The sequence below is a fragment of the Trachemys scripta genome, chromosome 1 (assembly GCF_013100865.1).
Source record: "Trachemys scripta elegans isolate TJP31775 chromosome 1, CAS_Tse_1.0, whole genome shotgun sequence".
NCBI classification, from domain to species: Eukaryota; Metazoa; Chordata; order Testudines; family Emydidae; genus Trachemys; species Trachemys scripta.
In genome coordinates, this window is record NC_048298.1 from 157,927,931 (window position 1) to 157,995,611 (window position 67,681).

Genomic DNA, 67,681 nt, shown 5'->3' on the forward strand with positions numbered 1-67,681 from the left:
AAATTTATAAAATGTTTAGTTAGAAAGTGTGCTTTTCTTTGAGCAAGGGTTTGACACCTAAGTTCCCAGCAGTCAGACAGAGAAAACCCACCCATCCAGTTTTTATGAAATATTCCTCAGGCTGCAATAATATAAGGAAAAGCTGAGGACAGAGTATTGACTCAATACTCAACCTGGCTGGGTTACTTGAAGTACTGGTATCTGGGAGTAAGCCTAAGTTCTCACCCACAGGCTTTCAAAAAAGTGTGGATCAGGTGAGAGGAATGCCCTAAGAAATCAGCTGAAAATGATATCGAATGCTACATCTACACTTTGAGTTGGGGGCATGATTCCCAACTAGAGGAGACGTACCTGTGCTAGCTCTGATTGAACTAGAGTGATAAAAACAGAGTGTAGCTGTGGCAGCAGGAGGGGCTAACCATTCCGAGTACACGCCTAGTATCTCAGGTGAGTACATATTTAGGCAGTTTGCCTCTTGCACCACTGCAGCTATGGTCTATATTTAACATATTAGCTTGATCAGAGCTAGTGTTATGTCTCCTTGGGATAGTAACCACACCCCCCAGCTCAAAGTGTAGATATGCCCTAAGCTGTCTTTCTTTAGCCACAGGTCCCACAGAGAACTGAGCCAGAGCCTTAAGACTTAGTGTCCACAAAATAGAACCAATAGCAGCCAACTGCTATCATTGTTAATCTTTGCTTTGGGCAAGATGTGACCTGTAAGCCCCAAGGGCTGTGCCTCTGGGTTAAAGATAAGGGCACCTGTAGGCTACACTGGGCTGTGGGCTCAAGCTTGTGTCCCCTCCCCTCTAAATATTAATTATGTAATTAATGTTGCTGCTGCTTAACTCCTTGTTCTGAAGAGGGAGTGCTTTGATCTTGAAAGCTTTCCATTTAATATTTGTTTCTCAAGACTAACAATTCATAAATTTTTGAGAAGTTCATAAATGAAAGAGGCAGAACCTTAAGAGCTAAAACAGTGCTACTGAAAGAAACCAGAGTCTCAAACTAGGAGGTGGTGTAGTGTTGGCCACGTTCAAGTGCTCTTGAGAGACTTGACTTTAATTGTGGAGGGAATGTTAGGTAATGTGATTGTCTCTTGAAAAATGTTTAACCTTATGCTTGTCTTACCTGTTACATTTCACTGAAATACTGATTACAAACAACATTTCGGAAGTGTTGTCTTTATAACACTGACTTTGGTGGATTGTCAACCAGATACATAATGGCATGAGTGTGATTCGTCTATGAGGTGTCTAAAATTCTCATTTAATTTGTCTACTGAAGATCCATCATATGGTGAATTCACTAGGTCTAAAAATTCAGGGCTGAGCTCTGACCTTACAAAGAGGTCATGGAGACATCTTGTATTCATGTGGGGAGAAGTAATGGTAATGAGGGATGTCTACCTTAAAATTTTTTCACTGTTTCCTTCCCTGATAGTTAGCTTGTTGTGTATTCAAGAGATTCCTATCATGGCACTAAATTATCACAGAAGCAGCTGTTCACATGCTGACATAAGTTGTAAGAAGAGGTTTGATGGGGACAGTGGGGGAATTGGTTGTACCCAGGGCATTTGGATTGTGAATTGCATTTTATTTTTACTACCCAGAGTTCAGGGACTTGGGATAAAGGTTTTCAGTTTTGGCCAGTGTAAATTGTCAGCAAATTAGGATGTGTTTTGGTTTTGCAAAACCCTGTTTGTCAGGTATTGCTTGTTTGAGAACAAGGCTGGGGTGGTTTGGATCTTGGTTATACTTTTTTCAAATCACCAAAATGCAGGGTGATTTGGATAAAATGTTGTGGTTTTCTGACCTGTGTAATAGCAATTGTTTCAACTCTTCCTGTTGATCCAACAACTCTTTTTTGGGGGTCTTCTAGAGGCTAATAAATGGAGGAAGTGATCAACAATACAAACATGATGTGGGACTTATGCATAGGCAACATATGCAACTGCATAGGGTTTCATGTTCGAGGGATCACTGAGCAGACAGGAAAGCCAAATTGATGTTGAACATGGATTGGTTCATGATCAGAAGAGGTCTTTGCTATTTAGATCAACTGCTTTCAGCTGTGTTCCTTCTTTTTAAATCTTGAAGCCAATGCAAAGGATTCTAGGGATTATAAGGAAAGATTATACTCAAAATTTTATAGAGAGCAAGTTGGAACTGATAGTTACAAACAGTTGAAATAGAGATCTGTTTTGAACTGCCACAGGTTGGTTTGGGAGACCCGGGTTGCTTAGGTGGCAGGCAAAAAAAGGTAAGACAGTACTTGAATAAAGTTGGAGGGGGGGAATACAAATACGTTTTCACTAGTTGCATACTGAACCAAATTGAGAAAAAGGTGGCTCCCCTTTTACCTCTGCCCCCTCCCCCCAGCAAATTAAGCCAATCATACCAGCATTTACAATTGTGGACCTGCTTTTGGACTGTGGGTATAGATCTGAATACCTGATCCTGCAAGTATCATATTGGGGGTATAAATCAGATAGTGTGTGGGGGAGTAGGAGGTGCAACAGCATTCTGATTGGTGCCTGCAATTCATTTTGAGGATAAAAAATGAGATGCAGATTTTGCAAGTGCCGTTTGTTCCCTTAAAAGGGAACCAAACTTCAGAGTCTCATGATAACTAGGACATGGCAAATTAAAAAATTTTCAATTGTGTGTTTCCACTGGCTAGCACGGATAACTGCAACTAATATTTATCCAGATGGAGGAGTGTAGGCATCAGTTTTAGCCTTAAGCTGTCATCAGTCACGTATGTCATTGTGCAAGTCTCCCTGACATGCCATTCTCTTTTGCTGCTGCATCACGATTACTTTAGCTCATTTTTTGCTCTTCCCCTTGCCCATTGTGTTTATTACAGCCATTCATCAGGCTATGTCAGGGGTATATTTCATCGAAATACAAGAGAGGAATCCAGTCCATCAGTTATCTTTTGTCAAGAGACTATTTTGAAACTTTCTTTGTAAGGTCAGTAATATTTCGTTTCTAATGTGATTGAGTATAGTCAATGTACGACCTTACCAAAAGGGAAAATAAAAGGCTAGTCTGGCACCATTTGACTTGTAGGGTATGATAGTGCAAGGTACTGACTGCCATTATTGCCACTCTTCATTTGGTCATATTTACCTTCTATTTACTGAGGGAAGTAAGTTCTGTCATAAAAGGTTGCCATTCATTGAACAGAATCCATCTAACTCTGTATCGTGGACTATGATAACATTGTAAAACTCATTCCACTCTCTCTGGGTCAGAGTTCAGCTTGTTTGCTCTGAAATCCTGTAGGGGAATTCCATCTATGTTCAGTGTCAATTGCCTCTTCCTTTGTCTTCTATTTTCAAATAGAGAGGGTGATGCATAAGACATACGAAGACACTGCCTCAAAGACATGCAGCACAGGAAATTGGCCTTGTGTTTTGGGCCTCAGATCCAAAAGTGTGATTTGTACATTTCATTCCCAATATTCTGGTCAGCAGATATTTCTGTTGACTAAGCGTAAGTAGATTTCACAGAATGTAGAAATTATTACAGTATTTGAAGAAAACATTAAAAAAGATTAAAGACTGCAAATAATGTAGTGGAAATTTATTTCCAGGGACTTGGTGAAGATGATAATCACCTAGAAGAAATTCTCTATCAGGCTGCTAAGAACACCTTTGATTAATGGAAAAATGTAAGGGCTTATTTTTCAGCGCCTGATTTCCATATGCAAAGTTACATATGTATACACATGCATTTGCAATTTGAAGTGGCAGAAAGCTATGCAGGGATCTAAAAAGATGACAGAATCTACCTATTCATATGTGTTAAAATTTGCACCCACAAGACCCACTTCTCCTGACTGTTGGCCCTGAGGGCTCGGGGGCATGTGACTGTTGGAGTCCGTCATGCTGCCTTGCCTGATAGACCTATGTGACCGTGTGGCTTCAGAGGATGACGCCAGAGATGTGTTGAGCATGTTCATCAGCTCCCTCAACTCTAAAGCGGGGAGTGGGCTCTTCTGACAGGCAAAGGAGCCTTAAAGGAGCCATAGAGCTTGAAAAGAAGCATTCATGACTGACATCTCTGAAATGCAGGTTAGGGAGGATTGACTGGGATATGTGGCAGGAGACTGATATAAGACAGTTTTCTAAACTAACCTATTGGAGGGTGGGGGGAGTTGTCCTTCCTATGGAACAGGTAGGGGGCTGGCCCCCCCCCCAAAGCCGTTGTGCTCATGATGTCCACAAAAACCAGAGCAATTGATATGAAGGTCCAGTGTCTCCTCGTAACTCTCAGCCCCTTTTGTGTGACAGCAGGAAGAAGAACCCCAAGAAGCTTGTTCCCCTGTAGTCCCAGCTGATGGCTGCCCTCAGGCATCCCCCTCAGGTGAGTTTTGCTTTGAGAGGGGCCACCAAAGTAAGATAATACTGGCAGTAGTTGTACGCTGCATAATTCGTGCAAAGGCAACTATGCTGTGGAGAGCAGCCCTGGCCCCCTCATGCACCTGTGGGCTGTAAAATGAGACCCTAACACTGCCACTTGCATTCCTTTTGCCACCCTCACATCCTACCCAGCTTTCCCTCTACACATGGAAATGCGGGGGACAGTCTGACCTTTTCTCTGTCACAGAAGCTATAGGTCCTCAGCCTATCCCTTTGTTTACTGCCTTGTTAATTGACTTAATGAGAATCTAACTGTCTCTAGCAGATCCTGAGTAAGTTAATTGAGGGAATTGTGTTTATAATCTGCCTTGAGAGTCCTGGTCTTCTGTTGCAGCACCACCAAGGAAGGATTGATTGGTTTGGTCTCTTGAAAGGAAATAGCTACATCCTCTCCCACCACAAGACAGAACTTGACTGCTTCCCCAAGGCACAGCAGGTCACATGGGGCTGGCATTTGTATCCAGAGAAAACTCCTTTCTTGTGTTTGAATGTGTGATCCTAAATCCTGCTTGCTAAAATTCTAGCAAATAAATTGCTGGATTTTAGGCCTTGTCCACACTCCATTGGAAATCACTAGTGACCGCCATGTCTTAGTGACAGCCTGGACCAGTCCACACAAGAGATCCACTTCCTGGACACTAACGTGCAAATAAGCGATGGTCACATAAATACCATCCTATACCGGAAACCTACTGACCACTATACTTACCTACATTCCTCCAGACCACATCACATGATCCATTGTCTACAGCCGCATTTATTATGCATATTAAGATACAACCGCATTTGCTCCAATCCCTCAGACAGAAACAAACATGGGATCTCTATCAAGCATTCTTAAAACTACAATACCCACCTGGTGAAGTGAAGAAACAGATTGACAGAGCCAGAAGGGTACCCAGAAGTCACCTACTATAGGACAGGCCCAACAAAGAAAGTAACAGAACGCCACTAGCCATCACCTATAGACCCCAACTAAAACCTCTTCAGTGCATCATCAAGGATCTACAACCTATCCTGAAGGACGATCCCTCACTCTCACAGACCCTGGGAGATAGGCCAGTCCTCACTTCAGACTGCCCCCCAACCTGAAGCAAATACTCACCAGCAGCTACACACCACACAACAGAAACACTAACCCAGGAACTAATCCCTGCAACAAACCCCATTGCCAACTCTGTCTGCATATCTATTCAAGGGATCCCATCACAGGGCTTAACCACATCAGCCACACTATCAGGGGCTCGTTCACCTGCAATTTCACCAATATGATATATGCCATCATGTGCCAGCAATTCCCCTCTGCCATGTACATTGGCCAGATTGGACAGGCTCTATACAAAAGAATAAATGGACACAAATCAGACATCAAGAATTGTAACATTCAAAAATCGGTAGGAGAGCACTTCAATCTCCTTGGATACTCAATAAAAGACTTAAAAGTTGCCATTCTTCAACAAAAATACCTTCAAAACCAGACTTCAATGAGAAACTGCAGAACTAGAATTAATTGTCAAACTTGACACCATCAAATTAGGCCTGAATAAAGACTGGGAATGGCTGGGTCACTACAAAAAATAATTTTCCCTCAGTTGATACTCACACCTTGTCAACTGTTGGGAATGGGCCACATCCACCCTAATTGAATTGGCCTCGTTAGCACTGACCCCCACTTGGTAAGGCAACTCCCATCTTTTCATGTGCTGTATTTTTATACCTGCCTACTGTATTTTCCACTCCATGCATCTGATGAAGTGGGCTGTAGCCCACGAAAGCTTATGCCCAAATAAATGTGTTAGTCTCTAAGGTGCCACAAGGATTCCTAAATGTTTTAATGTGACGAGCATGGCATTAACAAGATTCCCTTCACCCAGGGTAGACAAGAACACTTTTCTGAGAACCATGTTGAGAGATCTCTAAGGTCTTGTCTAGATTAGGATTTAAAGGTATTAAGGTAGCATGTGTTTGTTACCCGAAATTGGGCCAGCTAGTAAGCTTAGGGAGGACTAATAACCCACCAGGTTTGGCAGAAAGAAGCACATTTATTATATTGATAGCTAAGCTCAAAAGAAGTGTGTGTGGGGGGATTACACTCACACTTGCATACTCACGTTCCCAGGACAGACACGGCACTGGAGATGTCAGGATCCTTGAGAGTAAGTGTCCCACAGCACAGCGATGGATAGTGTGATGAAGGTAAGTCTTCCCGAGGCACGATGGAATGCAATGCAGCGAACCACTGGCCAGGTGGTCCGGGCGAAGGGCCTTCACAGGAGGTACAAGCTTGTGAGTGCACTGCTGAGCACATGGCCCCTTCCCCTTCTAAGGACCTGCTCCTCATGGCCTGTGACTAGAGATGACTTGGCTGCGTTTGGTTGGGCACACTCCACCTCAGCCAGTGTCCATGCATTGGGTGTGTGAGCGCTGCCTAATTAGAGTCCCAGACACCTTGTCTATCTGGGAGCTCTTCTGATCTTCCAGCTGTTCAACCAGCCCATTCATCCCACAAGCATTCCAGGAGGGAGGGGTGGGGGAAAGCCACTTCAAAGGTATTCAAAGAGGGAGAGGAGACAAGTGGGGGATGGGGAAGTGTAACAGACCTTTTGAGCATACAGGTTATACATAGCTACAGATCACGGCTGCTCCTACAACAGTGTGAATCTGCACGGACTATTGGCCATTTTAGTGTGTCCAAGACTTGGGCCTTGGCTACACTCGTGGATTCACAGCACTGCCGCAAGCGAGCGTGCAGCAGTGCAGGCGCTGATTACACTGGCGCTTTACAGCGCTGCACTCGCTACGCTCGGGGGGGGGGGGGGGGGGTCACACCCCTGAGTGCAGCAAATGCAGTGCTGTGAATTGCCAGTGTAGCCAAGGCCTTGGAAAGGGAGTTCCTCACTTGAGTAGCCCCACTGCTTCCACTCATATATATAAGTGGAAAACAATATGGTAATGGTAAAGTCTTATGAGAGGTGAATTTCCTCAAACTTTCTGGGATAGCTAACTGCTCACCCAAAAAGGAGAAATGCAGAAAGTTTATCTTTATATTCAGGTTATAGTTTACAAATCATATTAGTCAGCCAACTCTATTACTTATTGTCCACAATCTGCTTTGGGATTTCAGTTTCCTTTTCCTCACAAGGCCCTTATTACTTTCTGCAGCTGGCATATTATGGAGACATGATTCACAGCCATATAGTTAAGGTCAAATTTTGCATTTTAAGCAGGGATTCAACTTTTGCTCCATATGAAGAATGCAACATAATCTCCCTAAATTACAGAAACAAGTGCAATCAATGAAGGTTGGTACTGGTGGTCCCAGATTAGATTTAACTGATTTTTTTTTTCATAAAGACATGTTACTTGTATTGCCTTTTGATGTCACTGCTCAGGAGATAAAGAGTAGGAAGATGTTAGGTAGGTTTTTTGTATACAATGGTGTGTGTGTGTGTGTGTGTGTGTGTGTGTGTGTGTGTGTGTGTGTGTGTGTGTGAAACTGGATACATCCCCTGCCCTCTCTGCATGTTTGCTCTGGCTGGGATATTCACAGGAGCCTAGTGGAGTTGGGGGCACAACTCCTTTAGACTGTCTCTGTTGACTTCTGCTCTACGCTTCTGGATTCCTACTGCTCTCCTATGGTTATTTAAGGGACAGTCCCTTATTTTTGGCATGTCAAATCTTTTTTTGTTAATTACATCATCAGACTCAAAGATGTTATTACCTGAGTCTAAAACACAATTTGCTATTCTATAACACAAACAATTTTTTAAAAATGGAATTGCAAATGTTGCCTTTGTAATGAACAGCCTAAAAATAAAATGGGCAAGTTTGAGTCTCAGTGTCTTATCAGACCAGATGATACAGAACAGCTGTAGAAGATAGTCTCAGGTTTTTGGTTCAAATTTGTTAATTCAACACTGAAGTCAAAGGAGAATTTTGTTGCCACATGTAGAAGGAAAGCAGTTGCTGGTGTGCATTGGGCTTAGTTTTCTTTAACAGCACTCCCTGTCTACAGTGAGCAGAGAGGAAAAGAAATACAACACTTGCTGCACCCAATTTTTTAAATATAGACACTGTAGTGTAGCTAGATGATGCTCTTTTGTTTATCATCACTGATGAAAATACTCGTCTATCATATCTGTTTCTCATGCAGGTTTTGCTTGATATTTCTGTTGTTCAAGCCACTAAACATGAGCATACTTTGGATTCACAGTCTATTTTGGAGTTCAACTAAACTGTACCACTGCTGAGTTGTCTAGTGCCACAATCCCATTGTTACCTTATGCTGCTGATAGCAGTATGAAAGCGATTCAGGAAGCCTGCTAGAAAAGTCCAATATCTGAGTGATATGAGATTATAGCCCAAATCTAATAAGGATAGATGAGTTTTATTTCCTGTTTAGCCACAAGCTTTGCTGGTAGAACAAGATATTAAATCAGACTTCTAATATTCTACCTGTGTTCTGAGCAGCTGGTCAGTTCCACTGATCTTCATCCCAAATACTTTCCTAGCATTGTAAATGACCACAATCAACTCTTTTTTCAAACTAAACATCACAGGCCAAATGCACCTCTAGTGTATTCATTAATGTCAGTGAAGCTAGCTCGAAAAGATTCTGTTCTACTCCTCCTACAGACCAATCTGTTGGGCTTTTAAACTAGTCCCTTGTAAATCCATAGTGTGTTTTTCCCTAATAAGCTCTTTATCATGTTGTAACATCTGTTATAGAAATTCACTGTGTGTAATTGCCCAATTTTAAGAGAAAAATATTACTTGTAATTGTTGCAGCTGTCTCTCCTTGCCTGATGTATTCCACTTCCCTTGTTGTGTGTGTCCCTTTGAAAATCTGATTCACAGCAAATCAACTTATTTCAATTCAACAATAAGATCCCCCCCCCCCCCGCTTGTGATTAAAATGTGGGATTATATTTAAATAAGTCATTTTGTTCTGTGCTCGCTCATAGTGCAGTTTACTGCATTTAAGGAGGGTCTTGCAAGATGCTCCTTTTTAAAATCCAGTTATCATAAGAGATAAGTTAATTTACTGTGTGATTTTTTTTTTCCAAGGGGCAGAAAGTGGCTTCAACATATGGGAATAAGATTTATGCAGAATCTCCTCTGCATAAACGATGATAAATTTTGGAATTGGGAATTTGAAACCATACTGAATCTGCCACTGAGTTGCTATGTTGCATTAGACAATCCTGTAAGCCTACTGTGCTTCAATGTATTCATTTGTAAAAAGGAGAGGATGATGAAATGGAACTTCTCAAATCGAAAATCTCAAAATACGTTACTAATATTGTGATGTTGCAAAGGTTAACCAATTGTAAGAAAAGGGAAATCAAAACAGGGAAGCTGTGGCATGCAATCACTTACCCAAGGTATATCAGTAGGTCGATAACAAGATGTTGGCAGTGATTCGATCATAAAGAAGTCAATGGCAGAGATGGAAATAGAATCTAGGATGAGGGATCGAACCAGGGGTACTGTCCCAAGTTCTGCTCCCAAACAAAGCTCCACACCTTTGAGATGGCTGAACCAGATGCCACTCACTGTAGAGAGATGCATGATGTGATCATCCTTCTTTATGGGCTTTGATGAACAGTGAAATAGTGATTATTTAAAATGTCAACGTTGGTCTTGAGTTCCCTACTGAAATGAACAGAAGGAGTCCACACCCCTCTTAGCACTCTTGTTTCAAGACATTTGCAGACTCGGCCAGAAATAACTGCTTTTAATGACCATCTGAAGATTTTTCTTCAAAATCATAAATGCTAGCAATTTAATCTTTTCACATGGAACGTGGTGGGAAATACAGGGTATTACCCTCTAAAAAAGTCGGTAGTTTAACATGACTATGTTTACTGATATTATAAGTGGTTAATCCTTTTCTAACAAATGGCTTTTTATAGTGCTCTGTATCACAATGATATGTGGGAGACAAGATGGGTGAGGTAATATCTTTTATTGGACCAACCTCTGTTGGTGAAAGACACGCTTTTGAGTTACACAGAGCTCTCTTTCAGCTCTGTGTAGCTCGAAAGCTTGCTCATTCACCAACAGAAGTTGGTTCTGTAAAATATATTACCTCATCCACCTTGTGTCTCTAATATCCTGGGGCCAACATAGCTACAAGAACAACACTGCAAACAATCTTATGTGGCTGAGTTCTTCTAATTTTGATGTTTTTTTTCTAGATGGGGTGGTCAGGGAATAGAATGTGCATGTAAACAAATTTATTTGGTGCAGGGTTAAAAAAGGAGAAAACCGTCGTTCTGCCACAGTTGAAGTAGAAGCAGCAACTAACAGGCAGGGTTAATCTTACAGGCATCTAGTTTGCCTTGGAAAATAATGGCTCTTCGCAGCCTTTAATTTGCTGGAAACCCTCAGTCTGACTCTGTCATAGGAGTTTTTCTTTGTTAGTGCGTGATGGTGGTTGTGGGTGTTTTGTTTTGTTTTAAATAGCATTTGCTTTTCCTGTCAGCTGTACTCTGTGATACAGTGTTTAGAGATTTATGTTGGTTCTGGCAGGGGAGAAGGTGATGCTCCAGAGCTGACTGGGGTGTAAGTGAGAAAGCTAGTTGTTTTCACTTATTATCCTTGGACATTTGTTTCACTGTGAAGGCTGAATATATAGTTCCTTAATAGCTTGAATTTCCTAGAGACATCTCATCTTTTGATTTGTTGACCATCATTGCTGTTTAGCTTTTAGCTATGTCATGAAATTTAAAGCCTCAAACTGACTTATGGATTAATTCATTGCAGGAAGGATCTTTCCCACAATGATCATACTTTCTAGTAATGTCTTGAAAATGGCCCTTGTTTAATCCGGGAAGTCACTAAGATAACTTGCAGTGTTTCTAACAGTTAGAACACAGGACAGGGAGTCAGGGTTCCTGGGTTGTAATCCTAGCATTGCCATTTTGCTTGATTTGGGACCTAAAACGAATCAATTCATTTCTGTGCCAGCTTCCCAATCTCTACAATGGAGAAAACAGTATTTATCAGCTACAAAAGGATGGTTAAGAGACTTCATTAAAAGGACATTGTCAGGTTAATTTGGCCTCAAAGCTTCTACAGAACTAAAGGCCAAATGAAATGTTGGCATAAGGGTTTGCCTTTAATTCTAGTAGACACAGTATTTAAAAAAAAACTTGACCCTACTGTGTCAGCAACCAGTGCACTGAGCTTGTGCAAGCCAGCCTGGAAATTATTATATGCAAAAGTGAGTCTGCTTTCATGATCCAGTCCAAAAGAAATAATAATAATAAAAAAAGCAAAAAGTAAATATATATTTTTAAATATGTTTGTTTCAGAAACAAAAGTTGCTGTTGCAAAAATTATTTTTGAAATGAAGATGACTTTTAACTTTATCTGCATGAAGATGGTTCTGGAAGGTATCCAGATGAAATTGAGGCCCCACTGTGCTAGGCACTTTGCAAACACAATGTGAGAGATAGTCCTTATCCTGAAGAAATAACACTGTAAATAGACAAGATGCACAAAGGTTGGGTGAGGAAACAGAACAGTAAAGTCACTGGCCTGTGATCATGCAGCAGGCCAGTTGCAGAAACAGGAGTAGAACTCAGGTTTCTTCACTCCTGTCCCAGTGTCCTGTCCCATTAGACTAAACTGCCTCCTCCCCCAACCTGAGTGGCCCTTTAACCATAACTCAGTGAGTTGCTTTGTTGGAAGTTGCCTGATAACAGTAGTTATTACTATTTTCAATGAAGTTCAAAACCAAAACAGGGTGGCAATGTAGGAATATTGGTGCTAAACATCAAGCAAACCTAAAAGGTTAGTTTACTTTTTAATGAAATTCCTTCTTCAAAGTATATACTGCTTTTTCATCTGGGAGCAGTGCTTCCTTTAAGCAATGTTTAGAGGGTCCTAGTTTGCAAGGGTAATCATTCCTTGCCTCCAGCAGAACTAGCTCAGGCCCCTGCATTTCTGAAAAGGTTCTCTTTGTGAATAATTGAATTTGTCTCTAGAGTTCAAGATTTCTTTTTCTGTGGGACCGACTGCCGTTCTTCTTTCTTCTTGGTTGCTGCTTACTGTAATTGAGGGAGAAGAATTGTATTGCAATTGTGGTTTTTTGTGAACATGAAGTATAATGGAGGGGACCGGCATGACTTCCATGGAAAAAGTCATTTTTATCATTCAAAATGCCTGCTTCGGTGGTGAATGCCTCTGCAGAAAATAATTAGAGGACCCCTACAGCCATCCCCCCCCCCAAAATTGGATACACTTACTGTCATAAAGTGGATGAGATGAATTTGAGTTATTCGATGTGATGTACCGATATGAATTGTCAGTGCCATCTACTGGCTGCAAATAATAATTGGTCTCCTACATTCAGAAAATGTCAGACAAATACTAAATCCACATAAGAGAATTCTGAGGGTGCTTGAAAGTACAAATAGTTTGCCTTCATAGAACACCTTTTTACATAAAGTGTTTGAGTGCTTTACAGAATGAAATGCACATTATACAATCCAACCACTATCAAAATGATCCCACCTATGTGGTGGAAAGCACTAACTATTCATAAACATAGCAACACTAAGTTTGAGGCAAAGATTGAAGAAAATTAGGAGACCCAAGTGGAACCTGCAGAAGGAATTCAAAGAGGCAGAAAGTAATTTCCGTAGCTGGAATTTAGACAAGGCACTGGGGCTAACCTCCCTATTCTTACAAAAACAGGAGTTGGATCTCTAATGATGAACAGCTGTAGTATGTTTGTCTTAAGTCTTCTCCAAAAGACTCTGCTGGGGAGTCCCCCTCATGCTGTACTACCCACATCCAAAAAAACACTATCTCAAGCCTTACCTACACAGGCTTTTTCTTAATCTTTCAACCTTGCACTACCAGCAGTGCAGCTCAAAGACCGCTTGGTACTAATGTACACTGACCTGCCACCAGGTCTTCTAGAGCTGCTTTTAAGCAGACATAGACCACATGGTGATAAAAAATTCAAGACTGCTACACAGGGACACTTGCTGTGTGTGGCTAGCACCCATGGAGTTGCATCTCGAATGGAGAAACTCATTGTTGACAATCTCCAGCGTGCCGTCTACTGATCCATCACCTCTGCAGAAACATTCTATTCAGTCTCCTAGCCCAGGCTTATTTAGCTTTGTGAAAGCTTACAGGTTCTCACAATGTTATGTGATATGAGAGACCTCTCCCTCCTGAGGGAAACCGTTCTTCTGTTAAAAGGTGGTGGTGATTTTGGATGGTTTTCATGCTCTCTGTTCATGAATATTACAAAGAAGCGCTTGGTGGTAGGGATACAGCTAGTAGGTGGAGATAAGTTTTGCATCTCAGATATAATTGTAGATTACATTGGCAGTTGTTACCTATTGATGTTGATCTTTCATTCCTGTGGACGGGATGTTGTGTTCGGAGTAAGACTTGTGAAATCTGGAGGCAGGTTGGGGGGAAATGGCTTGCACATCAGCAAGCCACAACACGAATACTGAGTGACAGCACTCAACCAATGAAACTCCGTATAAAACCATAACATTGTCAGACCATCCCTCATTGGAGGAGCAAACTTTGAGGTCAGGCCAAATGACTTATTGACTAAAAAATGCTGCTGAGTGACCTTTGTGTGGATGCCTCCTACAACACACTGCCCTTGTGCTGTCTTTTCAAATTGTGATGTATGTTTTTGAGGTCAATAAAAGCTGCTCATGAGGTTTTTCTGGCATGTCACACAAAAGCCTTTCCCCCAGTAGTTCAAAAGTTTGTTGCTGGGAACTGCTCAGCAGGGGCAGATAGAAGAACTCTATTCATGGATCCCCCTCAGACGTTTGGAGTTAAGTTGATTTGTCTTGGACTCTTGTTTTTGCAGCTGGCTGAGAAGTCAGCAGTTTACCTATTGCTGCTATTCCATGAGTTGGAAACTGGGCAGTGCACGTCCGAGTGCATTTTTGCTTCTCCCAAATGACTGCTGAAAACTATGGTTTGAATGTCTTGTTGACCATACAGCTCCTTTTTGCTTCCAAGAATAGACATGACTTTTACTATGTTGGCAGCACAACTGTCTTAAGGATGGGGTCAGGATTTAAAGTAATGAGGACAAGAGATGGCAAGTAAATGTGTTACAAGCAAAGATTTACCCCCCAGTCGCCTATGTTTAGGAATGGGGATGCCGGATTCTAGCTCAGCTAGGGTGACCAGATGTCCCGATTTTATAGGGAAGATCCTGATTTTGGGGTCTTTTTCTTATATAGGCTCCTATTACCACCCACCCCCTGTCCTGATTTGTTACACTTGCTATCTGGTCACCCTGGGCTCAGCTAGAGCATAGTTTCACTGATTGGTAATAGGGTCAGGTATTGCCTTTGTGTGAGTGGTACTCACCCTGCTTCTGTCTTGCTGTTTCGTTGTCATTTTAGAAAAAGTGATCCAAGGATGAGCAGAAGAAAAGGCTCAAAACCAATTTATTCTGTTTGGAAAAACCATTACCGGTGCACTAAACTTCCTAAAAAATATACCTTGAGCTGCATCTGAAAAGCAACTGTGTATAAAATAAATAGTTGACCACTGTAAGTGGGCAGCTCAGAGTTATTTTTGTGAAAATAGAGCCCTATTGCCATAAAATAAAGTGACACTGGTCCTCAGCATATATGGAGTTATTTATTAGGCCCTATGTGCATGCAACCAGCATGTTGTCAATCTGTCTCTGTGAATCTGCATTGAGGACCACTAATTTTGGCTAAGACTGAAGCTCAGGCTTTGAAGTCCCGTTTAAAGTTTGCTTTTACATTATAAAACAAGCAGGAAAAACACGAAAACTCTTTTTAATGAAGAACAGCCACATGTCTTAAAAAGGAATGTCAACAATTAATCTCACACACAAGGAAAGGGGATGAACAAAATTACTGGAGGAGGAACTGGCAGTGCTAGAATACTTTTTCTCATTTCTGTTTTGAAATTTGTCCCTTTATAAGGATACTGTACATTTCTTTACTGGAAGAGTGTACAGTTTAATGAAATGATCTAAAATTAATCTAGTTAGAATCTAGTGATACTCAGATCTCAGTGATTAGGGAACCAAAGTAGCAATCAACATTACCCAAAGAGCCACAGTGTGAATTCATTGTTTCACTTACTATTTTATATATATTACAGCACGTGGTATTAAAACACTGTTATTTTGTCCAGTGAGAAAATATATATAATAGTCTCACCGCAAAATGACTGACCAAGTATTCTACAATTGGTTAATAATACAGTAAAAGCATTCTGATTGGTTAATAATTAAATCACAATGTTTTAATACCATGTGCCACAAAGAGCCATAGGAAACACATTAAAGAGCCACTTGCAGCTCCCAAGCATCAATCTTAGAATCACTGATCTAGTTAAACCAGTACAAACCCTAATATAGATGTATTTAAACTGTTTGAACCTTGCTAAATTTGTATTTCTTTTCATTGGTAATTTACCAATTTAAAATAAATTATTTGTACACAAGGGTTATAACGACAGTTTAAATGCACCTATATTAGGGATTTGCACCAGTTTAAGTAGATTTAGTTAAAGTGGTGGGGAACTTGTCTAGTATAGACAAAGCCCAAGTGTCCCCATCTGTAATAAAAGGCATGGACCTTACTGAAATGTGATTGAGCAGATTGGGAAATGTGACTTGGTGGGGGGAGCAGTAAACAATAGGGATGCTGTGCAAGCTCCCAGAAACCCAAAACAATGCTGTAAGGAGGTGCGTCACCAGCAATAGTTCATCTGATTTATGGTTTTACAAATGCTATGGGACAGTTCTGTGGGATTTCTGCTTCTTTGACACGGTGTAAATGGGGACAGGATTTACACAATCTGTATGCTCCAAGTGCAACAGTTGTAAATTTCAAGAAGCTGACAATGACAACACTGCAAACTCAGCCTGCAGGATTTTAAATTGTACAGGATTTACCCTACTAATTAGAACTTTCACCCACAATTCTGCAGTTTGTGATACTGTGGCAAATAATTAAATGGGAAACAGGACAAAAACAAAACAATTAATATAACTGGAAATACCCCAATGCACTAATTCTCCGACCAGTGAATGTAGCATGTGGATTGTACACCAAACTACTTTGGAGGCACATGTGAAGGAAAAAACACTGAAGAATGGATAAATAGATTGATTCAACGATATTTTATGTAGTGCCATAGATGCATGTGGACCTTACCAAAATAAATAAACATGGAGTCCTTGCCAGGAAGAGCTTTCTAAGGGCCTGATCTTGCAAGCCTTTACTTACAGGAGTAATCTTTACAGATTAGAGTAGTCTCATTGATTTCAACTGTGTTATTAGTAGTAGTAATAGTAATGGTTTTAGCAACACAGATGCTGTTAGCTCACATAATGTTGAACAAAGTTTTTCCTGCTCTACACTGAGTCCAAACCGTGTTCCACATAATGTCAATGTACATTCTAGTACAGAGGTGTTCATCAATAGTGTAATTTGCTCACCTCAATCAGGCCTGACAGGTTGAATTAACTTTGAGAACAAAATTCCTGTCTGCTCATTGACAGGTTCTTAAAAATGTAGGAGTACACTGCACAGCAAATAGTTGCATTTTTGTTAGTTACAATGCACCCCTGCTCTATACAGCACATCATATACACTTCTTAAACATTTAGGCTATTTTCAAGAAGTTTACATTCATCTTAATAACTGTGTCCGTTCTGGAGTTCTATATAGAGAATGAGACAATACACTGGGTTTTGTATGTGAGCTGTAGAATATATGTGGTTTTCAATTTACAGTTTAGACAGCGTTTTCAGAGAGCATCTAGGGCAGGGGTTCTCAGACTTTTGTACCGGTGACCCCTTTCCCACAGCAAGCCTATGAGTGTGACCCCCCCTTATACACTAAAAACACTTTTTAACATATTTAATACCATTATAAATGCTTGAGGCAAAGCGGGGTTTGGGGTGGAGGGTGACAGCCCACAACCCCCCCGTGTAATAACCTCGTGACCCCCTGAGGGGTCCTGACCCCCAGTTTGAGAACCCCTGATCTAGGGTTTATATTTTGAATAAATCAGCCATGATCTTTACAGAAAGGTTTTAAAAGATGAACTAATTTTACCACACCAGATGTGAAAACCTCAGTTTCCTGTCGACGTTGCTCTTCTCTGAAGCCACGCTGAAATGGTGTGTCTGGGTTGATCAGAAGTGTTGGCTTCCTTTACAAAGAACTTGCAGCAATCACTAAAACAACTATGGAAATGTTAATGTAACATCAAGTGATGAAGATGGAGAAAAGGTGGCCTCCCTGTGTGTTGTATTTGTTCATCCTAACACATCGTGTTGCTGGTAAGTAAGTGTTTTATGGACTGAGCTTCTTTAATTTGGAAAAACCTGTTTTAAATTTCACATTAAGGCAAAAATCAAACTGCTAACAATGATATTGTGTTTCAAGGCAACTTTTTCATAACTACAGTAAGATACAGATTACTACTATTAAATGTTAACTAGATGTACTGACTAGCAAGTCAGCTTCTTCAAAGTTGTAAGCCATTTTCACAGTTTCTCTCATTGCAAAGAACTCACTCATTTTAACAGAATATATGTTTTAGAAATGAGTGCTTCCCTCCTAACTGTGTGGGTTTTTTAACTTCCTCTTCCCCTCCCCTCCAAAATATAACCATTAATTGCAGAACCATGATACTGACTGCTTTGAAATCCTGGAAAGATTTTTTTCCCGTCTGTGCACTGTATTAAGGGCTTGGAAGACAAGGCTATCACTGGGAGTATGTCTCTACAGCAGCTGGTAGGTATGATTCCCAGCACGGAAGGACAGACACACACTAGCTCTGTTCAAGCTAGCACATCAAAAAAGAGCCATGTGACCCTGGTAGCAAGTGCAACAGCTCAAGTTAGCTGACTGAGTACAGTCCCACCTGGACCTAGGGTGACCAGATGTCCAGTTTTATAGGGACAGTCCCGATTTTGGGGTCTTTTTCTTATATAGGCTCCTATTACCCCCCCCCCCCCCCGCACCGTCCTGATTTTTCACACTTGCTGTCTACGGAAATGTTAATGTAACCTGAACCCCCTGGCTACATACTTAGCTTGAGCTGCCACCTGCACTGCCGTGGCCACATTGCTTTTCTTAGCCTGCTAGCTAAACCAGAGCTAGTATACGTATGTCTACTCAAGCTGGGAATTACACCTCCCAGCTCCTATGTAGATATACCCCCAAGGCGAGGCATTTTGAATATTAGAATAAGACTTTAGAGAAGGGAGAGCAACTTTGTCTGTATCAGGAGAGCTTAATCAAAACCAGCCTTGTTAAAAATTAGAGTGGGGCCTGAAATTCATAACGCTTCATTTGTGCATCTTGAATTTTGAGGTATTTAAAACCCAGGGCTGAGTGTGCGTATGAATGTTGTGACTTGAGTCCAATTTCCAATTAAAAAAATAAAGATGTTCCAGGTACTGCAAGATGTATCTGAGTATGTTTATCAATGATTGCATATAGATGAGCAGGTCGGGGAAATTTCCTACTGCTGTAAGGGAAATTGATGATGATAAAAATGAAAAAAAAAACGTAGTTTTATTTAGATAGAGAAGAATAGAGCCAAGTAAGATGACTAATGAAAATCCATATTACATACAGAGAAACAATTGTCCATATTAAATCTCAACAAAACAGAAGTTTTGGAAAAATCCTGCAGTTGTTTATCCAGGCTAAACTCCCATTAAACTTCTCTGCAGCTACAGGTGTTCTGCCCTAATAAAAATCAGAGCACTGAGGAAAACAGAACTGGAAGAGACCTTGTGGGTCATTTAGTCCATTCCCTAATATGGGAGATAGTCCTATCATATAATCCCATTCATAAATTTATCAAGCTCCCTCTTAGAACTTCTTAGGTTGTTTGCCCTCAAAACTCCTATTGGAAAGCTGTTCCAGAACCTCCCTCCTCTGATGATTAGAAAGTTTCTTTTAATTTCCAGCCTAAATTTAATCATGCCCAGTGCACACCGATTTATTCTGGTGCCAACATAGTCCTTACACTTTAAACTTAAGTGTCTGAGTTGCCCATGCTGCACGATACTCTGAATGGCTGGAACATCTTGCAAGAAAAGGGGTTAAGTATGGACATACGGGCATTTTAATTTTTTTTTTTTAAATGTTGGGGTAAAATTGGAGTTGTTAAAACAATTGGCAAGATTTCAGTGCCAAGATGAGAGAGCTGCTGCACACCTTTAGATAAAATGGACTCGATTAATTTGGTGCTGTGTTAAGAAATTCATAAAAAAAAGTTGAAGTATTAAAATGTGGCTTGATGTGGCTCTTTGTTCTAATATGTGCTATTAAAAATAATTTTCATTGCAAGTTATCTGTCTGGAAACTGCCTAGGTGATGCTACCTCTTGAATATAACAGATGCCTTTAGTAAGTAGCGGTCTTAGATCAGTCTCTGTCATCATACTGGACAGATACTGAGATTTTTATTTAGGCAAATCTTCCACTTAAATCTTAACTTGCCCACCTTAGTCCCCTTTATTTTACTGTAATGTACATGATGGGGGGGTATTAAAATGCTGGAGCTAAGTGTATTTAACCTGACTATTTAGTCACATTGCTTTTCATGCTCTATTCACTTGGTTTCATATTTTGATTATTTTAGTACCAGTTTTTCTGCAACGAGCTCCTTGTGGCTTCACAGACCTGCCCACACTGCCCCAGTCCTGCAAGGAGTTCATTCGACTGTAAGCCCTTCAGGGCCTGCATCTTGGCTTAATAGCTGTCAATATAGTTCCTAGAGCAGGGGTCCGCAACCTTTCAGAAGTGGTGTGCCGAGTCTTCATTTATTCACTCTAATTTAAGGTTTCGCGTGCCAGTAATACATTTTAACATTTTTAGAAGGTCTCTTTCTGTAAGTCTATAATATATAACTAAAGTATTGTTGTATGTAAAGTAAATAAGGCTTTTAAAATGTTTAAGAAGCTTCATTTAAAATTAAATTAAAATTCAGAGCCCCTCCCCCCCAGACTGGTGGCCAGGACCCAGGCAGTGTGAGTGCCACTGAACATCAGCTCGCGTGCCGCCTTCGGCACCTGTGCCATAGGTTGCCTACCCGTGTCCTAGAGCACTATTAGCGCTGCATAAATGACAAATGAGTTCACTGCTGCATTACATGTCCTCGGTCTGCGCAGGCATTTAGGGGACTGTAGAACATAGAATCATAGAACTAGACGGCACCTCGAGAGGTCATCTAGTCCAGTCCTCTGCACTCATGGCAGGACTAAGTATTATCTAGACCATCCCTGACATGGTTACATATAACATAAAATCAAATTGCTATGTCCCTTTAAAAATTCATAATGAATAAAATGACTTGAGGGTGTTGGCTGCAGGGTGTGGGGAGGCACAAAAAGCTTGGAAGAGAGATGTAATAAATATGGCTCTGACCGTAGCTACACCATTTGGGAAGTGGGGGGGAGGGGCGCATAGTGAGAATTTTCAAGGTGGTCTTTAAAGATGGGGAGAGGCTAAAAAGAATGATAAGGGGGAGTGAGCCCTACACCAGAGGGTGCTCATACATATCCATTTTTTCTGAAAGTTTCTCGTGGCTGCCAAATACTTCAGATAAAAGGGTGATCGATGTATGGCACTGTTGTTTGGTTAAGTGGAGTTCTGCTGTAGGGGACTGCTCTGTGTAATGTCATCAATTGATAGCTACCTGGGAACTTCCTGCATATGAATATGCTGCATGCCATGTCTCTTGGAACTCAACGGAGACAGTGGAGATAGATCACAGAGTTATTTTCCCCCAGGAGGAAAAAGAAAGAGAAAAGGTCAATTTCACGGTGGCAGCAGCTATTTAAAAAAACAAAAAACAAAAAAAAAACCCAGGCTGAAAACTTCTTTTCCTTTCACAAATGCATTAGCTCTGTATTTATATGGTGCACAAAGGACCTCAAAGTGCCTCAGAAAATTAAACTGATATACAAACCATACATGAGGAGGCTGCTTGCTCCAACACTGAAATGCAACCTCCACGGTGAAATGCAGAAGCTGCCTAGCAAGATCCATGTAAAAGAACACCTTTTCCTATTGAAACGGCAGGGGGAATTGAAAAAGGCAGAATGCAATTGCGCAAAACAGAATTAGCAAGCAGGATTAACGACTTCTTGGTTCTTGCAAAGATAGCTGTGGAATAAGCAGTCCTGGCTTGTGCTTTACGTATCACTTGAAAGACCTCCACCTGCTAAGCTCCCCTTCCTCTTTGGGTAGTATGATGAGCGCTCCCCATCCTGTTCATCCTGTTTGAGCCACTGCTTATTTTTTTTTCTCCAGTTCCTTTTCTGGAATCTGTACTAATGATTTACTACTCCCATCAATTGCTAAACCTTCTCACTGCACTTAATATTACAGTACTGTATTTTAGGCCCCAGCTTATTGTTCTATAGGTGTCTCTATCTAGTGAAGGCACCAAACGGTGTTGAGAAGATTTAAAAGGGAGTTGTTTATAAGCATTGCTTGATTTGACAATTTTTCTGTTTCTTTTTAAGGCCAGCTTGACGGCACTGTGATAAACACAGAAGCAGTCCGTGCTTTCCCTGGCAGTGATGTGACTCTGGAATGCAGCATCCTGAGCACAGATGGGATCCACGTGACACAAACACAATGGTCAAAGATCGATGATACGCCACCCAGTAGAATAGCTGTATATCACCCTATGTATGGCATTAGATACTTACCTTTTTCTAAGACTTCTTATAACTATTCAGTGGCTTTCAATAAGACTCCCCGCCATTGCTGGGTAGATGTTAACAAGACTTGGAGTTCCCATGATGCCGGAGCAAACCAGGTGGAATGCCAACAGTGGAGTCTACATTTGCGTAATGTTAGTCTCTCACTCAGTGGGCAGTATGAGTGTAGCTTTGCTACCTATCCATATGGGACAAAGGCTGCGGAAATTAATCTTACTATCAAGGCAGAAAGTAAGTGATATTAAGATACCTATTGTTTTTTCGGAACACTTAGGAAAAAAACAAAAACAAGTAAATGATGTGAATATTTTTGTCTGGCTAAATTCAATTTGCTCTGTGATTCCAGATGTGCACTTGTATTGTACTGCTGCTGCCTAGAAAAGTTGCTAACTCTGGTTTAGCTGTTGTCTGACAGCCTTGCCTTACCATATGTAAACAGTGCCTGGTGAGGAGCATAGCACGATTTAACTTATGGGCAGGAATATTGGAGCAGGTTGATGGATGGAACCAGGTGAATGGCAGGGAGGAAGGATGATGTGTGTTCATTAGGGACAATGATGATATACTGGGCAGAGAATGGTAATTGGGAAACGGGCTGGGCCATGCAGCATCCTAGGGATGGAGGACACCTGTCTTCCAAACATACTATACTCTGTATGTGTTGAAATTATTAGTAAAGAGACTGATCAATAGAGGGGCTGAACATCCTCAGTTCCCATAGACTGATGTGTGTGTTATTAATGCTGGGTGTCTTTGAAAACTAGGCTGCAATGTCTATGGGTAGCTAATTTCCTCAGTTGAAGGGTAGGTTTGGAAAATGGGGATTCAAACATTTTCTGAGCCAGCTCTCAAACTTGCACTATGCTTCCTAGAAACAGCTAATAAATAGTAGAAGCAAAGGCAGGGCTGGCCAACTGCATGCGAGTGGCAGTTCAGTTCATGTTGAACAGTGCTTTATTGAAGGTCAGTAGGTTTGGTATGCAGAGGTTCCAGTTTTGATTTGGATGAATTCATACCACTCCTGAGTTTGAACTAGCTCAAAAACTAAAGTCTGCTGAACTTGCCAAGTTTAATCTCTGAGCCATATGAGGTTAATGAGTTCCACCTGATTTCTGCCCAGAATCGTGAATATGATGCTTAGGAAACTTGGTCCAGTTCGCTGGGAGGTTTTGGAACCTGGCTCAAATTTCTGATTTGAATAAAAATCTGAAATCACATTAGTTTTGCCTGGTTTCAGATAACATGGAAAAAAAAGTGAAGAAATTTGTTATTTTCATTTTAGGAAGGAATTTAGTTGTTCACATCAGCTGGGTTTTCTTGGTTGCTTAAAAAAAACAACTGAAATATGTGATTTCAAGTTTTAACAAACTACAGGAATGAAACGGGAAAATGACAGTGAGGTCTCTGATTTGCCACTGCTTGGGCGCTATATGTCGTCTTGTACTTGTTCTCCTGTGTACTGCATTCATGTGCATGCAGACCTTGAGGAGTGTTTGAAGGGTATAGGAAAGGTAAAAGATAGTGATATGTTTGTCCTTGCATAGGATAGAAAACAGGCACAAAACAGAATGGCAGCTGCTGTACTAAGGGCCACCTACCAGCCTCAAGGGCAAATACTGTTGACTCAGTGGCTTTAGAATTTGGCCCTAAGTTAAATCTTTTACCAAAAAGGTACATATGCTGGGATGTGCAAGCTGAAACTCAGAGTCTCCAGGTTGGAGTTGTTGCTATGATTACATATGTAGAATGTGGCTTTGAGTAGCTCACATTCGTTTTTAATTTTCATGGACTAACATCTGGGCTGACCAGTCTCAAGAAACCCATCCCCATGGACTTGCTGAAACAAACGAGGACAAACTATTGCTCTGGATCAAATATATGAATACTAGGGTTGAAATGGCAAATGTTGATTTCATTAAGAAGATTCTATCTTAACTCGTAGGCGCAGGAGGTTCCTTGGAGTTACCGCATAGTCTCCTCTTTAGGGATCTTCTTGCCATTTGACTAACAGCAAAAGACAGATCAAATAAACTAGGGAAGAGAACTGAGACTATAAAGAATGTTAATAATGAATGAGTGAAACTTAGAGAGGCTATAAACCCACCAGCCACTCTGAAAAAGACTGCAACAGCGCTCTGTGCTATAGCCAAGGTGCACTTCTGACACCCCTGTGAGACAAAGTTCTGCTTCCATGCCATGGCTATGGTACAGCCCTAGAATGTGGAGAGCACTGGGTGGAGAAAATGAAGGGAATATGCTAGATGAACATTTGACTAAAAGCTTATTCATTGTGCTGGGTTTTCTCTCTCCTTCTTAAAGAAATGAAGCCTTTCTCCTTACTGACGCAGACCTGCCCAGCATTAGCATTACCATCTACATAGGTTAAAATGAGGACAACTATTGTTCACGTTCAGTGAGTTTCAAACTTTTTGCAGAAATGGCACAGACCAGCAAGCTGTGCTCTGCCCCCTGCTAGAGCAAACCAAACCTATTACTACATTTTTCAGTATGCCTATTGCCAATGTATATTTTAAGGGAGACAAAAATGGTGAATGGCGATCACATAGGACCATAGCAGACAGTTTGTTACTAGAGAACTGAATCAAAGAATTGCAGGGAAAATAGAGCTGTTGACACAGGATTGTGAGAATGCAGAGAGGCAGTCTTCAAAAATACTTCCTGTGTCAAGAATTCATGTTTAAATAGCTCTCCTGTTTGTCTACTGACCTTACTTAAACCTCACTGTCTGCATGACATGCAACTTATCTGCTGACTCACCCAGACAGTTTAATTTCTCAAGTACGTAGTACAGCAAAAGATTCACTCCATTTCCCCTTTCTGGACTATCATGAAAAGCTGATCAGTGCCCTTTTGTAATGCAGTGATAGTGACATTTACCTCTTTGAGTGGTCCTTCCCCCATTGAAATACATACAACAGCTGCCTCTTTTGAGCTTCCTGTAGAACATTCTGAGGGTTGCAAATCAGTGCCTTCATGACAAGGGCTGCTTGCCGGCTGCTCGCCAGCTGTAACACTGCACTTCACTTCCAGATGTGAGAGTTGTCATTGCAGACAACTGTCAGACACAGAAAGACCATGTAGACTAAGAACCTGTGACTGAGGAAAAGCAAAAAAGCAAGTCTAGCACACTATCGTGTGAGCTAGACGTAGGCTTTGATGAATCTACTAGTGGAATCTAGTTCCAGAGCTGACGAGCTTCTAGTCAGCGTGCACTATTGCCTTCCCATAGGAAAGGCAGAAGGACACATTTTGTATTAGCTAACATTTCCAGGTGGCCTTCAAAGACATTGCTAAGTAAACTGTATATCATTCATCAGCCTGGAGGTGACAAGGACAGGAATAAATGGGCAAAATCCTTACTAGAATGAAGAACTGCATACCCCGTGATTAGTCATACAGATTCAGTGGGCCTTTGCTGTCACCTGAGAGAAGTAACAGAACAGATAAGATTTCGTGAGGTATACAGATAAGATTTCGTGAGGTATACCAATGTATAGGAAGCAGGCTTATCCCTATCATTTCTACAATATGCTTTTTCCTCTCTACCAGCATCGCCTTTGTATTGCCTGGATTGGTCCTAAACTAGCTGGGTTTCATCCAGGCTCTGAAAATGCAAAGATGACAGAATCTAGGAGGAGCAATAGAGTTGACAGTAGTCCATTCACTGATACTGCAGACTGAAATATGTCAGTCCCCTCTAATGGCTCCTGATACATGGGGAACGGGAGAGACAACAGCCTGGTGTGATGATCTTGCACTGCAGAGCTTCAGGAAGGATAAGCAGGGAATCTTCAGAACCTTCTGAGATCTCCTTGTAAGGAGGAAATGGAGTTAACCTTCAGCAATCCCATCCACCCCACCGGGTCCTGTGTACAGTCCAGCAGCACCACTACAGGAATCATATCCAAGGACATTGAGGGAACTGATAAAACCAGTCTGGGTGTCTGACCTCCATACATCAGAGTAGAGCTTCAGTTTAAAAAAAAAAAGTATCTTGTGTTTGATGGTATTTCCTGATCCACATTTGTATTAGTTAGTTATATAATTGCTCTACCCTTTAATGCCTGTATTTCAGCCTTGAAGTGGGGACACTAGGGAAAATATTAGAGGAAAAGAAGCTGGGTGCAGACACTTGGTTATTACTAGGGCTGTCGATTAATTGCAGTTAACTTAATTAAAGAAATTAATTTCGATTAAAAACATTAATTGAGATTAATTGCACTTTTAATCACAATGTTAAACAATAGAATACCAATTGAAATTTATTAAATATTGTGGATGTTTTTCTACATTTTCAAATATATTTATTTCAATTACAATACAGAATACAAAGTGTACACTGCTCACTATTATTATTATTATATTACAAATATTTGCACTGTAAAAATGATAAATGAAATAGTATTTTTCAATTCACCTAATACAAGTACTGTAGTGAAATCTCTTTATTGTGAAAGAGCAACTTACAAATGTAGGTATTTAGTTACATAACTGCACTCAAAAAACAAAACAATATAGGCTCTAAAGTTTTACAAGTCCACTCAGTCCTACTTCTTATTCTGCCAGTTGCTAAGACAAACAAGTTTGTTTACATTTACAGGAGATAATGTTACCCTCTGCTTATTTACAATGTCACCTGAAAGTGAGAACAGGCATTTGCATGGCTTTTTTTGTAAGCTGGCATTGCAAGGTATTTATGTGCCAGATATACTAAACATTTGTATGCCCCTTCGTGCTTTGGCCACCATTCCAGAGGACATGCTTCTATGCTGATGATGATCGTTTTAAAAAAAAAAAAGTGTTAATTAAATTTGTGACTAAACTCCTTGGGCGAGAATTGTATGTCTCCTTCTCTGTTTTACCCACATTTGGCCATATATTTCATGTTCTAGAAATCTCAGATGATGACCCAGCACATGTTGTTCATTTTAAGAACACTTTCACTGCATATTTGACAAAATGCAAAGAAGGTACCAATGTGATATTTCTAAAGATAGCTACAGCACTCAACCCAAGGTTTAAGAATCTGAAGTGCCTTCCAAAATCTAAGAGGGATGAGGCGTAGAGTATGCTTTCAGAGCAACTCCCTGATGCGGAAACGACAGAGCCAAACCACAAAAAACAAAAATCAACCTTCTGCTAGTGGCATCTGACTCAGATGATGAAAATGAACATGCGTCAGTCCACACTGCTGTGGACTGTTATCAAGCAGAACCCGTCATCGGCATGGACGCATGTCCTCTGGAATGGTGGTTGAAGCATGAAGGCACATATGAATCTTGAGCGCATCTGGCAATGCTGGCTATAACAGTGCCATGCAAACACCTGTTGTCACTTTCAGGTGACATTGTAAATAAGAAGCTGGCAGCATTATCTCCTGAAAATGTAAACAAACTTGTTTGTCTGAGCAATTGGCTGAATAAGTAGTAGGACTGAGTGGACTTGTAGGCTCTAAAGTTTTACATTGTTTTATTTTTGAGTGCAGTTTTTTGTATATATTTCTACATTTGTAAGTTGCACTTTCACAATAAAGAGAATGCACTACAGTACTTGTATTAGGTAAACTGAAAAATACTATTTCTTTTGTTTTTTACCACGCAAATATTTGTAATAAAAAATAGTAATATAAAGTGAGCACTGTACACTTTGTATTCTGTGTTGTAATTGAAATCAATATATTTGAAAATGTAGAAAACATCCACAAATTTAAATATATGGTATTCTATTATTCTTTAACAGTGTGATTAATTACTTGACAGCCCTAGTTATTACTATTTCAAGTGTACTGCTGTTATGGGAGAAGGAATGTGTGCTCAGACTGTTGCATCCATATCTAAATTTGTTGTGTGATTACTAATCAAAACTTTCCTGGGGAAAGCTGCTATAGGAAGGGAAAAAAACAGCATGATTGTATTAAAAAGGGAGAATCAATGGTAGAAAAAGGATCGGGTGTTAGGAGTTCTGTGCTCCATTTCCAGCTGTGCCACTGACTATGTGACCTGGATCAACTCACTTAATACCTCTGTCTCTTTCCTCATCTGTAAAACAGGGAATATACTTAACTCACGTGAGATGATGCAAGCCTTAGTCAATGTTGGTAAAGCTTCTTGAGATCCTCAGTTGAAAAGTACCAAAGATGGAAAAATTAGTGTTAAGGTTTATTCCAGTAGAAGAAATTGGAAGTTTCAGACTCTTATGTGTCTCAGAAGGAAGGGAACAAACTCAGTTTTTTTCCTCCTTTCCAAGTTTTCCTTCTGAGAGTAAATCTTGATTATACAATTAGCAGAATTTCTTTTGCAAGTACTCCATTACAATATTCCTGTTAAACTCAACAGTACTTTCAGGCAAAGGGTTGCTTGCAGAATTGAGACCACGGTTTTCAGTTAGCAAATAAGTCTGTAAAAGATTATTGTGCCTTAGAAGTATTTTAACTGAATTTTTAAACAATAGTGCCTATTCTATGGACTCAACAGCATAGGAACATCAGAGCAATGCATGTTTTGTTTTAAAGCACACTACATATTGTGCTATTAATTTTCTTTTTTTTTTTTTTTTTTTTTTTGCTACAATTATAAAAGATGAGAAGCACTATGGGGTCGTGGAAATGCTATTTAACGAAACATTGGAAATTCCATGCCTTGAGAACATGACTTCTGTAAATTTGTCCAAGTATCCTTTGAAATGGCTAATGGTAAGTATAACTACCCTCCATTACTGGTTTAAAAAGTAAGGAAAAAACATAGCAAATAGAAATGTTATACTTTGCACAGGGGACTGCAAACAGTTAAAGTAAAGTTTTATTAGACAAAAGATAAAGGTAACATCAGCACCTGAGTAAACCTCAGACTGTGACAACAGGGAGGAAAAGCTAGAAATGCAGTGTCTCCAAGGTGACAAGCGGCATACATATCACCGGAGACTGTGTTAGAGAACAAAGAAAAAACATTGTTATGGTGGTTTAATTTTTCACAAAATAATTGAAACCAAAAAGAGTGTTGGAAAGGGTAGTGAAATTGGTAAATTGAATAACCGAATTTTTTAAAAAAAACCCTCTGTATCATTTTTTTTAAAGTTGTTAAATTCTTGCTTTGTTGGAGCACTACAAAATGTTCAACATCATGCAGGGTTATCTCAACAGCTCCTGGTTGTTTGATAAGTAACAGAAACAGAAAGTGAGACTACATATGGATATTTTTGCTCGCTGCTAACTTTCAATTTAAGAATGGGGAGAACAAAAGAGCTCTCAAACACAGTTGCCTAGGCATGTGAAGCCACATACAAAACAAGTTTAGAAGCTCTTGGCTTGGAGTTGAACAAGTTATTTTTTGGATTGCATGTTACTTTTTGCAGGAAACTTTGTCTTGAAAGATTACTTTCAGTAGTTCAAAGATGAAGATGAGCATACTATGTCCTTGGCACTGCTCATTAATTTCTGTACCTTGTTTGTTCTTTTTGAGGTTTATATCTGTTGGCACCTGTTACTCTTGAAAAGCGCTAATTGATAGTGTCTTTGTTAATCTGACCTTCAAATATAAGCATAAGTTTTATTTTCTCCAGTAGCTCTATCCTCTTTGGCTATCCGTTTGGATCGCCTCTTCTTAGTACTACATTTATCCTAAACTTAGAAATTTTGTAGGGCAAGTCTGCACATTGTGCTAAGTTATATTTGGTGATGCTAATTCAAACTATAAATTGGAAAAAGGAGCAAAAGTTCTGCATTTCAGAATGTGCAAGTATATGGCACATGTTGAGACTGTATGTGTACAAACGCACATAGAAAGGGAATCAATCTTCACTATAGGCATTTTGCTACTAGCTCTGGCACACAGGAGTCAAAAGAAGATGATGAAGTTTAGTTTTTCAATTAGTTTGGTGCAACTAGAAATAAAAAAAAATAAATAAAAAGATTAAGAGAAGTCTCTATTTTTTCTCTAGTCTTAAATGTGCTAAAGTTGCTCAACACTGTGTGGAAGGGTAGCTGTAGGTGGGAAGGACACAGTGTGGTTCATGTCTAAGCCACGGGACTACAATTCAGGAGACTTGATCATAATCTCGTCAACCAGCTACTCTGTGTCTATTTCCTCCATATGTAAAATGGAGATCATGACCATTTTTGTGACGTGCTCTGAGATCCAAGAATTGAAAAGGCTATATGAATGCTAAGCTTAAATGTTTCAACTCTAGATTGATCCCTGAGGTTTTGACTCAAAGAAGGTGAGAAGTAAATGGTTGTGATGGAGGGAGGGAGGAGTTCGTGACTGGAAGAAACATCTGTCTGTGTTTTAAACAGGGGGAAAATGGACGTGAAGAAACAACTCTTATAATCAAAGAGTTCTACCACCAGGATGTGAATAAGACTGATAGCCTGTTGTATAAGGAAAGAATTCAGCTAGGTCCAGACAATGCACTAAAGATTTCCCCAATCAAAATTGTCGACGATGGCAAGGTGTTCTCTTGCCGTGTGATGTACCATCCTGAAAGAATCCTGACGAACATCACCAAAGTGAAAGTATTTGGTAAGCGGTTTATAACAACTCTTCCTTTGTGCATTATAAAGACTTTTGATTCATGGTATGCAGACAGCCATTTTATTCTTGTGAATTACTTCAGAAAATAAATCCACATTTCTTAACAAACACTTAAGACCAAATTTCCAATAATTGGTGCCAACACCTGCAACACCGAGGAAAGCATCTATGGAAAGTACCTTACTAGATATACATATAGAAACTCAACATGCAAACAGGTGTGTAAGTAGCTCATCTGTATGTGCAAGTTTGCATGGTAACAGTTGGGCATTCATGCACATTCACAGTCAAGCTCATTGTGCCCTTGTTACTGAGATCATATAAAATTGTAGCCCTTATTGGCTTGTGACCAGTTCAATTGGATATCATGGCTAAGATTTTAGTAAGTGATTAGTGGTTATGGGTGCTTCGTTTTTGGGGGGTTTTTTATGCCTAACCTGAAACACATTAAAAGGGCCTGATTCTCAGAAAATTACTGATCCACCCACCCTCTGAAAATCAGAGCCTTTTAAGTTGTCACAGACTGGGCACCCGCAAAATGAGGCATCCCATATCACTATTTTATCAAACCTTGGTCTGTTCTGTTTCAAATAGTGTAGGAAATCTACTGCTGAAATACAAGTGGACAGCATTGTTTGCTGTGTCAAAGACATGGGGAATTGTGAGAGGGATTAATTTGCTTATAGTACACTGAGTCTTTGAAGGTACAACTCCAGGGTTGCTAAAATGAATGAGCATCTTGTGGAGGTTCTGTCAACATATCCATTATATAACCACCTGCTCTCAGGAGTCTCCAACACATCTCACAGTGGGCCGATGTGCAGAATGCAAAGATTCAGCAGGAAGCAATATTTTTTGAAAAAGGAAACTCTTTTGGTGGGACACAAAAATAGAAATTTATGGTCTGAGATTTCTTCTTGTGCTTGAGTGAGTCAGAAATGGCTTTTATGTTTAAAAAGTGACATTTGACAAATAATTAGTGTAACCTGGATAGTCCCTTGAGCACTGAAAAGTATTGAAACCACTGCAATTAGAATAGCCCCTTGTTCTGCGTATAAGTTAGACATTAATATCCTTTGCTTGCTGTTCATGTAAACTTGTGTCGGAGTGGCTGTGCACAGAGACACGTACACCAGCATGTTAGCAGGAAATGGGAGGGGGCAGAAGCAGAGCAGACTTGAGAACAAACTAGACAAACCAAAACCTTTTGCTATGCTCTTTGAGGGCCCTGCGGTAGCCTCAGCCCAATTCCTAGCAACTGGACTGGAGGAGAAGGGCACTTCTCCTTATATAGCTTCTGTCTTGGGCACTCTTCCCCTCCTGGTTCCCAGTCAGCAGAAAGGTTGGAGGGGGATTCAGAAGCTGACTTGAGGTCTCTCAAATCTTAGTCACACATGTTCAGAAGGCAAACAGAGTGCAGATCAGAGGGACTGCAGCTTGCTTCTCTTTCCCCTTGTTTATAGTTAATATTTTATCAGGTGAAATGACTAGCGTTCACTCTCCTTTCTCCTCCACTATGGTGCATGTGTATGTCTATATTTTTACTACCTGAGTGCAGTGTCCGTATATGTGCTGTATACAATACTATGGGACACAGTCTGTCCAGCTGTTCTCCTTTTACACCTCAGGCATGGTGCAGAAGGAGCAGAGACTGAATACAATTATTGCTATTAGAGTCCCTAATAGGCATCATTCATTCCTAGCATAGGAGCTGGGGAGGGGCAAGCAGGGGGAATGGCCATAGCACACCAATTCAGCAGTCCCCAGACCTCCTATGGTCACTTGGGGATGACAACTAGCCATCTCAAGTTGCAGCAGCCCCTCCGCTATGGATACTGCACTGGAGCTGGACAGAGAATGAGGGAGCTGTAGCTTTCTCCCTAACAGCCCTCCCCATCTCACTGCTGTGTCCCATTTTAACTTGGCACAGCAGAGACTGTGACCCTGTGTGTAAGAGTCAGTGATAGACCCAATATAACAATTGCTATGTTACAGTTCAAGTAAGATATGATATAAAAGCAAAGCCAGGGACCTGATGGATTTATCTAGCCCCTCGGTAAAACATCAATAAGCAGTTCTGAGGGGGGTTTAACAGAAGACTTCTGGAACTATGTGCATAGTGAACATGCCTTTTCTCGAACTGAGTGCTCTGAGTTAAGTTAGCGAGATCTATTGTTTTTCAAGTCTTAACTTGCCAATGATTGACCAGTCAAATAAAAGTCCAACAGCAGAAATCACAGTGCTAGATACCGAATTCCTCATGGTCCCAAAACATCTGTCAAGATCTTGGAAAGCTAAATGGATGCCAAACAATTAATAGAAGCTTAGAAGTTAGATGGAAAAGACCTTAGATCTTCCAATTCCTTTCCCCATAGATGCAGGATTGAATAGTTGTGCACCAAACATAATATCATGAAACAGAGAAAATCACACGGCCAGAAACCAACATGGACTTGGAAAAAAATGTGTCCAGCTGAGATTTTAAAATAAATACATACAGGAAGAGTGGGCAAAAATGGCTAAGATATAATAAATTCTGGCCTAATCTTCACCCAGTATTCAAAATTTCTGAGGTTTGAAAAAGGGTGTCTGTTCTCTTCCCCACCCATTGTTACTCATTCCGCTGTGCTGCCTAATTAAAGCTAAGGTAAGAAGCAGAATATCTGAAAGCACCAGCTTCCCAGTACAGTATCTGGAGACAATAGAAAGAACCCTCCAAAAAACCCAACAATCGCAAACAACACCTGCAATATGTCACACACAACACAAGCAACACCCAAATCCCTGAAACTAAAACCTGAGCCAGTCCAGGTAAAACAAGTCAGCAAAACTGAACACACATGCAAAAGATCCCAAGAGCAATAAGATGTGACAAAAGAAAGCCACAGTTATGGATGAACTTATCTGAACAGAACAGCTTTGCATTATTCTGATGTGACAGACAGATGTGGGCAGAATTCCTCAGTGAAGTAATGCCATGGTGCTATAGAGGTGACCTGGGCAAACATTTTGGGATAGAGAACAAAGGCAACACAGCTGAAATCTGGAAAGATGTAGGCAGGAAATAGGAAGAACCAAAATTCTCAGAAGAAACTCTTGGTTACCTGAGATTTCTAGTCCAGTTTTGCAGCCAAAAGAGGGCTAGAGAGTAAGGTACGGTTGAGATAAGCATTTAATTTTGGGGGGTGGAAGGGGTTAGTCCAAATCTTTTGAGGTTCATTGTTCACTAGCCACAATCTGTCTGAAGGGTTGATAACTAAGTCCTTAGACATTATTAGTGACCTGAACATTCCTTGGTGCAAGAATGCACCTTTTATTTTTGAATGATAGTTCAGCGACTTGTTTTAAGAAGGGAACAAACCATTTAGACAGGCTTAAAAATATGTTAGTATAGTCATCTGTACTCAAATGAAGCATATTGATGACAAGAAAATGCTCCTAGTCTTCCTCCTCCTGTGGCTATGACCATCATCATTCTGCATATAAGATGTTATGAACTAATTTCTTGGGTACATATGTCTCAGATACTAGGATCATTAAAAACAGTAAGATATGTTACAGTTCTTGTAATTGCTACTTCTAGTATATCCTAAGTGTCAGCCTCTTCCCCTCTTCATCAGTATTTAGTGTGTACTAACCACACATGTATGTAGTCATTATAAAAAAAAAAGCATATGATCTTGGTATCAATTTTAGAACACTAAGACTCTTCCGAGAAGCTAAATTACTGTAGTTATTGCTGTCAGTTTCGTTAACATATATTTTATTTGCTTTTCAGCCAAGCCGGAAATCTCCATTACCTTCCAAAATAGTTCCAGTGGCAACGTTGGGGAGGTGAGTGATTTTAGAATTGACAGAACGCTCAGGGACCACAGGAAGTCACATCAGTGATTTAAATTCAGTATTTCATGTCCGTTCATCTGAGCTATTAGTGAACCAGCTTATTGGTTTGGAGCCGTGTGCTTTAACAAGACATAAAACACAACTATTGCCTGCTACTGATTGTAAAAGATCCCAGAACATTTTTGCAAGAGTAAGTATGTTGACGCTTGACTGCACCTTCATACGCATCCAGGAGGGAGTTGTTGAGGATGATCCAAGGGGATATTACTAGCAGTTTTGGTGATAAGAAGCTGAACAAAGGAAAATTGAGGCTGTTTATCAGGAAAATGTCTTTATAGAAAGCTCTATTAGTCTGTGGAACAGCCTCACAGGGGAACTGGTGGAAGCTCCCCAAATCACTTGGATAATTAGCTACTAATGGTTGATTAAAATTGATTGTTGGTAGGGTAAAAATGAGATGAGGCAAAATACCAAAGTTTGCTGTTTACTGTAGGGAACAATTCTTCATGGCCTTTGGGGGTATAAGGTAAAGGGAGATGAGTACGAACAAAATCAGAGATAATAGAACCGGTAAGCTCATGAAAAATAGACAAAATGCAAATCCAAATCCTTTGCTAGTGGGCCTTTTGAGCCAAAGAAGAATTTCAGCAAGCCTGCCTGATGAATTTGTCACTGGATTGATCGAGATGAGGTTGCTGTTTTTCCCCAGCTATGTTTGCCTCCAACCCAAACCATTGAAAACACTTTAGAAATTGCTGTGAAGCTCAGTTTTTCCTCGAGATTTTAAGCCAAACCCTAGGTCCTTGCAACAGCTATGTTCCAATTATAGAAAACTCATAACTCAATTATTGTGTTAGCCAATCACATTTCCTTGTGTTATCTGATGGTGGAAGGAGGCAGGGAGATTGTCTTCCCACATGGATAGATTCCTGGAAAGCCAGTTAATTGTATGAACTGCAGGCACTAGCTCGCTGGGAGTAATACTGCCTAAAGACATTGAATAGCATTTTTGCCATGTCACTGAGCACAGCTAGGCAAAAGTGGCTGTGGAATCAGTATATTTTAAAAGGAGCTGGAATTCCACTTTGCACTCAAGTTGTTTCCAGTTATGTAAGAGTCCCCCTGGGGCTTTTTTACCAGCCAGTGCAAGTTGAAACAGCCCTTTAGCTACTCTAACTTCCCTTGGGCTCCGACCAGTCCTGGCTATCCCCAACCGGCAGGCAGGACCGTGAGAGAGTCCCGGCCCCAAACATGGGACCCAGGCCCTGAATATGGCTGGATCCCGGGCACCATAGGCCCATACAACTCGCCACCCCGCCAAGATTAAGGTGGAGGTGTCTGTGTAGAGGTGACACAATACTTACTAGGGTGACCAGATGTCCTGATTTTATAGGGACAGTCCCGATTTTGGGGTCTTTCTCTTATATAGGCTCCTATTACCCCCCCAACCCCGTCCCAATTTTTCACACTTGCTGTCTGGTCACCCTACACAATACCACCTTTGCTCGATCTATGTTTGAAAAGTGCATCTTGTGTCTTAAATTGCCACACTCATTGCCTAATGGCAGCCCTATTGAGTTTCTAAGGCACATCTCTCCATCTATCACTACCCTCTGCCCACAGTAATGTAGCTAGGGCACATGGCTCTCATTGTCAGCGGAATCTTTACCCAAATTTTACAGCTCAGATCATATTTAGCATAAAATGGATCAGACACCCAATGACCAACTGGTGACAGCATTGTCATTAAATCTGTCTGCATAGTTTTTGACCAGTCAGATTTAGCCTTTTGAGCCGTAGACACCTGAAATAAGTTCTGGGAACTGAAGAGTCTGTTCTTCTACGAAAGGCTGTCAGCAGACAAAACCTACATAAGCCACATCCATCCTGCTTTCAGATTAGCCCCATGTCAGACACAGAGCATAGGACTGTCATAATTTCCCCCATGACCTATTTCAGTGCTGAATTTTCAATACCACAGTCTCGTTTGTACCATTCTGCTTATGTTCAAGAGGTTTTAATTCTTCTCCCCCCTCCAAATATTGAACACCTTCCTCCTCTGTTTTAGTCCCCCAAAAGGAATAAAATCCAGTCTGGACAGCAGATTGGTACTTGCCATTAAGAAGCACTAATAAATGAGATTATAGTTAAGAAAGGACAAAGGGCTGTGGGGAGATCAGAAGGAAAAAAATCAAGTACAGCAGGATTTCAGAGATGACATATCACAAGAAAAATATTTCAGTCTACATCCTGAATGTGTGGTTTGTAACCATTGTGACGCATTTGGAGTCAATTTACATGCCTTGCTTTCTTCAGAAGGGATGGATGTGTAGTGTGTGACTACCCCATAATAAAACAAACTTCTTGCTTTAAAGTAGAAGAAGGCTGAGCTTCCTTTAGCACTTCAAAATGTTAAAGCAAAATTCATCTAGTGCAACATACAGGCAGCACTGGCATGGTGAGGCTCCACATGCTCACTGTCCATTGATATGTCTATGCCCCAATGTGGAGGCACCCCCTCTAGAGAGAGGCTAGTCCAATCTTCAGGCCTACCCAGTCTTTGCCTTTTGTTGGCTGCCATGAAACCCAATTAGGGGGTAAATGTGTCATATGCTTGGGAGTAAGTATGGTCTGTCCTTTGCTATTCCACGCAGGGTGCAAAACATAGGCTTATGCGTGTTTCTGTAATCTTTGACATACGTGTGCCCCGTTCTATGGTAGCTAGTTCTAAGTACTTGGCACATCCTTGTGCCAGGCAGTCTTTCTGAGGACCTATCAGGATATCTGAAATAAAGGAGGCTGTGCCATAAACTTCCCGTTTTCTTTAGTGCATTGTCTGGACCTAACTGAATTCTTTCCTTGTACAATTGTTTTGTTTTGTTTTGTTTTAAATATGGATATCTATCTATCTGCTAGGAAAGTACTGAGAACACCATCTCCTCTCTCTCAAGCCACTAACAGAATTGGATAATGAATTTCCATCCTCCCAACCTGGCCCAGCTTTCACTTAAAGATCTTTATTGAGGGTGAAATGATTATACATTCCATTTAGCAGTCCCTTGAGCTTGATAAATCTTACCTTTAGTTTAGAAATAGAAATAACTAGATAAGAAATGTCGTCATCCTAAAAGAGAAGTAAATGGTTTTTACTAAATGGGAATGGCCAATATGTTAGTACAATTTTTTATTATTATTTTTGTAATGAATATTTCAGTAATGCGAATCATGTCCGAAATGTTTGGACTGATAACTTGATTTATTCTTACTATCCTATAGGCTAGTCTTACCTGTATCATAAGGAAGGCATTTCCCAAGCCGAGCCTCACATGGTATGTGGATGGAGAGATTCTTAAAGACCAATTTGGAGGTAATAAATGTTAATCAGAAATAATATTCTTATAAGCCAAAAGAAAAGCAATTGGTGCTGCATTATGCGTGTTAAGTGGAGGGTTGTGGGTACCCATTTCAGTGCAGAAGGAACATCCTTACGTCCAGGGAAGAATAGCTGACAAGCAGTGATGGCTCCCATGCAACAATTCCATTCGTGGAAATGACAACTTGGAACAGGCGTGTTTATCTGATTAAATCTTTGTACCAGATCTGAGTTAAACTGTATGAGTTTGTTTTTCAGAGCTAGCATTTTGCACTGCTCTGATTTATGGGACAGAGCATAAAAGAAGGACTAATGGCTTTTCCATCTTACTTTCAGGAATATCTATTGAAGCTGAAAATCTACAAGATGGTGAAGGTTTCTATGAATTGAGATCAATACTGAAGATACAAAGTACAAACCAGTCAGACACTAATCAGACTTTCTGGTGTACGTGTAGTTTTCCCTTCCGAGGGAATAAAACATGGAATATTTCATCTGGAGAAATAGTAATTTCTTCTGGTAAGTCATCTTTAATTATGACACATCTGAAATCTAAAATATTCAGAACACAGAATGCATTGAGCTTTCTGTAACTTAAAGTAAGAAAAAAAATGCCAGGCTCAGGGAAATACAAGCTTGTATGTATAGAACTTACATGAGCATGTGTCAGGCAATACCGCGTGCACAGTTTCAAGGTAAGACCTTAACTGTGCTAAGGATCTGTCAAATATAAACTACAACAGTTTAAAAAAACAAGTTGGCTTCCACACATGTGGACGGGAACTCATTCCATTTATTATTACACCACTGCCTGCTACAGTCTTGAGCTAAGTATAAACTGGCTTAGCTACAAGGCACCAGTACATTATTATTAACAAGCATTTTTCAATGTGCACTCCTGGGGAAAGGCATGCATGTGCGCAATGAAGCTGTCTGGAAAGTCAAGCCTCTCAGAGTTAAGGCCAGATTATGTGCAGTGAGAGTAAGGGATGAAAAAGGCTCTGAAGACAGTCAAGCCAATAGGTAGGATGTGTGGAGCCCTCTCTGCATTCCATTAACACCAGCTGGGTGCCTTCTATTCCACTATTGTGGAGTTGAATGGGGAACTGCCCTGCATTAAGTAGTTGAAAGCCTTCATGGACATGGGGTCATAGCAGCCTAGAGAGTAACTGCATTCCTGGGGATGCCGTAATGACTGGGGGGCATCTCTTTTCTGACTCCATAATTAAGGAGGGGGTAGCAGTCCACTGACATGCAGATGCATGTGCACTGTTTCTCTGCTACCCACGTTCCTCCCTAGTGCACAGACTTTGTATTTGTTGCTGTGACGAGGACACGATTCATTCCTTAGTGACCATTCCTACTATGTATGTCCAGTCTTAACTTTAAAATGTTAATGACTTTGTTGCTTTGCAGCCAGTGTTGGCCACATTTAGTTATGGGGGTGCTTCCCAGTGAAGAATGCTTACATTCCAAGATTCAAATCTTAGCCATTTTGAAAGGTTTCTGCAGGGGAAAAGTGTGTGGAGGGACTGTCATATGTACATAATTTAAAATAACTGAAAAGATTTTTAAAAGTAATCTTATTTTAAAACACCAAATATTGATAATGTCAGCCCCACAGTGAAGTTGTATCGACAATCGATCAAATCAAGGATTTCCAAACTTGACTATAGGATTTACTAATACCAACATAGAGCTCCTCTATGCAAAAACTTACAAGTTTTTTTAAAAAGGAAAAATCATAGTGTTACTGAGCTGCAATGTGATGCTTTTACCTTGTGGCACACCACAAGTGAATTATTTTTAAGATCTTATTATAAACACAAGTTTATTGTCTTATTTAAGAACTGATTTTATTTGGCTATTCCCAGGCCATGTATATAACAAAGTGCCATTTCCAGCTTTTACAACCACAGCTACAAAAGGTAAGATAAATTACTCTTCACTACATTTAGTATCATGTTATTTGTTTTCCAACTGGTGTGCCCATATACACGTTTCTAATGCTCTGTTTTCCTGCTGGAATAGTGGGCACCCAAACTTGCCATAGCATTTCTGAATGGACTGAACAGTATAGTTAGAATACTCTGCTTTTGTGCAATTATCAGAAGTTCAGAAAATAACAAAAGACTTAATTGTTGTGCTACCATTATAGTTGCACCATTTTGAGCTGTAATCTATGATAGCTAATTCTCATAAGCTAAGCAGAAAGTTACTCTTTGAATGGGAGGTATTTTAAGGAACACTGAAGGTGCTTCTGGAAGTTTGGGTTGGCAGTTGAATAGGTGGCTCTCAGTATTGAACTGATGCCTGAGAAGAACATTAGGTGGCTACTGTGCTATTAACAACACTTCATTCAGATTAGGCACACTACCAAGATCCTATACACTTGTGATTTTTAAAGAGTTGATGGCACATTTCACAACAGTCTGGTTGCTAATTCAGGTATCCTTTTTGACCAAATTCTTGCTTTCTGTCACTGTCAGTTCTGCTGATAGTTTCAGCTAGGCAAATTATTCTTCATGTCCCCAAACCTAGCTGCTGTTGAGTAGTATTGTTGGAGCAAATACTCCAGTGTGTTCCACACTAGAGATGACTACATTTCAGTGATTTTTTTGAGTGATCTGCATGTATGTATATATGTATGTGTCTATGTAGTCTGTATGTATATAGAAGAATCAGTGCATATTGAACTTGGAAAAAGGAGTGTCCAGTGCCCTGGTAGGCCAATGGTGTGAGAGGCAGTGAACACTTAAATGATCATGAAAAGTGCTGCTGTTAAGTCATTGGTCTAATCCAGGTATGGGTTATATTAAATTTAAGAACATAAGAATGACCATACTAGGTCAGACCAATGGTCCATCTAGCCCAATATCTTGTCTTCCAACAGTGTCCAATGCCAGATTCTTCAAAAGGAATGAATAGAACCAGGCAATCATTCAGTGATACATCCCTTGTCATCCAGTCCCAGCATCTGGCAATCACAGGCTTAGTGACACCCAGAGCATGGGGTTGCTTCCTTGACATTCTGGCTAATAGCCATTAATGGATTTATCCTCCATGAACTTATTTTTTTTTTAAATCTAGTTATAGTTTTGGCCTTCACAACATCCCCTGGCAATGAGTTCCACAGGTTGACTGTGTGTTGTGTGAAGAAGTACTTCCTTTTGTTTGTTTTAAACCTGCTGCCTATTAATTTAATTGGGTGAGTCCTGTTTCTTGTATTATGTGAAGGGGTAAATAGCTCTTTCTTATACATTTTCTCCACACCATTCATGAGTTTATCTATCATATCCCCCCTCATTCATCTCTTTTCAAAGATGAATAGTCCCAGTATTTTTAATCTCTCCTTATATGAAAGCTAAAAACAGTACCAGATGAAACAAGAAGAAATTTCAATCTGCGCAGAGAAGCCTGCTGTCTCCTATTAGCTAACATATAGTGGCTTTTTCAGATACAGTGCAGTGCATTCTGCAGTATAGATCAGAATTTCAATTTCAAGGCTTTACTCCTAGTTATGCATCCTTGTAGCAGCCTAAATGATTTCCCTCCCTCCTTGGTGTTCACTAGAATTATACAAACCCTACAGAGTCCAAGTTATTGTAGGCACATGAACCTGCAGTGTTTTGTGGACGGGAGCGGTCAACAGCGCAGCCCCTGCTTGAAGATTCTTGTTATACAGAAAAAGAACCCTCATCCTCTTCCCCTTCACAGCAGTTGGTCCTCCCCTCCTGTTTCAAGGACATCATGCTTACCTTGGACTGTTGGTGGCCTACTCCCCTCCCACTGGGCTTCTCCTTGAGCTGGATGTGGCCCGCCCCTCAAGGGTGTATGGAAGACTCCCATGGGGGAATGGCCTTCTAGTGTCACCAGAATACACAGGGGAAAGGAGAGCGGACTTGTTCTGGCTGTAGAACCTGGTCAATAGCATCAACCCAACTGTAGTACACATACTTAAACCTGGCCTAAGGTTTGCAAAACAAGTGATGATGTCAGCGGGGTTGAATATCTGTAGCAACGTTGTACACAACCCTTAGGTTGACCACATTTGTTTACTTGTTAGCATGCTCCCCCATGCTCCCCAGCATGCTCCCCTGTTAGAACGGCATGAATAGAGGAATGGCTTTCAGCTTTTCCTTGCTTATGAGTCTCTGCATCTCCTGATTATATTGATTCTCTGAAAGATAAGTGTGAGGTTTTGTAAATTGCCTTGTGCCTTTGGAACCGTTAGTGGCTCTATTTTCAGGAGCATAATAAATGACGCTGCTGTACTGAAAAAGCTATTTAAAAGTCCTTGTTGGATTTGGTTGCTTATAGATCCTGGAATTTCAACATTTCCATCAACAATCATGGCTACCACAGGTAAAATATTTCATCCTATTTTTCTGCTAATAGATTCTTATCTGTACTTGACCTGTGCTTACACATCAGGCACACAATGAGGCAAGACTGAGAATCACATTTCAGAATGTGTTCATGCTCTAGTGGTACCCACTCACACTGAGAAATGGTGTAATCCACAGGGGTTTTTTCAGTCTGGCCCTTCCCATATTGGCTATGATCTTAACTAAGTCAGAAGAGGCATGACACAAATCTTGGGAAAATTCTCAATCACTTTTACTTGATAGATTAAAAAAAATAGACTGTTGTGTTGTATAAATACTGAATAGGATTGTTACACACATTTACTGAATTAAAAAATAAAGTAGAATAATTTACAAAAATTGTATTACTACTACAGATAATCGAGAGGAGATAGACCAGAAGTTAAAACTACCCCTGCACTCAAACATCATAACTGCACGTCTTCACTATTAATATGAGCCATATGTTCCATATTCAGTATTAGTGTATTCATCAGATATGTCATCAATATTAAGTTCCTACCTTCACTGCCAGGTTTCTTGATTTCACTTTCCCGTTTGGTCCAATTCTGCATCCCCTAACTCAAATGGTACAACATGACTATTGGTTGGTAAAATTAGTTTTATGTGTGGTTCTTAGTTGACAGGAATCCATCAATATTTGCTTAGAAGTTTCAATTGATTATGACCTCATTGTTGCAACTTCATGGATATGTAATCCAGATATGTTAGCATGGGCTACATATAGTGTTATACAAAGGAAAGCCTTTCTGTAGTGACTACTTAATAGGTCTAATTAATAATGCCACCATTCCTGGGCTAAAAGAAGCTTAGAGATAATGGTATAATTTTCATCTATATCAGTTATTGTGTCCTGCCTCTCCTTCTAGAAGAGTTTGGAAAACACCAGACCTGCTTGGTAAACCAAGATGTCAAGGCTAAAACTGCGAACGAAGACCTTGTTTAAGTAAACTGAAAGTGGGAATAAAAAGCATACAGCACTCACCCCACACACAAACCTAGCAACCTTAGATATTTAAAAATAGTGTACACAGCTAGCCTATTCAAAAAAGTATTTCTATTATTATCCGCAGCCTCCTTCTCTGCCTGTCTTAAGTTTCTACATTTATGTAATGCCTCTGCTCTTAAACTTAAATAGACTTGGAGCAGAGTCTCCAACTGTATGTTAGCACGGGGCCTAGTACAATAGCCTTGACCTTGGTTGGTTACTCTAGGTACTACTAGAATATTAATACTAAACACGCCATGAACTAAATGCCTTATCACATAATATTTCTTTTACATAGGACTTCAAACTACATCTTCAACTTCCCTAGACTTCACAAGCCCAGTAACCTCTGAATCTGTTTCCACTGCACAAAGTAAGTATGATTCAGTCTCATTCTTGTGTCTGAAATGTTTTCTATTTTGCTGCAGGAATTAAAGAAAAAAGTTAAATACAGACAGACACTAAATAACTGACATCAAATTTTTTTTTTTTTTGGCAAAAATACACTTAACTTACATTTACACCATAGGTATAATCCTGTTTCACACTGTGTTACAATCTGGTAGTTTGCAGTGTAGTTGGTCCCATAAAAGGTATTACCTCACTGACCTTGTCTCTCTAATTTGGTAGTTGGCAGTTTAAGAATAAATCTGTGAGAAATCACGGTTATGATGTAGTAGTATGTATTGTTTGTTTCAGAAAATATGCATCAGTTTTAGAAAGTGAATTGAGGAAAAATATTGTGTATATGTTTTTTATAATTAAAAAGATATTTGAAAATGGGACTATATTACAGACACTGAAAGTTCAAACCAAGTATTGTAGCACCAGAGCATACCCAGAGTGCTTAAAGAAATAAAATATTTACAATGTATAACTCAACTTAGACCTTGGCTACACTGGCGTTGTACAGCGCTGCAACTTGCTGCGCTCAGGGGTGTGAAAACGCCCCCCCCCGAGCGCAGTGAGTACAGCGCTGTAAAGCGCCAGTGTGATCAGAGCCTGCAGCGCTGCACGCTCGCTCACAGCACTGCAAGCTATTCCCCTCGGAGAGGTGGAGTACATACAGCGCTGCAAGAGAGCTCTCGCAGCGCTGGCGGCGCAACTATACTCGTGCATCACAGCGCTGCCGCGGCAGTGCTGGGAAGTCCTGAGTGTAGCCTAGGCCATAGTGATTTCCTCTCTTCCGTCTGTGGCTGTCTTAATGGGTCTTGCTGATACTCCGGTTTGCATGATGAAATATGACTCAGCTGGAAGCAGACCTGGGTAAAATTTTTCACACCTTTTTTTTGGTTTAAAAAAAAAAGCAGATTCAGCTACCCCAAAACATTTCACAAATTTGTGTTAATTTTGCCAAACTGCTTAAGTAAAAAACGACTCAAAAAATTCAAAAGCTTTCATTTCTACACTTTCAAAATGAAGCATTTTGATTTTTTGTTTGAAACTATTTTTCGTTTTAAAAATTCCTTGAATTTTACTTTAAAAAAATAAAAATCAAAAAGTTAAAAAATGCTCAAAATCAAAACAAAACATTTCCGGTTGAAAAAAATGTGTTTGTTCCTAAGCTATTTTTCCCTCTCCTCCCCCCTCTTCCCCCACTTTTGGAATTGTCTGTTGTTCACCCAACTCTAGTTGAAATGTAATGTGGGATTTTATTCAAACACCCCTGGAGGGATTCGCTCACAACAAATGTCTCTGGTGCACACCTGACAACTCTATGACAGACCCATGAATCAAAAGCAGACTAAGTTCTGAGTCTCTTACATGTGGTCTGGCCCTGATGGTTTGGAATAGCAAGGTCCTTCCTAGAACCAAGTACCTTTCTAGTAATCGAAATACTGCCTTTTTAAGTGTTGTTTGCATTATGAGGTCCAGTTGTCTGTCTCTCCCTCCAGCAGCTTGTATGATCCAGGATTAGGCAGGCATTCTTTCTCCCCTTGCTAGCAATAGGCTGTAGACTTCCTGGCACATAATATAATCATGCACAAATGAAACAACCCCAGAACGTAAAAGATAAACCACATGCTGTGAAGAATGGCAACCCCTGGGGCATGGAAAAGTCAGTGCAACAGACTACACTAATCTCATCTTCCTCCTCAGAGCAACACCATAGTCATGGCTCACAAATGAAAATATATTTGTATCTTACAATACAGACAGTGCTCAGTGTCAGCTGTACTGTGCGTTGGCCTTCTGTCATCTTAGACTTCAGAGAAGGGCAGACACTACATATCCGTGATGGTGCTTAGAACAGAGGGCAAAAGTGATTGCTTTTCTTTTCTTTTAAATTCAGCTTCTCCTCGTCTCATATGGCTCCAGTGCACCCAGTTTGACACAGTGGGCTGTTTCCATAATGAGTGTTTATCCTCTTACACTCAAACATTAAAGCTTTTCAGAAGGTTGCTATCCCAGGATACACATTTGTTAGTTCCATACCTACCTGTAATATCAAGCTGATTCAGCAGGAGCTCTTACCTCTGGCGAATTCCACCTCTTGGGTCAAATTCAGCCCTCCAGGAGGCTGCATCACTCCTGTGGAAGTCAGTGGGAATTGTCTCTTCTTTCTGAAGAGATGAATCTGGCCTGAAATATGTAAAGGTACCTTTAGCAGTTTTACTTACATGTGATGGCAAAAGAACAACGCTCTTGATTCCGGTATTGTAAATAGTCCTTAAATTGTGGAGTGTGACTATGCAAATTAGCTTAGCGTAACAATACTTACACAGACATGTAGACAGACATCGGCAACCTGGCTGAGTGGTGACACCAGAGGAAGAAACTGAATGGCTTAGTAATAACATATGCTTTGAGGAGGTAAGAAGGGAGTGTAAAATAAAATGGAGAATCAAAACAGGTTCCAAAGACATAGAAATAGTAGCAAGGAAAAAACCATAATAGAGCATGACTATGCCAGCTGGATTATGTGGAGGCAAGCAAAGAGCTGCCAAACAAAATGTGTAATCTTGAAAGCTTGTCTCTCTGACCAACATAAATTAGTCCAATAAAAGATTTATTACCTCACCCTCCTTGGGAAATAAATAAATAAAATAAATGAAAACCTTTTAGCTTGCTTTGCAATATGCAAATATAAATGTCTGCCACCCAAAAAAGGCTTCAGCTACACTACAGATATAAATGAGTCTGCCAACCTAGTTAGAACATGTTATAACTGGCTCAGGACATTGGTAAAAAGCTGTGATGCAAACAGGACTTGAGTATGTAAACAGGGAACAACTGTGTTGGAGCTGGTTCCCCTGACTCAATTACAGTTGCACAATAGACAGGGTCTTTGGGTGTCTGGGTGACCCAGTGCGCTGCATAACACTGCTCCTTCTTTTCTAATAACTCACTCACTTCTTTCCACACCAGTGTCACCATAGGCTTCTTCAAAAGATGCCTTGGGAGGCAGCTGAGTTAGTGAGCAGAGGATTTGCCCTCTACATCCTCATTACTATAAAAGTTGTTTGATTCAACTTCTTATTTCACAGCACTCTTATTGAAAATCCAGGAGACAGCTGGTGTAAGGGAACTGATACAAGCAGAGGGTGCACACAAATAGATTGGAAGGCTGTGAGGAGGCAGTATTGGAGCTCTTGCAAGGGCAGCCTGTTCTATGCTTAGCTTTCATGTTAATCCCTCGTGTGCAGCACCCGGAGACACTTGCATTTTGAGTGTTAGGTAATAGCTTTGTCTCACCTTCTCAGGCTTGCAAACATTCTCAGATGACTTAGTGCCATTCTTGCAGACTCAGACAGGTGTCAAGAAGGATTGACATTTTTAGCAAGTCTGAAATAAGCCGTCTGGGAGGATTGCTTGTTATCTGCCTGAATGTCAATTCCTGATAAATAGCTGGTTCAGCTCTAGCCTATTTAGCATTTTACTTGATTCCTTTTGAACTGTTAAATGGAGAATTGGAATTGGCTTTCACGAGGGTCCTGATACCTCAAAACATCATCTTGCTAGAGCTGGATAAAACATGGGTTTGTTTCATTGGTGTTCATGCAGAGAGCCTTTTTCCACAGATTTGATTCACATATGTTTTGGGGCTTGTTCAAAGCTGAAGCCAAACTCAATTAAAACCACCAAGTTTTAACTGATTTCCCATTGAAATGATAAATCAGTTCAGATTTTCTCAAAACTCAGACTAGGTTCCTTAGAAATGTTCACAAACCTGAATCATCCTTTCATTAAACTCATGCTGTGTTTCTACTTGATGACAAAACCCCAAACCTTGTTTTGGATTTTTGTAAAGAAAGTCCCATCCAGTTCTTTATCATCATGCTTGTCTGTGAATTAACCAAAACTGCTGATATTAGATGAAACAGCCATTAATCATCATCCAGTCAGGAGACCGTGAGGAGGGTCTGAGGAATGGTAAGCACAACAATGTTGTCTAACACAACTTTTGCAAACTGTTGGTGTGTTTTCCAACAGGCCAGTTTGATTCTGCCACCCATACACAAGGTTATACCAACACCATAGCCTACAGTGAGAATGAAACATCACAGCGTAAGTAGATGATGCTTATCTCTCTGGGTATATTTTTCTTTGTAAGATTTCATTAAATAAAAGATTCTGGATAAAGGATGCTGGAAACTGAACACTTAGCACAGCAATGCAAACTCACCCAACATTGCGCTTCAAATCTAGCGGGACCTGGGAATTAGCTCCAATGGCAGAGAGTAGCTCAATCTCAATTTGCCCATTGAACCATTGATCTTTTTGCTGAGTGTCAACATTTGTGGTGATAAATATTAGGATATAGACCATATAAAAATAGGTTGGTTCCCCTAATTTATTTCTCATAGGCCATCAGGTGGCAATGGTTTTCAGTCATTAGTCAGGAAAAGACCAGTCACCTGGTTGCAAAAGATTTCCTAGTTCATGATCATTCTCTTGAGCCAGCCAGTCTCCAAGTATTAATGTTTTCATAGGCTGTAATGTTTGTAAGGCTGAGGCATGAGTGCTGCCTTACAAGCCGTGAGAAGAAATCCCCTATGGCACATTATTCTGTTTGTAATGGTTCACACACAAAAATATAAGGATCAAACAAGCTAATATTGATCGTTCACACCAAAACTGTTTCTGACACATGTTCCTGAATGTTATTTTGTGTTATAATGCAAAGTCTGATATTGGACGCACATGGGGCTGTATTCCTGACAGGAATTCCTAATAAGATGATTGGGGTTTTTTTGTTTTTTTTTTTTTGCTTTCCCCTCCACCAATAGATTTATTTCAATACACTTAGACGAACTTAGCAACTTAGAAAAAAAGACTTATAACAAAAACCTCTCTCTTGAAATGACCTGGGTGAACAGCTGGCACATGAACCCAAACCTTTCCTAGCCCACTGACTTCAGGTTTATGGATTTGAACTTATGCAAGTTGCAGCTGGGCGCAAACTATGTTCTAAAACAGGTAGCATCACATTGTGCTGCTTGCCGTGACCACTCCAAAGTGTAATCGCCCGGCCACAGGCAGGAGTCCAGAGTTGGAATTGGGTTGATGATCTTTGTAGTTAATACTCAAACCTCATGTTTATCTAGTCCTCTCCACCTCCACCTTATGCATTCCCATCTCAAGCTCCTGTGGTCAGCAGTGTATTATCGCCTAGGCCGACAAATTTGCAGGGGTGGCAAATAGCAGCATTTTTGTAATTGCGGCATCAGTGATGCCGCGATTCTACCAATCATAGCGCATACTGAAACCACCAATGGTGGCATGACGCCATTTAGTAAACATACTCGTGAGAATCCTAAACTGCACTGGACCCCCACTTGAATGCAGGGTTTGGATCCATGCGCGGTCCTGCGCTATAAGCGAAATCGCACTATACAAACACGCGTTCAAGTGAGGGTCCGCTGTACTTGTAATTTTATTTAATGATATTTAGATTCATTTTAGTTCAAACGAATTTGTAAAAAAACTAAAACAAGTTCATATGGGGCTGGGGGCGGCAATTATTTCAGGGCCTAGGGGAAGCAAAATCATTAATCCATCACTGCCTGTGGTTGGGGTCTGTGGACTTCACCAGCATGAAATAAAGTCTCATACGGCACACATGGGAAATTACTTGCTAACAAAATACATATATATCAAAAGACACTAAAACTAATATTTTAAAAAGTTTCAGTGTAGTGATGATAATGAGTATTGAGGTATTGGATCAGAAGAGCAAGGCATGAGTTTCTCAGAAGCTATGTGGAGTCATTGGTTTAAATCTAGTTTGGGACAGCTGTGACTATAAATTGTTTCCATATCTGGTATCATTGGTGGCCTGTGCAAAATGGGTCACATTTCAGTTTATGGTTGACAGGATGACAGAAACCACTTCCTCCTCCGCCCCCTCCTCCTCCTCCCCACCACCACCGAAGTGGCACTAATTGGCCAAGCTTTGTCGTAGCAGAGAGGGCAAACACTAAAAGGGTCTTGGAGTCTGAACTGCACTTTCACCACTAATGGTGATCAGTGGTTTCATATCAGGTTTATGGCTCACTGGCAGAGCACTTGAGAGGAAGCTGTTTCTGTCTAAGTTATATGTGTCATCATTTGCAGGACTTGAGTCTTCAGGCCTGTCAGGGCAGGAACTTTTCTCAGCACCCAAATTGAAACTAAAAATGTTTAAAAATGTCAGGCATAATGGTAAAATTAAAGTAGGTCCTTGGGCAGAACCAGAACATGGAGAGGGTAGTTATAACATATTAAATATATTAGTGGAGAATACAAACAAAGCAAAGAGAAGCAATGAGTTCATGAGACACCTGAATGGAATAAAGCCCTAGTGACAAAAGATTTAGCTAAACCCTGGATAAACAAAACAAAAATGCAAAAAAGTTGTATCAGATATTTTCCTTTTTTGCCAAATCAGTTAATCTATAGTGTGGGGGACATTTTAATAATAATACTTCATTTCTTTCATGCTTGATTTGTGTTTGTGTACTTAGATTGCAACTCTTCAGGGCAGGGAGTGTCTGTTGACTGTGTTTGAATAGTGTCTAGCAGAGGGAGGCCCTGATCCCAACTGAGTCCTTTCTATGTGCTGCCATAATACAAACGGAAAACACTAATAAGAATAAATATGAAATGCTGTTCAAGCTGCTATATAGAGCAATTAAGATTTTGCAGTAGATGTATATCTCTGGGTTTTTTTATAGCATGCTCATCCCCATGGGAATTAAGCACTTATTATGTTTGGATAAAATAAGAACTGACGTAAACTTCCATCTAAAACTTGAACTGAATTTTTAAAAAGATGCACAATATTTGATTAACTTATTAAAAAAATTCTTTGACTTCTCTGTTCTGGTCAGAACCAAAAAGCCGCATGTCATGGAAGTCTCATGTAAAGCTAGGGCCATTGTCTTTTCTTTTATCTGTTCAATTATTTAATCTCCCACAGGTTGTTTGTGCGGCTCTTGTGGAATTAACAACCACATTTTGCCAACTAAGTATTGCAATGGAATTTATATTTGAGTATAGTAGGTTTAGGCACCAGACATTATACCTACATTTTTTAGGCTGGTCTGCTATTTCATTTACTGCCAGAGTCCAGACGACAAAAGGACATAAAATAGCAAAACTAAGCCTAATGTGGCTTGTAAAGTAACTTTTGAAAATGGATTGTTTTTATATAGGACTGAGTGACCCTACTACTGCAGCCCAACAGAGCAACGTGAATACAACCCTCTCCAGGGAGAATGTAACCTTGCCACACCGTAAGTGTTGGAGCAGATCTAAAATGCATGCCGTCGTGTGGTTAATTATTTTATCCGTTGCTTTGGAATAGCGATGAACTGAGGAGGCAGGTCCAGAAAAATGACAATAAATCCAAGGCAGTACCAGTCACAAATTTGTGTAACTTGGCTAAACTAGCAAGGTTGGGAAGGGGATGTAACTGTTTACAAGGCAATGAAAGGTAATTTTGTAGTTGTGACATAGTACTTGGGGTTATATTATTGGCTCTGCTACCAAACTCACTTTGTGATTTTTTGGGAAGTCACTTGATATTTCTTGGACTCAATTTCTCCATCTGTAGAGCAGGTGAAATGGTTACCTCTCTCCCAGAAGTTCCATGTGACTAAAGTCATTGTTTAGTGGAGGTTTTTAACATTTGTGACTATTTGTATAAATCTTTGTTTATATCAAATTTAAATCTTCGGTCAAAACTAAAGTTGGCTTTGTCCCTTTAAATGAAAGTGGGCACTCAGATTCTGGCAGTTGGTTTTCAGCTCTTTCAGGCTCTCATGAACTATATATGGTTGTGACTTCTAAAAATCATGCTCAGTAAAATCAAACACTATTTACATTGTATGTCTATATCTTTTTAGGGAATCTGTCCTCCAGCACAATGGTTGATCCAGCTTTATTTACTAAACTTGATCGTTTATCAACTACAAGGAAATTGATTAATGGTACTGGTAAGCCATTCATTCACAACTCTCTCCTTCATAAATATTTGTAGGTATGTAAGAATTTGAGGGACTAATCCTCGGAGCTCCGGGTAGTTGCACTGGTAATAGAAAACCAACCACCAACCCCTACCTCCCCCCCAAAAATCAATCAAACCAGGGCTGTATATGGCGGTCTAATGGCTGTTCATGTCTCCACAATGCAGATAATCACAGCTGCTTTGGGTATTTCTATCCTGGCACATCTTTAGCAAAAGAGCATACTAAGCATGCTACTTGTGGGTAATCACCTATAACTGAAAGATGGTGTTAATCTGTGAAATGTCATGCATTGCAACTTTTCATAACATGGCACACCTATAGAATTCCACAGATATATCAGTGTGTTACTGGTGTTTACCCCCCTTTGCTTACTAGTGGACTGACAACATGGTTTCTGTGCTAAAATATGATTTATTTCAAATCCATTATAATGCAGTACTTTTCATTGGTTGGTGGTAATATGATAATGTTGAGCTTGTGGTTGTGTTGTCACTGGCAGGAATGTCAGGTTGTTTTACCCTTGTAACCATCATACAAACCAGTTTTCCAAAAAATTTTAAATGAAAAGTTCCATTAAGTTGCTAGTACTACACAGTGGGCAGAGCTATTACTGCTGTTGGCTAAAGGAAAAACAACACTGAGTTAAAGTAACAGTTGGAAGGCCAGGTTGTGAACTTTTCACACATTATATGAGCAGTCTGTCACCCAAGTAGTTAAATTGACTCAAATGGACTAGCACTGTAAGCAACTGTTCAACAATGTGAATAATGAGTTCACACACTGGCCCACAGTAATTGAAAGAGGGCTTTTCCAGCTGCCATCCTTCATAACTTATACCACAGCCAGACCCAAATTTTTGCTTCAAGTGAACAACTCTGCAATGCTGGTGTTGCCTTAAGTTGTATGGAGCCTTCAGTTAGCTCAGTAAGACTCAGTATTAAGTTAAAGAGTTAGAGCTTCATTGAATACACTCACCAGCACTGGAAATCTTGTAGAATTAACTAAAACACCCACAACATGCATGAACGTGGAGTGGATTCTTTGAGGGCTATTTCTATGTGGTTAGCAACATGGAGAATCTTTTCAGCACATAATCTCTGCCTAAAATTTAATCAAAATATTTTAATCAATTGTAATGAGCCTGGGGCAAATTTAGGAAAACTAGGTCTGTGTCCCCAGCTTTGGTGCAGACGGCAACCCTAGTGACATGTTTATGTTGGTTTCCCATTCTCATAGCATTTCTAAAACACAGTGGAAAGGGTATAGGCCAAACTTTTTCAACGTAAGTGCTTAAAAGAAAACATTCAAATCATAGTCTGATTTTTCATAAGTGCTGAGTATTTGCAGCTTCAGTTGACTTTGAATGGAGTTGTAATCTCAGCAGCTATGATATGAAGCCATTTAATTATGTGCCTAAATTAGGATTTATGTACTTAAACTGATGCATCTAAATTTGAAAACGCTGACAGTCCTACACAGGTTGGGGTTGCTGTATAGATGTGTGGGTGAGAGAGCTGCCTGATTAATTAAATTAAATAGAAATCCCTTTTTTTGTGTGTGTGTGGGGGGGGGGGCAGGATGTTGCTTTTCCTTGTGAACTGGAGTTTGAATTATGGCTTTTTTCTGTCTCTTTTGCAGGCATGGTGGGGAATGCAGAGAATACTCGCTTCTCCTGGCCTGCGGTTGTAGCAGTCTTGCTTCTGTTTTGTTCTTTTCTAATCATTTTAGGAATCAGAAAATGGTGTCAGTACCAAAAAGAAATGTAAGTATTAGTATCAAAAATGGTGAGCAGAAATAGAGATATTAGTGTGGATTCCAGCCCAAAGTTTCAGAATGAAGTTCAGATAATTATCTTATTTTGTAGATGCATGTGTACATGGGTAGAAATGAACAAGTACAGACATACAGTTGTGTGAAATACATAATTGAAGCTTAATCCCATTCACTGTTCAATATGCTTCAATTTAACATTCCACATAAGAGAGCTTAGTTCCTTATTAAATATTTGGGGAAATACAGGGATGGCAAACTAAACCACTTTAAAACAGACCCTGGTTATTCTGAACTTGCAGTTAACTGCAGTAAGATTATATTTATCCTTGGATTGTTAACATCTTGGGACTGGGCTTTTACTTCATGGAGGCCTGTAAATCTCCATGCACAGCTGTAAATCTTTGTAAATGTGTTTCCAGATATCAATGCAAGCAACAGCTTGCTTCCTTATTTATCCAAAGGTTTTGGCTTTCACCACAGCACTTCAAGTTGTAAAAGATGTGTGTTGTCCCCAGCCCTCCACCTCTGTGTACAAGAGAGCTCACATCAATGCCAGAACATGGTTTTGAGCTGTAAAGTAGAATATGTAGGTGAGAGAACAGACATGAGTTCTACAGAATGTTAGAGATGAATGAGGCCAAAATTCTTTCTTACCTTTTGTCCTTATATCTCTTCCCATTTTCCCTAATAACTTTATATTGATTTTTACATCATTAGCTGTTGTGTTTTCAAAGACTTTTTTTTTTAATTATAGTATGAACAGACCTCCATCTTTCAAGCCACCACCACCTCCAGTAAAGTACATATCCATGCTAGAATCTGATGGAACTACCCCATCCTGCCATGAACTGGAAAATTTGTAATGTTTCTTGGTGTACTGAAGAATATTATATCTTGTAACTGAGTAAGCCTTTTAAAATGCAGATTGTTGGAGTTTAGTCTGAATGACCCATATTCAGAGTCAAACTTCTTAAACTGACAAGGTCAGAAGCAAAGCACTCCTGAGTATGCTTTCTCATCCATTTAGATATGCATTCATCTGACAGACTGAAGTCTAACTGCAGCACATTAGAGATTACAGGTGCTCAGTTTGGATTGGATGATCAGATGGGAATTTGCTGTCTTAATAATGGGAGTGGATTAGTGCATGTGTCACTTCATTAATCTGCCTAGAAAAAACGTTGAAGCATTTTATTTTAGTATGCCTATAATTATGAGCACTTTAAGCATATGGCAGACATAATTACTCCACAGTCTTGGTGATAATTTTGGAAGCTTTCTGACACATGCGTGAACAGGGTTTTTTTACACTATAATCTTTCTTACTATACAAATACTGATATACGGTGAGATTAGTCAATGCTAAGCCTAAAGAGCAGAAACATTCATTGTAGGACGATAGTCCACATATATCATCACTGACGTCCAATGTGGACTCACTTGGAAAGGCTGACGTGAGAGGAGGCTGCTGTTTCCTTCTGACATGATCTGCTGCGAAGACCTGCTGCATATATTGAAACTGCCAGACCAAGGAGAGGTCAGGCTATCTAGCGAGCCATCTTGAAGACCTAAGGACTGAAATGCATAATAATCCAAGGGGATGATAATAGAAACGGTGACTGCTTCCAGGGATGATAGCTATTGAAAATAACAATTGTTCAAAGATAAAAATATTTTCTGAAGTATATTTATATATCAAATATATTGATCTCAGTAGAGAAAAAAGGAACACAGTTCTTCATTTTTCACTTCTCAGTTGTAAATGTGAGCAGGGAGAATCCTGCTGAGAACTGATTTAACTCGTTGTATTTGCTAAATATCTTTGAATATTGCAAACAATTTTCAGACATGTATGAAGTCAGGCTTCAACTGGAAGCAGTACAATTAATGAAAGGAAATGCCATCATGATAAAGAGTGTGTTTCACAAGGAGCCAAATTCAGACATGGTAAAGTTGAAAATGATGTGCTGGTTTAGATATGCAGCACTTTCTGCAATAGAAGTGGAAGATGAGTGTCATGGAGTTTACAAATGCTATTGTATTCCTCATAGCTTTAAATGAATGAGTTATTTAATAGGAAAAAGAAATTAAGAAACTGATCCCTCTAAAATCTCGGACATAAGAGTATGCTATTCTGTTTGTCCGTTATTAGTTAAATATCTGAGGTTTATAGCAAGCACTTTTCTTCATAAAGAACTTAACACACTTCACATGCACAGAATACGGATCAGCTTTTCCACCACTAAAATGCATCTAAATCTAGTGTAAAACATAGCAGATGATTAACTGCACAGAACCATTTACATAAAGTTCAAGACAAAAAATGAAGAAAAATGTCATCCACTTAAAACTCATGGGAAAATATAGAAAGGCAAATAATACCCACGTTGGAATGCAGTTGGGATGCTGCTGCAAGCTTAGTTAAAAAATTAAAATTAAAAAAGGAACCTTCAATGGCTGCAAGTGGTCACTACCTTGGTTTTAATAAATGATCCAAACGATGTTACCTCTAGGGCTTAGAGGAAAGAATACCACCTTTGTAACTAACTTCATTTCTGGCACCTCCCTGGGTTTTCCTTGGATGTTTTTGACCCAAGCCTAACTATTACAGGGTTTTCCATAGCACCCTTCACTACCATATAGAAGAGCTTCTCTGTGACATAAATCTGCCCAGCAATATCCGGGCTGGACTTCATGCAGGCTTCTGCTCTTTTCCCCTTCCTGGTTAAAGGAAGTTCTGCTTGAGGAGTAATTGTAGTTTTGATCATCATTTTGCCGGCTTCCTCAAAGACTTGGGATCTTGTTGTCTGCCTTGAAAATGGTCAGACTCTGGTTTAGACAATCCTTTCATGTAGCTGTTTCAATAGCCAGACTCCTTAAGCCAAGGATGCTCTGCCTTCGGCTCCCAGGAACTTTGTCCTGGGCACTGTGAGCTACCTTTCCCCAAGGATGCAAGTGCCTGGGCAAGTCATGGAGGAAGACTTGGATGCTTCTCTCTCTGGGAAGAAGAAAATGGAATTACCACAGGTTGACACCAGTGTCAGAACCCAGTCCCATGAGTTCATTGTAATCCTAAGGCTTTCTGAAACTTAATATGTATTTTTCTATTTTTTCCCTTTTCATTATCTATTTTATTTTCAAGACTCATATTCAGCCACCCAGAGAGAAAAATGAATGCCATCACAAATTGATACGTCCATTTATGTACATATACCTATGACCATAGTGTCTTTTCCCATAGAATTCCTGCCCTCATAATATGAGGTGGTCTGTGTCACATCTTGTATTTCACCCTGTACAGCCTTTTTTTTTTTTTTTTTTTTACTTGAAGTTGTAAAAGAAATATTATGTGGGTGTAATGCCCTGTTACCACCAGAAGATGGCTCCACAGCTGTAAATTTAATTCTCTGGTTAGTAAAGTCATAACAATAAAATGAACATCCTTACTACATTTTTGTTGGCCACAGGTGAAATAATTATTGAAAAGGTATTGATGAGTATTAAAAACATTTGATACAAAACTTCCTTCAAAAACAGATAAATAATTAATGAGTATGAAACTCATAAGCTGCAAAATTTGCTCCAAAACCCAGATAAATATACAGTATAGGTCCTTCAGTTTTAAGAAAGTTATTTTCTAGAGTCACCTTCCTTGCACTACATAATGTGTTTCTCCAATACAGGCTAGTGTGAGAGAAGGCACTTGAAGACTGATCTTGTTCGGAAGCCATATCAGCTCATTATGTATAACCTTTTTATTCTAGTACAAAGCCATCTCTTGAGAGAGAACTCAGTGACCGGATGGCTCAGAAGGTCAGTTCTGGGATTTATAGATTTCACCTCTAGGTTACAGTTGTCACTTCAGACTTGGCTGTTAGTAACTGTCGGCTCACTGTTCAGTAGCCTATATGAAATGTCCTGGGTAGACTCAGTCCACTAGGTGGAAAAGTGTCCACATCACCAAAGCCATCCCAGAACTGACATGTTTGCAGGCAGAGCTGAGAGAGGTAAGGAGCGAATGGACATTGACACTGAAGTATCTTCTTGATGCTCTAGGTGGTCTGTTCCTGCCTCACAATGGAAGCACATGGGCAAGGGACCACATAATGGATACATGCATCGCCATTGCCCTGGTCCACCAGTTAACTCCTTTGGTCTTTATTTGCTTTAACAAAAAACCTCTGTGACAGATGTTTTTCCTTTCCCCTTTCTCACCAGCAGCACAACTGAGCAGCAGGTATAGCAGGAAGGAAGAACTTGTGGCTTCTCTTTTAGTAGAACACCAAAGGGCACCCTCAGGAGGAGGGAGATGCTCATAGTCACCAATCATGTTAGGAATATTTCTTTTGTGGGGGTGGAGGGAGAAGGCAATGTTGGGGAGAAGGAGAAAGGAAGTATCTAATTACCAGCCCCAATCACATCACCAGGGCCGTCCCTAGCCATTTTGGTGCCCTACGCAGCCCCCCCATGGAGGGGTGTGTGGCCCCAGGCCTCCGCGGGGGAGGGGGGGGCAGGAGCCAGGCTTGCGGGACAGGGGGAAATTGCCCCCCAGCACGAACTGGCGGAGCAGAGTGGGTTGGGGCCGGGTCAATCCACTTCCTACTGCCCGGTGAGTGCAGGGCGGGCTAGACCCCACACTCATGGGGCGGCGGGAAGTGAAGAGACCCGGCCCCAGCCCTCTCCACTCTGCTACCCTGGCTCCCAGCCTTGGGGCTTGGGGGGAAACCGCCTCCCAGCACTCACTGGTGGCGCGGCTGGGAGCCGGAGGCACGGAGCAAGCTGGGGCTAGGTCGCTCCACTTACAGCCACCCGGTGAATGTAGGGCACCCAACCCCTGCTGCAGTCCTCAGGGGAAGGGGTGGAGTTGGGGCAGCACTGGGGCAGAGCAGGGGTGGGAAGAAGCGGAGCTGGGGTGAATCAGGGGCGGGGGCAATGGGGACGAGGCGGAGCAGGGACTGGAGCAGCACGCAGCTGTGTAGGGCACCAGGAAATTTGGTGCCCCAAATTTCCTGGTGCCCTACGCAGCTGCATATTTTGCTCTGCACATCACTTACTCTGGTCATCACATGCCACAATCAGTGGGACTTGTGACCAGTTCCAATTTATGCAAGTATGAGTCGGGATTTCTAGGATTAAGCCTTGTTTACCTAATGTTAGTAAACAACGATGCCATTGTCAGATAGAAGGTGCTCTATAAGTGAAAAGTATTTATAATACTTACATTATAAAATTATACTTCTTGGCAAAATCTTGGAACTTGTAGGATAAAAGCTGAAAAAAACTTTAAAATGAATGCATTTTGAAAAAGAAAAATACGTTATAAAATGCAACCTGCACAACAAAAACAGTAATAATTAGATGTTGCAGTTTGCTACTTGTATTTGTCTGTATTTACTTTTGTACGTATATGATTTAGGTACATCTAGGTCATGCCCTAGATATTGTCCTTCCAAAAAATGTGTGCCACATAGGTTTAAGATCACCGTACTTTGAAGCCATGCAGCTAGGTATTTATGTTAATGTATTTGTTTACTTCCTTTCAAAAGAATAAAAAAATTGAATGTTTGAAGAATAGAAAAAAGACAAGAATTTCTGTTTAGCTAGAGACAATAAAGATAAGTGCAAAGTAATTCATTTAGGAAGGAAAAATCAAATGCACAACCACAAAATGGGAAAGAACTGGCTAAGTGATGGTACTGCTGAAAAGGATCTGGAGGTTACAGTGGATCACAAATATAATGAGTCAACAATGTGATGCAGATGTGGAAAAGGCTAATATCACTCTGGGATGTATTACCAGGAGTGTCCTATGTAAGACACAGGAGGTAGTTGTCTCACTGCACTTGACATTGGTGAGGCCTCAACAGGAGTGTTGTGTCCAGTTCTGGGTGCTACACGTTAGGAAAGATGTGGACAAATTGGAGAGAGGCCAGAGGAGAGCAACAAAAATGATAAGTTTTAGAAAACCTGAGCTTCGCAGAAAAAAAACCTGGGCATGTTTAGTCTTTAGAAAAGAAGAGTGAGGGGGTGACCTGATAAGTCTTCAAATGTGTTAAGGACCATTATAAGGAGAACTTTGATTAATTGTTCTCCATGTCCACTGAAGGCAGGACAAAAAGTAATGGGCTTAATCTACAACAAGGGAGATTTCAGTTAGCTATTAGGATCAACTTTTTACCTATAAGGATTGGAGGTTTTTAAGAACAGGTAGGACAAGTGCCTTTTGGGGATGGTCTACTTGGTCCTGCCTCAATTCAGGGGGCTGGACTTCATGACCTCTCGAGGTCCTACAGTCCTACATTTCTATGGTTCTATGATGATTGTATCTTCAGTATTTAGGGCCTCATCCAGCACCCACTAAAGCCAATGGGAGTCTTTCCAGACTTTAATAGAGTTCGGCTGGACCTTCATTACAGTTGCCACTGCCAGGGCCGGCTCCAGGTTTTTTGCCGCTCCAAGCGAAAAAAAAGAAAAGAAAAAGGGCCTTGAACGCTGGTGCCTAAAGCCGCCCTGGCCACTGCCATTGTATCTCATTGCCGTGCTTAACAAGACTAGATATTTTTCCCTGATCTCATTATATTACTGAAAGCCACCTGTTGGGAAGCCTTCCAGCCTTCTGTCATGTAGAGCACACAAAAAATATATTTCCCAAACCTTTCAGTTGTTTCCACAGATCAGATAGGGACTTTTGTGTGAGACAGCTGAGAGCTTAGAGGACAATCTGGCTATTGTACAAATGATCCCAACAAGTGTTAATCCTCTTTTAATACCTTCTGCATCACTCTAAATTATATGCCTCTCAAATGGATTTCAGCGTGACATCTAAAAGGCACCTTTTTTTACTGTAGGTAAATTTAGACTTGGATTGTTCGTTTAAAAGGCACCTCTATTATTTAAAAGGCACCTCTATGTTCTTTGTCTTGTAAATCATTTAAACTTTTATTTTTTCTCAGGCTGCCTGGAAGCAGCTTGTGGGAGAATGCAATCTGGTCGAGAATCCCAGAGTTGGATTAATAAGTGTAATGGTTGCTGCTAATTAACATTATCTCCTGAAGAAATAGCCTATCTTAACATAGATCTAGAAAGTAACTTTCTATTTTAGCTAACGCTTTCTTGTTCCAACAGTGTCTTAAAGCCTTTGTTTAGAAATTACTTTTGCTAAACAAATCCTAAAGAGCACATTGTACTGAATCTCTTATGAGGCCTTTTCCAGAATTTAAGCCTTCATTTATCAGAGCAAGCAAACAGACATTGGAAAGAGTCACGTGTACTGAAACCACAGGAGGAGGCGCATTGAAAAGAGAAATCGAATTGGTGTTTGGTCGGGAAAAATACTTAAGTTAATGTGGACTGTGACTCACTCATTGAGTTTTGTGACTTCCAAGAGCCTTATGGGCAATGACCCAAGAACAGGTTTGCCTATGAGTTCTGCAGAGGAATGTTATTAGCTAAATGCTATAGAAATATGTTCTAATATAGTTTTTAAAAAATCACACCGTATTTAAAATTATTCCTTTAGGGACTGATCCAAAGCCTTTGAAAATCAATGCCAGTCTTTATGTTGATTTAAAGAATATAGGATTAGTCCTTTAATCACAAGTCCTCCATCATCCGGTGTCTCTCTCTGGTTGTTGATTCTCCGAGGCAGATTCATCCTAATAAGAATTTAACCAATGGAAAAAAAAAATCCTCTTTGTGTCTTGTTGGTTTACTAATTTTCAATAGGAGTTCTTTCTCCATGGAAACTGATCACAGCATGAAGTATAACTGGAAACATTCTCATCTGGTGTAAATCCTGTATTTAAAGGGAAAGCACTGTCATGTAGTTGAATCCTAAACATTAGGTTTTGGTTGAAAGAAAGGAAAATAAAGGATGTACACTGAATACAATTAAATAAATAGAAGTAGAGAGCATGAATGCAAAAAAAAAAAAAAAAAAGTGCCTATACAAAAAAACAAGATTGTTATTGACATTCACAATTGCCTTTGCAAATAATTGAGTTTCTGTGATAGTCACAGTATTTTTCTGTTTTGATATGTAACAGGGCCTGAACACAGTAACTTGGTCTACTGTAATTGAAGAAGCAATATTTTAAAAAAATCAATGGTGTCTGCTATGCATTATGAAGGACTGTATCTGATATTCTTAAATATGAAATAATAATTCCATTGCACTCAGTGGTGAAAATGGTAATGAACAATTTAAAAGACTTCAGTATACTTATGAATTGCTGAATCCTGCTTTTTTTCTTTTTAAGGGTAGCAGTGTCCCTTTAAATCACTGGGATGATGCAGAAGCCAGTTGAATAATCATTTTTGATCTATTATCTGATGATAAATGCATGTAAAGATTTGGAATTAACATAGTGCTGTGGATTTAGGACTAACATGTAAATCTTGAAAAACGATGACTGAAAGCCCTAATAGCAGCTATTCATTTCATTGAGTAATGGGATGTGTGTTATAATGTTAGTGTGACAGAAAACAATGAGGGTAGGGTTGCAGTAGTTCAGGGGTAGGCAACCTATGGCACGCGTGCCGCCTTCGGCAAGCGAACTGATTTTCAGTGGCACTCACACTGCCCAGGTCCTGGTCACCGGTCTGGGGGCTCTGCATTTTAATTTAATTTTAAATGAAGCTTCTAAACATTTTGAAACCTTATTTACTCTACATACAATAATAGTTTAGTTATATATTACAGACTTATAGAAAGAGACCTTCTAAAAACTTTAATATATATTACTGGCACGCGAAACCTTAAATTAGAGTGAATAAATGAAGGCTCGGCACACCACTTCTGAAAGGTTGCTGACCCCTGCAGTAGCTCTTCCATTAGAAACCCTTATTTTCAGTAGCTGATAGACTTTGAATTTTTTATACTTTTGGCTTAAATTTTTCACACTTGGTGTCAACGTGGGGGTGAATTTTACTTTTATTTTATTTTTTTATTTATTTACTTATTATTTTATTATTTTTTCTGAAAACTTGAGTACAAACCATTCACTTTTTTTTTGTTAGGCAATGGTGAAAAACATACATTCCCGTTACTCTGAATTAGCCCCAGCCTGATGACCTTCAGTGTATGCTGCAAAGCTAATCTTTTTACCAGGCATTTGGGGTGAATTGTCGGAGAGAGAGAGAGAGGAATGGAGGTTTAAGCTTTTAAGTTGCCTGGCTTGCTGGTGATGTAGAGTTGTACTGCCACCCTTTGCGGGCATTAACCTATGTCTAGGGTCAGTGAGACTAAGTTAAGCATGTGTAAGTGTGTTTGCAGGACTGGTCCTTGGAAGATGATGATGATTAGTTTTTTAACTCTGGCCTAAATTTATAAATGTCACTACTGCAGGTTTTTGTATTGAGCACATGCAATTAAATTTAGAAGTCTTCTGGGGCAGAGGGAGCTAGCAATTTTGGCAAGGGAATAGGTCACGTTGGGCTCTGGGCATCTGGAACAGTGTGGGAGGTGTGGTAAGATGGTCTATCTTAGACCCTGTCTACACTGGCAAGTTTCTGTAGTTGTAACTCCCGAGGTGTACATATTGACAAGCCACTTTGGCCTGGTCTACGCTGAGGGGAAGGAGGGGGATTGATCTAAGTTATGCAACTTTAGCTACGTGAATAATATAGCTGAAGTCAACGTACTTAGATCTACTTACCGCGGTGTCTTCACTGTGGTAAGTCGACGACTGATGCTCTCCCATTGACTCTGCCTGCACCTCTTGCCCTGGTGGAGTACTGGAGTCGACGGGAGAACGCTCGGCGGTCGATTTATCATGTCTAGACTAGACGCGATAAATCGACCCCCGCTGGCTCAATCGCTGCCCGTCGATCCAGCGGGTAATATAGACAAGCCTGTTGTTGAACTGCTCCTTGCTTCTGTCAAGTTGCCCTGTGTATGGCTTCATAAGCCACAGCATTAAGGGGTAGGCGGGGTCTCCCAGGATCACAATGGGCATTTCGAGTTCCTCGCTACCCCCTCCGTCTTCCAACAACTCTTAGCGGCAAAAGAGAAAGAGGTTCTCTGTGGGATAACTGCCCAGAGTGCACCTCTCTGAATACCGTTGCAAGTGCCGCAAGTGTGAACACACTATTGGATAGGCAGCTGACAGTGTGAACACACAAAAGCAGTTTCCCTTCAGCGCTCTGAGTAGCGCTGTAACTCCAGGCACTGTAGCTCTGCCAGTATAGACATACCCTTACTCCCCTTAGCCTCTCATGTTAGTTGGTTTGTACTGTTATTCCTTTACTCTCCCTTGGTGTGGAAATTGCACCAATTTCTACTCAATTGTACTGACTAGCTGACACCTGGAGGTGTGATTTACAACTTGAGGAGAAATATCTGCGCTAGCTCTGGTCAAGCTAGGACACCAGAAACAGAATGCAGTTGCGGCAGCGTGAGGAGCTAGCCACCCTGGCTGCATACCTATCTGAGACTTTAGGCATGTACTCCGGGCAGCTAGCCCCTCCTGCTGCTTGCACTGCTATAGCTACACTCTATTTTTAGCATGCTAGTATGAGTATGTGTCTCCTTGAGCTGGAAATTATACCCCTAGCTTGAAATGTAGCTGTACCCTAAATATTACCCTATATCTTAATGTCTGTGGACAAAGGGGAAGAGTAAATTGACAGCTGCAATCTTACTGTTCACATTTCCTGATTTATGAATGAATGCTGCAGTAATGTAAGTACTGATTCTACTGTCATTTTGCTGTATGTTGGGGTAATTCCACTGAATAGAATTACAACAGTGTGAGTAAGATCTGATTCAGGGACATAGCTTTTTTGTGGATACAGATGGAATCCAGTGTATGTGTTCATATGCACGCACACACAACAGGTGTGCTGTATGAGCAAGCATACAAGAGGCTGTAATGTGATAATTGCAGGCCTTGGGGGCATGCAGAAATTCACACTGGCTCAGTGGATTTTAAATTTCATGGCAGTGCAAATCTAGAATTCCTATTTGGTGCCAGTTGGGGTAAGATTACATCTGACTTCTTCCCAGCAAGTTAAAGAAGTATGGGCTGGATGAATGGACTGTATGGTGGATAGAAAGCTGGCTAGATTGTCAGGCTCAATGGGTAGTGATCAATGGCTCCATGTTTAGTTGGCAGCCGGTATCAAGCAGAGTGCCCCAAGGATCGGACCTGGGGCCGGTTTTGTTCAATATCTTCATTAATGATCTGGAGGATGGCGTGGACTGTACCCTTAGCAAGTTTGCAGATGACACTAAACAGGGAGTAGATACGCTGGAGGGTAGGGATAGGATACAGATGTGACGGGTTGGATCACAGAAACCCCCTTGGGAGCTGCCACCTAATGTGCCAAGTTTGTACCTAATGTACCTCTGCTCCAGTTTTCCCTGCCAGCTCAGGACTCCAGCACCCTGTCTTGCTGAGCCAGACACTTCCGTCTGCTCCAACAAAGACCCAGGGTCTGAATTACTTGCCCCAAAGCTGCAGGTTTACCTGAAAACAGCTCACAGAAGTGTGCTTGTCTTTAGCACTCAGATGTCCAACTCCCAATGGGGTCTAAACCCAAATAAATCCGTTTTACCCTGTATAAAGCTTATGCAGGGTAAACTCAAAAATTGTTCGCCCTCTAGAACACTGATAGAGAGATATGCACAGTTGTTTGCTCCCCCAGGTATTAATACATACTCTGAGTTAATTAATAAGTAAAAAGTGATTTTATTAAATACGGAAAGTAGGATTTAAGTGGTTCCAAGTAGTAACAGACAGAACAAAGTAAGTCACCAAGCAAAATAAAATAAAATGTGCAAATCTATGTCTAATCAAACTGAATACAGATAATCTCACCCTCAGAGATGCTTCAGTAAGTTTTTTCCTCAGACTGGACACCTTCCAGGCCTGGGCACAATTCTTTCCCCTGGTACAACTCTTGTTCCAGCTTAGGTGGCTCTCCTCCCTCTGTTCTCTTCCACCCATTTATATATCTTTTGCATAGGGCAGGAATCCTTTGTCCCTCTGGGTTTCCACACCCCCCTCACTGGAAAAGCACCAGGTTAAAGATGGATTCCTGTTCAGGTGACATGATCACATGTCACTGCAAGACTTCATTACCCACTTGCCAGCACACAGGTATACAGGAAGACTTACAGGTAAAACACAGCCATTTGCAGACAATAGTCCTAGTTAATGGGAGTCATCAAGATTCCAAACCACCATTAATGGCCCACACTTTACATAATTACAATAGGCCCTCAGTGTTGTAGTTCATATTTCTAGTTTCAGATACAAGAGCGGTACATTTATACAAATAGGATGATCACACTCAGTAGATTATAAGCTTTGTAATGATACCTCACAAGAGATCTTTTGCATGAAGCATATCCCAGTTACATTATATTCACTTATTAATTTTTTATAAAACCATATAGACTGCACAACGTCACACCCTCCTTCTGAACTTACTGCCAGAGACTTGGACACTGACCATGGCGGAGGCAGTATACCTAAAATTTGTTTTTGGGCTCCCCTATGGGGCAGACACTCCTGTATCCCCCAAAAGGGAAAGAGACCCTGATCCAGCTGTAGGCTCACAGCTACCAGCTATGACAGACCTTTCGCTGGCCAGCAAAATCCCCCCCCTTTAACTCAGGTTGGATTTGCTTCCAGCTAGAGTCCTTGGGGTTTGTTCCCACCGCAGCAGTCACCAGCACCCCAACTTCCAGCTCCAGGATACATGTCTCTGTGTACCTCTTCCAATCCATTACAGCCAGTTCATGCTTCTGGGTCTTAATTGCTTCGTCTCTTAAGTCCAGGCTGGTGGGCAGCTTTTTCTTTTTTCCAGGTCAGCCTTGAAATTATTAAATTTTTATAAAACCATATAGACTGCACAACATCACAACAGAAGGACCTAGACAAATTAGAGGATTGGGCCAAAAGAAATCTGATGAGGTTCAACAAGGACAAGTGCAGAGTCCTGCATTTAGGACAGAAGAATCCCATGCACTGCTACAGATTAAGGACCGAATGGCTAGGCAGCAGTTCTGCAGAAAAGGACCTAGGGGTTACAGTGAACGAGAAGCTGGATATGAGTCGACAGTGTGCCCTTGTTGCCAAGAAGGCTAACGGCATTTTGGGCTGTATAAGTAGGGGCACTGCCAGCAGATCGAGGGATGTGATCATTCCCTTCTACTCGAAATTGGTGAGGCCTCATCTGGAGCACTGTGTCCAGTTTTGGGCCCCACACTACAAGAAGGGTGTGGAAAAATTGGAAAGTGTCCAGCGGAGGGCAACAAAAATGATTAGGGAGCTGGAGCACATGACTTATGAGGAGAGGCTGAGGGAACTGGGATTGTTTAGTCTGCAGAAGAGAAGAATGAGGGGGTATTTGATAGCTGCTTTCAACTACCTGAAAGGGGGGGTTCCAAAGAGGATGGATCTAAACTGTTCTCAGTGGTACCAGATGACAGAACAAGGAGTAATGGTCTCAAGTTGCAGTGCGGGAGGTTTAGGCTGGATAGTAGGAAAAACTTTTTCACTAGAAGGGTGGCGAAGCACTGGAATGGGTTACCTAGGGAGGTGGTGGAATCTCCTTAGAGGTTTTTAAGGTCAGTCTTGACAAAGCCCTGGCTGGGTTGATTTAGTTGGGGATTGGTCCTGCATTGAGCAGGGGGTTGGACTAGATGACCTCCTGAGGTCCCTTCCAACCCTGATATTCTATGATTCTATGACTCTGCTGAATCCTCCCTGATTTGATCACCACTTCCTCTTTGGCCCAGCCCATGCCCAGATACCGATGGATCTTGTTCCAGTTCTGTTGTTGAGCCAATGCAGAAGAGGAACCAAAGTGTTGCTTATTCCTATTGCTATACTGTCTGGACATTATTTGACCAGTAGTGGGGCAGCGCTGTGTGGGGTCAGCTTTTTTTTCCACATGCAACTGTTTCCCTTGCTGATTGACATTGCAATAGCAGAATGGTCAGAAAAACATGCAGATGTTAAAATGTACTACGTAAGAATGACTTATTTTTATTAGGCTGCAGCTACCATTGGGACAGAAGGAGGAATCAAACAGTAAGGGGAAGCAGGCACGTTGTGCACTACTTTACTAAGAGACCAAATAATAGTAACGATCACTGTGAAACTTCTATAAAACAAGTTTCTAAGTTGTG

General features: G+C 40.6%; 1 protein-coding gene across 1 annotated transcript; it reads left to right on the forward strand.

The window, feature by feature from the left end:
- Positions 1 to 17,671: 17,671 nt before the first annotated feature.
- CD96 (CD96 molecule) lies at positions 17,672 to 56,999 on the forward strand. Its single transcript, XM_034790863.1, is given in 15 exon segments — positions 17,672 to 17,765; positions 21,974 to 22,405; positions 28,774 to 28,886; positions 30,486 to 30,711; positions 34,502 to 34,557; positions 37,843 to 37,933; positions 38,276 to 38,458; positions 39,814 to 39,867; positions 42,260 to 42,304; positions 43,614 to 43,688; positions 47,750 to 47,824; positions 50,953 to 51,033; positions 51,646 to 51,735; positions 53,407 to 53,530; positions 54,296 to 56,999. Coding segments are annotated over 15 exon segments (1,848 nt in total). The 3' UTR covers positions 54,405 to 56,999.
- The last annotated feature ends 10,682 nt before the right edge of the window (positions 57,000 to 67,681 follow it).